The following is a 72,089-nucleotide window of genomic DNA, read 5'->3' as shown; positions in this document are numbered from 1 at the left end:
GCAAGCCGAAATTTTCTTAATAGAGACTCAGAAACACAACAAATCAAAGAAAGGTTGGACAAATGGGATTGCATGAAGTTGCAGAGCTTCTGCATGGTAAAGGACATAGCTAGCAAGATCAATAGAAAGCCCACAGATTGGGAGAAGATCTTCACTAGCCATATCTAAAATATACCTGGAACTTAAAAAATTAAATCCCCTAACAACAAATCCTCAAAGAAACAACTGCCCAATAAATAAGTGGGCTAAAGACTTCAGAGAAACTTCTCTGAAGAAGAAAGAAGGATAGTCAACAGACACATGAAGAAATGTTCAACCTCTCTAGCCATAAAAGAAATGCAGATCAAAACAACATTGAGATACCACCTCACCCCAGTTAGAATGGCTATAATCAAGAATTCTAATAACAACAGATGCTGGAGGGGATGTGGAGAGAAGGGAACCTTACTGCATTGTTGTTCAACCACTTTGGAAAGCAGTATGGAGGTTCCTCAAAGGACTCCACATAGAGCTCCCCTATGACTCAGCAAGCCCACTTTTGGGCATTTACCCAAATGATCACAAACAAGACCATACTAAAGCTACCAGTACAACTATGTTTATCACAGCATTATTTACCATAGCTAAGATATGGAACCAACCCAGATGCCCCTCAGTAGATGAATGGATCAAGAAAATGTGGTGTATATACACAATGGAATTCTATGCCTCCATCAGAAAGAATGACATTACCCCATTTGTTAGGAAATGGAAAGACTTGGAAAAAATTATATGAAATGAAGTAAGCCAGGCCCAAAGAAACATAGGTCTCATGGTTTCCCTTATTTGCAATAACTAGTATATGTCTGAGACAAGCAGAATAGGTCAGATAAGTTGATATTAGGCGAAATGAACCCCAAGATAAGGATTCAAATGTTTTTTCGTTCTTGTGACATATTTATAAGATGATTTTTTTGTTGCTTTGTATGTCCCACCCCCATGGTATAACCCCTGCTTTCACTGTATTTGATGTCGGTATAATTTGTGGAGGGGAAGGGAAAAACAAATTGTTTAAATAGGGATACAGGTGGACCCATTGCAACAACGAGATGTATAAGTCGTTATGTCGAAAAAAGAACTTTACAACTTTGGCCGGGGGTGAAGGGAGGTAGAGGAAGGGTGGAGGGTTGAGGGGATGGGAAGGAATGGGAAGGGGAAACAAAGGAGGAGGTTACAATGCTTAATAAGAAATGTACTCATTACTTTGTCCATGTAATTGTAACCCCTCTGTATGGTATTTTCACAATAAAAAAATAATAATAAAAAAATCAAAAAAAGAGAAAATGCAATGGGTGTTCAAGGGATAATAGGTGGAAAATAAGTACAGAATATATACTGTAATTGTATATTTGGGAAGACTTAAATAAATGTGGATGAAGAAAGGGAGGTATTTGTTTTGCAAATTATAAATATCCTCAAAACCAGGCATGAATTATTTAAAAGAGTATGAAACAAGGAAATAATTTTGTTTTAATTTTCTGTGCTTTTGCCAAGAGTAGAAATCTAGAGAAGAGACTGCAGTGAGGATTCTAGGGTTTTGTAAAAATTTCAATCCATAAACACAACCATTACCTAATAGATTATAACTTGAATTAATAGAAAGATGCAAGATATTGGGTTTTCTATTGTAAAGGATTTTTTCAGCAGTATCTGCAGTTTAAAAAGTGGGGTAGGCAACTTCCAGACTCTCTCTAGGGTTCTTCATCTGGAGAGAGTTTTTTCTCTGTGGGTTGAATAATAGTAGTTGAAAATGTCTTCAATGATAACAGCTTTTATTATGCCATGCTATTTAACTCTTACCTTTACACCTTCCTCATCTGAAAAGCATGAGTACTGAGTCATATAATAATGAGAGATGAAGACAGCATTTGAATCAAGGCTATCCCACACCAGAACAGAGATCCTAATCACAGTACATTCCTGCTTCTCTGTTAAATGATTAGAAAGGTATCTTAGGATGGTCCCCAGCACATTGAAAGTGGTTCATTTTGTCTATTGTTATTAATAATTATTATTATAGTTTGAAGTATTTTGACAGTAGTGAGTAAAATTTGATGTACTATGAGTAAAAGTCCCTTAGACAAGCCTTCAAATCTGAGCTCTACCATTAACTCTATCTTAGTGGCTCAATGTCTTCATATGTAAATGTGGAAGAATTATACCATATGCTTCAAAAGTGTTTTGTAAGAGTTCAGTGAAATAATAATAGAAAATCCTTGACAAAACTGGTTAACTACATGTAGAAAACTAAAGCTAGATCCTTATATATCACCCTGCACCAGAATCAACTCCAAATGGATCAAAGACCTTGAACTCAATGCAGACACTCTGAAAACATTACAGGATGGAATAGGAGAAACCCTGGGTCTCCTTGGCTCAGGCCGAAATTTTCTGAATAGAGACCCGGAAACACAACAAATCAAAGAAAGGTTGGACAAATGGGATTGCATAAGGTTGCAGAGCTTCTGCAGGGCAAATGACATAGCTAGCAAGATCAATAGAAAGCCCACGGATTGGGAGAAGATCTTTACGGACAAGGGTCTCATCTCTAAAATATACTTGGAACTCAAAAAATTAAACCACCCAACAACAAACCCTCAAAGAAACAACTGCCCAATAAGTAAGTGGGCGAAAGACTTAAAGAGAAGCTTCTCTGAAGAAGAAAGAAGGATGGCCAATAGACACATGAAGAAATGTTCAACATCCCTAGCCATAAAAGAAATGCAAATCAAAACAACATTGAGATATCACCTCACTCCAGTTAGAACAGCAAAAATCAAGAACTCTAACAACAACAGATGCTGGAGGGGATGTGGACAGAAAGGAACCTTACTTCATTGTTGGTGGGAATGTAAACTTGTTCAACCACTTTGGAAAGCAGTATGGAGGTTCCTCAAAAGACTTCACATAGAACTCCCCTATGACCCAGCAATCCCACTTTTGGGCATTTACCCAAATGATCACAAACAAGACCATACTAAAGCTACCAGTACAACTATGTTTATCACAGCATTATTTACCATAGCTAAGATATGGAACCAACACAGATGCCCCTCAGTAGATGAATGGATCAAGAAAATGTGGTATATATACACAATGGAATTCTATGCCTCCATCAGAAAGAATGACATTTCCCCATTTGTTAGGAAATGGAAAGGCTTGGAAAAAATTATATTAAGTGAAGTAAGCCAGGCCCAAAGAAACATAGGTCCCATGGTTTCCCTTATTTGCAATATCTAGTATATGTATGAGTCAAGCAGAAAAAGTCAGATAATGTGATGTTAGGAAAACAAACCCTCAAATATGTATTTTAATGTTTTTTTCTTTCATGCATGTGTTTCTAACGCATTTATAAGATTATTTCTTTGTTGCTTTGTATGTCCCTCCCCCACAGTGTAACCCCCCCCCCCCTTTCACTATATTTGATGTCAGTATAACATGTGGAGGAGACGGGGACAAACAAGTCGTTTAAGGATTCAGGTGGACCTGTTGCAACAATGAGAAGTACAAAATGTCATGTCAAAACCAGCTTTACAATGTCGGTGTGGGGGGGGAGGGGGGGTATGATGGGCGGGAGGGAGGGGGGAGGCTGGGAAGGGAGGTGAAGGGTAAACAAAGGAGGAGGCTGCAATGCTTGGTAAGAAATGTATGCATTATCCTGCCCATGTAATTGTAACCCCTCTGTACAGTATGTTCTCAAATAAAATAAAATAAAATTTAAAAAAAAAAAAAAAAAAGAAAAGAAAATCCTGCTGGGCGCTGGTGGCTCACGCCTGTAATCCTAGCTACTCAGGAGGCTGAGATCTGAGGATCACGGCTCAAAGCCAGCCCGGGCAGGAAAGTCCGTGAAACTCTTATCTCCAATAAACCACCAGAAAAGCGGAAGTGGCGCTGTAGCTCAAGTGGTAGAGCGCTCGCCTTGAGCTGAAGAGCTGAGGGACAGCGCCCAGGCCCAGAGTTCAGGCCCCACGACCGACAAAAAAAAAAAAAAAAAAAAAATAGAAAATCCTTAGGCTTATAGTTAACACACATAGTAAATGTTTGATAAATGTCACCTTGATTACTAGTTATGTAAAAAGTCCATAGTCAGTACGGGCAGGTAAGAAGTAAAATCTTCAGAGATGCTTCACTTTCATAGAGATACACATAGGCAAAATGTTGTAGAAAAATAATCTAAGTTTCTTTGAGTCTGGCTTACTACACTTAATATATCTTTTTCCAAGTCTTTCCATTTCTTTTTGAATGGGGTAATGTCATTCTTTTTAATGGAAGCATAGAATTCCATTGTGTATATATACCACATATTCTTGATCTAGCCAGCTACTGAAGGGCATCTGGGTTGGTCCCATATCTTAGCTATGGTAAATAGTGCTGCAATAAACATAGTTGTGCTGGTAGCTTTAGTGTGGCCTGGCTTGTCATCATTTGGGTAAATGTCCAGGAGTGAGAGAGCTGGGTGATAGACGAGCCCTATGTTTAATCTTTTGAGGAACCTCTATATAGCTTTCCAGAGTGGCTGAACATGTTTGCATTCCCACCAACAGTGTAGTAGAATTCCCTTTTGGCCAGATCCCCACCAGCATCTGCTCCTATTAGTTTTCTTGTTAGTGGCCATTCTAACTGGAGTGAAGTGGAATATCAATGTCATTTTAATTCACATTTCTTTTGTTGCCAGAGATGTTAAACATTTCTTCATGTTTCTGTTCGCCATTCTTATTTCCTCTTCAGGGAAGTCTCTTTTTAATTCTTTAGCTCAGTTATTAATGGGGTTGCTTCTTTGAGGATTTTTGGGGGGGGTTAATTTTTTGAGCTCTAAGTATATATTAAATATGAGGCCCTTGTCTGATAATATAGCTAGTAGAGATCTTCTCCCAATCTGTGGGCTTTCTATTTATCTTGCTAGCCATGTCCGTTGCCATGCAGAAACTCTGTAGTTTAATGCCATTCCATTTATCCAGCCTTTCTTTGATTTGTTGTGTTTCTGGATCTTTCTTTAGGAAGTTTTGGTCCCCCTCATTTGTAATAACTAGAATATGTCTTGGATATTCTTAGTGAAGGATCACAATACCTCAATATCTATGTGCATATGACCATATAAAATGATGCTCATTAAAATGAACTCCAAGAAATGGAAACAAGAGGTTTTTCTAGTATCCTGTTTGCAGTTATTTCTTTGTTCTTTCTTTCATTCCCACCTCCTTTGATTGATTCCCTGGTGTCACTGTTTATGATTTCTGTACCCTTTGTCTGGTATATTAGTTTATTTGATTTGGGGAAAAGAAGGAGAATCACAGAAGCAGTGGGACAAAGGGTGAACCAATACAACAGTGATGCTAGACACTATGTTGGAAATTAACTTTAAAACCTGGGGGGAAGGCCCAGGGCATAAGCCCTGCTTTCACTGTATTTGACGTTAATATAATATATGGAGGGGAAGGGAAAAAACAAGCTGTTTAAATAGGGTTACAGGTGGACCCATTACAACAGTGAGATGCACAAGACATTATGCTGAAAAATGAACTTTACAACTTTCACAGGGTGGGGGGTAGGAGATTGAGGGGTGGTAGGGGGTGTGGGGATGGGGGGGTAGAAATGGGAAGGAATGGTAGGGGGAAACAAAGGAGGAGGCAACAATGCTTGATAAGAAATGTATTCACTGTCTTGCCCATGTAATTGTAACCCTTCTGTATGGTATTTTCACAATAATAAAAAAAGAGAACTCACAAAAAAAAACTTGGGGGGAATGGGAGTTGGGGGGAGATGGGAGAAAATGAGGGAGGGGTAACATTGTTCTAAAAGAAATATACTTATTACCTTATGTAAGTAATTGTAAACCTTCTATACATTATCTTTATAATAGAAATTTTAGAACCCCAAAACAAAAAAAATTTATGCAGTTCTGTGTTCAAAAGTCATGATTAGGGGATAGGAAGATGGCTCAATGGTAGAGTGCTTGCCTTGCCTGAATGCGACCTTGGGTTCAATTCCTCAGCCCCACATAAGCAGAAAAAGTAGGAATTGGCACTGTGGCTCAAGTGGTGGAACACTATCATTGAGGTGAAGAGCTGAGGGACAGCACCCAGGCCCAGAGTTCAGGCCCCATGACCAACAAAAGAAAAAGTCATGTTTAGAGTAAAAGCTGAGTACGTGCTAAATGGGACAGTAGCCATAATTAGATTTTAAATCGGGACTTTGATGCTAAGATGAAGACTTACTATGTCTCTGAGATTTCCTGTGTTAAAGTATAGGAGGGAAACCAAGGCAAATGGAAGAAAGAAGGTCTTTGAAATCAGCCCGAGCAACATGATTGACGGTCAAGCATTCTAGATATAGACGCTTTATTTTTATCTTTGCTTTAGATTCTTATCTGTGAATGTGCACATTTTCACTGTGAAAAGCCAATTCAATACTTCTAATAGACTTTCTCTTTGCATTTTCTTTAGACTCAAAGTATTTCACAAAATGCTAACCTGAAAGACAGAGAGGAGATCAATACGTTAAACAATAAATATCCAGTATTCAGTATAAGATGCATAATCTCACCAGTGAAAAATGTTAGATATAAAGAGTCAGTACACTGTTGCCAGAAAAATGCTCCTTTGGCATGTGAAATAATCAAGTAAAATTCTTGAAAGATGGATTGCATTCTTAATTTGCATAACTTAGATTCATTGCATCTACAAAATATTTGCATTGGAAACGTTCTCTAAAGCTCACCAATAGGAAGAGCACAGAACTTTACCAACATGCTTATACATTAATAACATTACTTGGCAATCTGATGTTTCAAGACCTAGGGTGAATTACTTATTAAAAACCCATATACAGCTATCTGTCTTTATCTTTCTTTCTGTATGAGCCATAATGGCTCTGATTGTTTTCAAAATTATATTTGGACAGGATATGACTGTTACATGAGACCTCTCAAACCAATATCATTTCCCTCAGTCATAAAATACATTATACTGCTGTGTGCATTGAGCCAAATCATTAATGAAGGAAGCATAACCTAACCTTTGTGCCTCCAATTTGACCAGCAGTTACAGTGTACCCCGCTAACATCTTGGAAATTGTTTAAAAAGTGAAGCTAACACGATTATGAATATTTATGGTGGAGTCACTTATTTCGTGAAAATTCATCCTGCCATCTGAACCTTTTTATTATTCTTAACAGTTTCCCAAGAGGCTTAACTTTAAGGTAGAAAAAAGGTACTATCTGAATCTTAATATTATTTGTGAAATCAAATAACTGTTTTCTTGGAGTACATCTCTTCTCTGTTTTTATTTAGACATACAATGGCTGAAATAACTAGTTAAAACCTATGAAATGTGAAGAATAGGAAGTACCTTAATGTAGTCTTCAGCTTTTTCAGCTTTTCAAAAATATATTTGGATTGCTGTATCTATGTGGAAGGTTTGCTGAGGTTTGACTTTTAGCACTGAAATCAACAGTTAGTGGCAGATTGCTTTATCTGTGGTTGTACTTTGCATTTTCTGGACAAGGCAAATGTGGGCATCTCAACTTATCAATGACGAGAATTTTCATGTAGATAAGCATGAACAAGTTAATAATGGAGACTAAAATAATGAATCACTCATGCTGTTTGCCAGTGGCTCATGCATGTAGTTCTAGCTACTAAGGAGGCTGGCATCTGAGGATGGCAGTTCAGCCCAGGCAGGAAAGCCCATGAGACTCTTATTCCCAATTAAGCACACACACACATAGCCAAAAGTGGAGTCATGATTCAAGTGATAAAGTACTAGCTTTGAGCACAAAAGCTCAGGGACAGAACCCGGGCCCAGAGTTCAAGTTCCGGGGCTGGGGCTTGAATAGAAATTAGTGAACGACCAAGTGATAAAAGATTAACTATATAGGGCTCCATTTAGTTACTATTTTAATCATTATTTTTCAAAAAAAATCTTACAAAAACACAAATAAAATGAGTATTCGGGCTCACACATGTGGAAGAATGACCCTAACCTTTTACTAAGTGAGTATTTCTAATTTAGAAGAAAATAGGAATGAAATTAAGTTAGAAATGGCCAAAAAACCCCAATACATATCCTAAAAATTAAGGAAAGGGAGGGAAGGGAGTAAGTTAGGAGGTGTGGATGAGAACGTTGAAAGGGCTGACATTGATCAAGACGTACTGTATTCATAAACTGCTCTGTTGCATAGCAACTTCTTTGTACAACTTCTTAAAGACAATACAATATTCAAAAACAGAACTTACCATCCAAATATTAACAAATACAGGGAAAGAACTTGTGAATAATGTGATAGGAAGTAGGCATGAGGTTTTGCAAAGTAATAGACACTTCCTACGCGAGAGGCAGACCTGAGGTATTATGGATACACATTTTGTGTTGTTGCTTCTTGCAGTCTTTTATTTATTTATTTTTAAATGCACCCTGGAAATGTGGCTATGAACTCTGGTTGGGCGCCACATCAGGCTGCATATTCTTTTCTATGGGGTATCAGTTGTGGTAGGTTCCTTCATTTATGATACTTGCTTGGTTGCCCTTTGGTGAAGCTACCTTTGGTTTATAGAGTGATGAGAAGACAAAGGAATCTTCCTCAAAGGATATGAGCCTAAAAAATCCCAGAATACATGGTTGCTAATCATTTGCTCAGAAAACAAGGGAATCAACAGATGCTTTGATGGTGACAAAATTCCTCCACTGCACTAAGGGATCTTTCATAGAAATTTCTACAGCCTTATTCTACGACATTTATTATTTCAGATATTTAATATCATTCTGAGTGATTTCAGCCTTGTTGTTTGTCATTCTGCCAGTTTAGCACTTTACCCAACACGTCGTTCTTTGTCATTGAGATGGTTTGAAAGTATACAAATGCGTGCTTAGAAGTACAACAGTCATTTGGAGGGTCCTTACCAATGTTTCCAAATGGGATCCTGATTCTCACAGCCCACTCACAAAACACTCAAGCATCCATCATACAAAATTATGGAATTTATACTCTATCGACTGTGATTCAGTCATGGGCAAATAACACATGAGTGCAGTCCTCTCTTCTGCTGGTTGAATCCCTACAATTCTCAAGCCAGGATTTATTTGGAGTAAGAAAACAGACCTGCATCACAGAGTGATTCATTTGTAAGGGATGCATGTGCCACCATTCCAGTTCTGACATCTGTCTCTGGAGCAGATCTAAGTATTAACTATTTTTAGAAGGAAGCTCCTGGCTGAAAAGGGAAGCAAAAGAAAGAATAGGTAGATTGATTTCCCTCTTGTCACCTTCTGTATTCTTTCTTTTTTGACAAAAGCATATTCCTCATTCATTTAAGGAGGATATTCTTGAAGAACACAAAAAGTGGCAGTGTCCCATGATGCTTTGGACTCTTCCAGGTACTTTGATACTGATGAGAGCAATAGAAATGTTTTAAAATGTCTCTGTGCAAAAGGTTTTTTTTGTTTTTTTGGTCGGTCATGGGGCTTGAACTCTGGGCTTGGGTGCTGTCCTGCGCTCTTCAGCTCAAGGCGAGCACTCTACTGCTTGAGCCACAGCGCCACTTCCGGTTTTCTAGTGGTTTATTGGAGATAGGAGTCTCACGGACTTTCCTGCCTGGGCTGGCTTTGAACCATGATCCTCAGATCTCAGCCTCCTGATTAGCTAGGATTCCAGGCGTGAGCCACCAGTGCCGGCCTGCAAAAGTTTTTTAGAGTCAGAGATGGGAGAGATGTCCAAGCTAGGGTAAGACTCTCTCTATTCTGGATCCCAGATCTCAATGGAGTCCACAGTCATCAGCAAAATGTGAGGCATCCTTAGGGATGACCAAGGAAGATATAGTGCATTCAACCTTTTTTTTTTTAAGTGTTTTTTTTTTTAAACATTATAAATCTTTGTGTAAAAGTGTTGAAGAAATGCATTTTTTTGGCAAGTTGACTCTGGCCATAGTAGAGAGACAACAAGAAGATTGATGTCTTTAGCATTTACCATCCAGCACCAGATTCGCCAAAATACCTGTGAAGGTGGCTAAACTATGGATTATGTAAACAAGCCATTTGATACTGTTAATGTAATCTCCTGTGGGTCTACCCAAAAGGCTGGCAAAGGCTCGGAACATTTGAGTTATGCTTGTGGCTAATAATAATGCAAAAGTTCCATTATTCCACTTTGTTTGGCTGTGACATGAAATCACATGGCCCAGCATAATGATAAAGTAAGCTGCAAAAAGTATCTCCAAGTGAGGCTTAGCGTCTCCCTTAGATTGCAAATTGCACAAAAGAAAAAAAAAAGTTGAGTGGAAAGCTGAAAAGCTGCCAGTGCCCATCTATGGTTTCTAGCCGATAAGCCATTAGTCTTGGCTAGGTATATCACTTCCTACATTATCGTGAATGCAAAATACGAACTCCAAGACCTGCTCACAGCTTGTCATCTGGCAGAGATATGCCCTTAAGGAAAAGGCTTGGTAAGGTCAATGTCTCAGAAACAGATATGATTTTTTGGAGGTTGCTAAGCATTTAGGATACAATGGTTTGGAGGCATAGAACTTATTGGTTGAGTTCATTAAAGGGCAATTAGTTCTCTTCTCCATATAAGCCAGCAAATAGCCTACAACCAACCTATTACATTCTTTTGCAAATGATCGTGATACTAAAATTGAACATCTAACTAAATGGATCTAGTGATTAGAATAGAGGGTTCTGATAGAGCTAATACTGTTTCTGGAGAAATTTAATTGTGCTGTAGCACATAAAGATATCCACTGACATGGAAACACAAAGTTAGAAAATGGGCTAACTCTATTGATTATTTCAGGGCAAATAGACAAAAACACTTTACATTAAATCAAGGAGAGCCTGTCTTATGTCAGGATTAAATCAGAAACTGAAAACATAAATAAAAATTAAACCAATGTTTTATGAGTGTTCAGGAAAAGTAAGAACCCTCAAACCTAGCTTGACCTTTCCAAGAACATTTCACATTTAAACTGCGCTTTCTTTTTTTGTAAATTGTTATGAACATAATAAGTTTGGGCCTCACCTATATTGACTTTAGTCAAGCATCTGTCAAATTTCCTTATGGTATCACTTACAGCAAGGATGCAGAATGGATGTGGACATTTTTATGGTTTGGTAATTGGTTGAACAATAATATCCCCTGAAGACTGTGAATCTAGCAATAGGTTAATGTGGATGGAGACCACAGTGATGTATCACCTAGCTCTCTCCCCAAGGTACCAGGATAGGGCACTGTCTAAGGACTATACCAGTTACCATGGTGATAAGAGAATTTACTGATGACACTTCATCAGGGCTCATTGACCAGGGCAAGTCACTGATTTTCTGGTCCACAGAGGCACTGGTAAACAACTGTCTATTAATCCACAAGCAGTGGACACGGTATTGTCAGAAGAAAATGACTCAAATGGTTGCCAACATACCCTGCACAGCTTTTCTTAAAAACAAAAACAAAAGCATGTTCTCAGTGGGAAGGATTGATTTCTTATTCAAGGACAATTTTGAGATCTTACCCAAAAAGGAGGTAAATAGACCATAATTCTTACTAAACCTCAGGTCAAAAAATGTATCTATTTACTAATTGGAAATAGGTAGGAGAGTTTGTCAGGTCATATATTTTCATGATGAATCTTTTAGGAACTTAGCAAGTGCTATCACTGAAAATAACTGAACTTGGATAAATAAAGGTGAGTCTCATAATTTTCCTTGTTTGGGAATCCATAAAGTGAATGGAACTTTGAACAAAACCCTCAAAGATAAGTCCTAACATGACCATTGGCTTTTCTGTGTAAGGATTTGAACATTAAAACTGCATACACCATATTTTCTCCCCAATCTGCATGTGACCAGTAATCAAAAGAGCAACACTTAAGTGATGGATATTTCCAAAAAGTGGAGACTTTTCTAATTATGGTTGATTTCAAGTTATCAGGAATGAGAAAATGAGCCAAGGTTTACTTGAAATTGCATAAAAATAGAAGTTGCCTTGATGTTTATTCATACAGCTTTGGCCTTTCTGAGGTAGTGCTACTACAGGAACACTCACAAAGCATTGTGGTCATCTTCTGTATGTGTCCACGGGTCACCATGGACATTGCATTGGGTGTTGTGGCTCTTAAGCAGTCTGGAAGAATTACGTAGGAACCACAATGGCTTTACCTTAGAACGTAGATTGGCTGAGACAAATCAGACTTTTTATGAAGGCGGTAGCTGAGCAGTTATCTTCTGCAGTGTATCCTCATGACTTGATACAATGCTTGGCAAATAGACATTCTGTAAATGACCATAACCAATAAAGTCACTATTTGATCAATTTGTTTGAGGCCAGCAGAGAAAAGAAATGCATGAGAGGGCATTGCTTTTATGCCAGCCACTAAACTCTACTAGTTTTTTGGTACATGTATATAATTTTCAGAGTTTTGGGCCTTAGTGTGGTGTTACTCCCACATTACAAGGAGAACTAAAACTCAGGGGAATACAAATTATCACTAAGTCACACTACTATCGAATATTGATGGTCAATCTCAAAACCTTGTGTGGACCAGGTGTGGTAGTACATACCAGTACTCCTGGATACTCAGGATGCAGAGGCAGGAGGATTGTGAATTTCCAAAGTCTCAAAAACAAACAAGAGGGAGGAAGGAGTTGAGGAGGTGGGAGGGAAGAGATGGTAGGGGGAAAACAAAGGAGGAGGTAACAATGCTTAATAGGAAATGTACTCATTACCTTACTCATATAACTGTGACCCCTCTGTACAGTGTTTTTACAATAAAAAATATAAAAATGAAAAAACCCACAAAAGTCTGAGGGCATAGCTCAAGTAGTAAAATAACTACTAGCATGTATAAGGTCCTAGGTTCAGTCGCCAGAATCTCAAAAAGTAAAAACAAATACTTTGGGTTCTAAAAGTACACCTTTATACTATATCAAGTTTTAGCAGAGCTCAGTGATTCTTTAACAAGAGCATATTAATTTCCAAAGAAGCAGAACTATCTTAGTTGTGCTTTAGAAACAGCATTAGAAATGGACTTCCAAGTTGAAGCCAAGAAAGGCAAAGGGACACACTGAAATGCTCAGATATAGAGCAAGAGCATGTCAACGAAAGCCTTCTTCTTCTTGCATAACCCCCAACATCGTTTTAGATTATTTACCAAGTGTCTTTTTTTTTCAAGTTGTAAGTTCCTTGAAAGAAGGACTTCCCTTTTCTTTTTTTATTTCATATAACCACAGGTTCTGCAGATCTCAGAAAATACCAAATGAAGAAGGATACCAACCTTTGTGGTTGTGCCACCAAGTATAGTTATTGGTGGCATTCTGTATTAAGGATGAGTTGTATTCGATGATAACCCTGGACTCTGCCAATCTTGATATCTGAAGAAGCAAAGACACTGTGGAGTTTTGCTTTTGATCTCTATGCCTGATACACTCAATCTGGACTTCTGCTTAAGCATTTAGTAAATTGTACTAAAATGCCTATTCATTCACCTTTATTTCCTACCAGGTTAAAGTGACTTGAGAATTGGACCTATGTGTCATTATACTACTAACACTTAACATGGGGCCTTATGCCCTATAAATACTCAACAAATATTCATTGACCTGACTTAACAACAAATTCACCTGTGATTGGCAGGACGTATTTAGATGTTTATCCCAATGCTTCTCTTATTAAGTGTTTTGATGAAAGATCTCTCTGTGGGAAAGTGTTTACAAAATTGATTGGGTTTCCAACTTTTTTATAAAACAAATTTGAACAGTTAGATAGAAATCAAGATAGGGATTTTTTTTTTTGTATTTTTACAAAGAAAGCTCTATTCCACTTGGCCTGCCTGACACGAGTCTCTTCACAGACCTATGCCTCCCTTTGAATTCAGTGTGAGTTCTACATTTATAGAAAGATCTAGTACTCAGGATTAGCTTCATTACGCAGTTGGACTTGGGTAGGAGCGGCAGGAGATCAGGAAGGACTCTTTTAGGAACGGGCACAGAATGACATAGTGTGCAGAGATGAATTCTCCTTTAAATAAAAACGAAGTCAGATTTTAGAATGAAATTCTGTAGTGCTGTCAAACTGAAAGTGGAGTTGGCAGATGTCCTTTCGCACTGTTATTTCAGAGCACGTGTCCCAGAAGGGACAGCTAAGAATGTTTGTCATACTTGAACTCTTTCCAGAACCATTCAGCAGGATACTGGCAGTCCACTTTCTCGTGTTAATTATTTTCTGCCCTGATTGCCTGGCAACACGTAACATGGGAAGTATTATATTTTGCTATTTGTGAATACTTCCAGCTGAATGCAGGAAGAAAATGGAATACAAAGTCAGCTGGAGATGCAACTTAATAAGTTAGGTGTGTTGTTTTTGATTGAAAATTTGTTATGGATGATGAGGTTTGTAATCCCATGATTGTGTGTGTTCACCACAATTTTAGAGAGCTTGAGGGTATCACAGTGGGTCTTGGTGGAAAAAAAGTACTGATCCATCTTCACTACCCTTCGAGTAGACTCTATAGATATGAATGGTGCCTTCTGTAAGCAAAATGGATTTGTTGTAAGTCATCGTTCATCCTTTGAGAATTACTTTTCCTTCCTTCCTTCTTAACTTCTTTCCTTCCTTCTTTCCTTCCTTCCCTCCTTCCCTCCTTCCTTCCTTTCTTTCCTTCCTCCCTCCCTCCCTCCCTATCTCCATTCCTTCCTTCCTTCCTTCCTTCCTATATTCCCTTCTCCTTCTCTCCCTCCTCCCTTCATCCATCCTTCCTTTTTTGTTTGATTTTGTGTTGCTTATGACATTTTTGGTATCTAGAAATTAGAGCCCCGACACAGAAATTGAAGAATCAAAGTATGATGAGCAGACACAGGAATAGCAACAAAATCGAAGAGTTGTAAACTAGGGGCAATGCAGGCTTTGATCAGGATACAAGAGTGGCCAGGACTCACCACACCACTGCCAGAGAGTTATGTCTGGGCCTGTGGTTCACTTACAGGGGGTGGAGCACAGCACTGGTGGCTCATGCCTGTAATCCAGCCTGGGCAGGAAAGTCTGGGAAACTTTCTTCTCCAGTTAATCCCTCTCCACCCCCACCCCCAACAAAAAAGAAGCCAGAAGTGGTTCTGTAGCTCAGGTGGTACATTGCTAGCCTTCAGTGAACAATGAGGGCCCTGAGTTCAAGTCCCAGGACTGGAATGCATATGCATATTATACACACACACACACACACACACACACAGAGATAGCAAAAACCAACATCTACTTACCACACAGGAAAACAAGGGCATACTACTGAGTTATTTCCATAACTTCAACTCCATTATTTTAGAAAATAATTCTCTGAAACTAGTCTTCTGGTTGAGTTTATGAAAATCTTCCCAGCTTCAAAGGCGGCAGTGCTGCATGGGGAGCTGCTAGGAAATGAGATGATGATTCAATAGAAATCAATACCAAAAATGAATTGGAAGATGCAATTATTGGTATGTTTTGAGATACTCTCTTCCTTATTGATGAGTGGAAGTATTGAGCTGCAAGTGTTCAGTTGTCAACTGAGATTTTCAAAATATCTGGATGAAGATTCAGATCACTCTTAATGATAGCATTTTATTATGATAATCAGGATTTCATGCATTTATTTAGATTTTTAGGTCATCACTTGTCCCAACTAATGTATGTAAAAGCAAAAGATTAAACTGAGCTACTTGGGAGACTGAGATTGAATTCAAACCCCAGTACTGCCAAGAAACAAAGAAAGAAACAAAAAACAAAGGAAAGCTAAATGCCCCCAAACTACTCACATATCTGGGATGAGATCCACTCAGTTCTACATATGAACAGTCCTACATAAAAAAAGCAAGGCAACAAAAATAGAAAAATAAAGGATGGAATTGGTAGGGCCCAAAGTCCCCACAACCTTGCTCCTCCCAACCTCAAGGGTGGGTGTCCTCTTTCTCTCCTGCTGCAATGTCTGTGAGAACTGCTTACCATAAGAATGCTTAGGGCTGAAAAGAGATGCGAAGGCCCAACCATGAGTATTATAAAGGTGACATTAAGGATGGAATCTGGGATTGTGTTGATGGTAATAGCCATATTTTATATCTTCTTGCTCTATGTCTTTTAATGTCATACCTGCTCATAATTATTACCTGCCATCAGCCAAAGACCCTCCCTCTTCTCACCTCCTCCTTTGGAGGAGTCTTCAGTGTAGTCTTCACATTCCCCTCGGTGCGATGGAAGTCTCCTCATTTCCTGTCATCTCTTATCTGTTACGTACCCAGCTGCTACTCTGGCTGAGCCACTAAAAAGCCATAGTGATTGTGATTTCCAAAATGGGAAAAAGGGACAAAGCTTAGATGTGTTTGGTGGGAAGTACAAGAGGATTTTAATTTCCTTTTTTGGGGTGACAACCTTAGTGGAACAGTGTGAATCTGTTCTAGTGCCTTATAGTATCCATACGACAGAAAGCTGGGAGGACATTGATGCTTAGGTCTTTCATAGGAGCTTACACACAGTTCACTCTGTGTGTGTGTGTGTGTGTGTGTGTGTGTGTGTGTGTTTGTGTGTGTGTGTTAAGCAAAGCAATATGAAAACATACCAAACAGAATTGGCATCTCCCTCCATTCTCAGACCAAGACTAGTTATCAGGGCCTTGTACTTGCTCAGCTTTGTCTGCTCAGCTCTTGCTATACTGCTTGAGCCATACCTCCAGCCCAGCTGGAATGGATCACTTTTGCAGGTAGAGTTTTGTGGACTCTTCTGCCTGAACTGGCTTTGAATAGAATCCTCTCTATCTCAGCACTTTTGAATAGTTTTATATGAAGGAAGTCTCATACAGTTTTTCTCAATGCCTCATGCAAATAAATTTCTGTACATCTCATAGGACATTTGCAAATTTCTTCATTTCAGTGCTAAATACAACAAAGAAAAGAGGTAGTCACTGTGGTCAGATGGCAAATATTCCATATGTTCCAAATAACTAAGATTGTTGTACATTATTTTATTAGCAGATATTAATTGTACAAAAGGATCTCATCCAGATATTTCTATACATGTGTATAATATACTTTGAATTCACCACCTCTATTGCACTTTAAAATGGTTAAAATAAATAAAACAAATAATGTTTGGGGATATGAGAAATTCATATGTCAGTGTCCACTAATGGAGTTCACAGCCATACCTATTTGTTTCTGAGCTATTTATGGCTGGTTTTACTGTAATGTCTGTTAACCTAAAATATTTGACATCTATCTGGTCTTTACAGAAAAAAGTTTACTCTTTCTGACCTAAATATAGAAACACTGCTCTTCTTGAGTATGCAATAAACATTACACTCAGATATTCTTTCCTAATACATTACAGTGTATTGACTTGTATTCTTTCTTCTTTCCCTCCCTCCTTTCTTTTTCTGTTCCTCCCTCCTCCCTCTCTCCCTCCCCTCCTCCTTTCCGTTTCTTTGCTTTTTTCTTTTACTTACAAAAGCTTTCATCATTCCTTGTGAATGTGTACATCTTCTAATTTTTTTCAATGTATGGCAAAGAATTGATTTTCAAATGTTTATGTCAGATCAGTATCTTTTAAAGATTCCATTATAAAGTGCGTTTTAATACAGCCGAAAGAAACAAGATTTGTTTTATTTCTTTCAATGAAATGTCAAGCATGGATGTTTCATTTGTTTTAGATAAATTGTGCTAGGAAACCATGACTTACTGAAAAACACATTTTAAAATATTGGCTTGAGGACCAGGAACATATTAAAATATACATTTGAATTTAACTATTTTCAATATTAACTATAGACAATGATTGCCTTTATGAATTGCTGTTTGGTGTTTTTGTATTCTATGCTTAAAAGTGTAGTCATACAATTTCTATATTTATGCAAGTATATAATATAAATTTGAATGTTTTGCATAAACTTAAAATACTTTATGCAATATTTATATAATTTGCCTTTATGTAATTTTTCCTCTTTTTGAATAATGAAATGAGAGTAGATTTCAGGTTACTATCTGCAATTGCTTTAACAAAAATAGCACATCTCATGTGCATATAATCTTTCTGTAAAGGAAAAGCTAACTGAATGATCCTAACATGTTTTCATCTTTGAATGGGGGCTCTAATGAACACATATCTGCATATTATAAAACAATTTTGTTTATGACCAATAGACTTCAGTGACCATAAACATTCTTTATTTTGACTTGATCTTTTTTTATTTTTTGAGACAGAATCTTACTATGTTGCTCAAGATGTCCTCAAACTCACGATCCTGAGATCTGGGATTACAGGTGTGTGACACTATTCTTGACTTGACTGTGTGCATAGGAAAGTAGATTCACTGAGGTTGATGAAGGAATGAGTAGATGAAATGTTTATCTCTGCCTTTAAATGCTATTTAAGTAATTACTCCGCACCAACATCTTGACCATGGTCATAAGTCTTAGTTCTTAAACCCTCACTCATTGCAGACCCTGGTGCCACTTCTGTGTTAAAAAAATCACTGCTTCACTCAGTGGGTGCTACCATCATTCCTGAAGTAGGAAAAATGTGTTCTACCAATTTGGTAGAAGGGACAACATGAAGTTACAAGGTTGGATAAGCTCATGCTCTATGCCACAGCTGTTCACACATTTTGAATTTGGGCTCTAGTGGCTCATGCCTGTGATTAATCACCAAAAAAGCCAGAAGTGGAGTAGAAAAGCACCAGCCTTGAATGAAAAGATAGCTCCCAGGTCCTAAATTCACGCCCCAGTACTGGAACCAATAAAATAAAACAAAACATGAAAAACAAACAAACAAACAAAACATTGTAACTCATTCGAACACTGTAAGAACATACTGTTGTAGATAGATGGAGAGACAGATACATGTATAGATGGGTAGATGTAGACTGATTGATGAGGATAAATGTGGGAGTGGCTAAACATATTTAGGCAAAGTCAAAGTATATAAAATATTCTTTAATTTTGACCCCTTTGAATACTTTCCCTCAAGTACATACTTATAGTAGGAAAGATTTGCACATATGTTCCCTGTCTTACATAAAACAATTGTCAACATCCATTATACAATGTATAAAAACCACAATATACTAAGAGCCAATGAATAGTGAGCTACTTGACACATTGTGAGCGGTTTAAAGTTCATGACATATAAAAACTGATGATGTCCAGGTATATAATAAATATTAGTAAAATAGTATTTCTTAGCCAGGCACTGGGATAAAAATATGAGACTCTTGGGTCTGGGAAGGTGGCTCAGTGGTAGAGCACTTGCCTTGCATGCATGAGGCCCTGGGTTTGATTCCTCAGCACCGCATAAGCAAAAAAGAAAAAAGCCGGAAGTGGCACTGTGGCTCAAGTAGTAGAACGCTAGCCTTGAGCTGAAGAGCTGAGGGACAGCGCCCAGGCCCAGAGTTCAGGTCCCATGACCAGACCAAAAAAAAAAAAATTAGAAAAAAAATATATATGAGACTCTTATCTCCAATTAAACAGAAAAGGCTAGAATGTGGTTCATGTGGGTGGAGTGTTAGCCTTGAGCAGCCAAACCAAACCAAACTAAACATAAGGGATTGTGCCAGGCCTTGAGTTCAAACCCCAATACTCTCACAAAAAAGTGCTTGGTGAATTTATAAAAGTACAAATATAATGTACTATGTTCATTTACTGGGTGGAATCTGGGCAATTATTATTTTGTTGTACATGGGCAGGTGGTGAGGGTTTTCAGCTTGTATGTTTTTCCTACCTCCAAAATAGGGGACTCAGAATAGTCTCTGAAGACTAGTACTAGAGGTCAAAGATGAACGAACACTAGTAGACTGCCTTTAAAATGGTTTATCAGGGCTGGGAAGAGGGCTCAGTGGTAGAGTGCTTGCTCTGCATGCATGAGGCCCTAGGTTTGATTCCTCAGCATCACATAAGCAGAAAAAGCTGGAAGTGGCACTGCGGTTCAAATGGTAGAGTGCTAGCCTTGAGCTGAAGAGCTGAGCGACAGTGCCCAGGCCCAGAGTTCAGGCCCCACGACTTGCAAAAAAAAATGGTTTATCATCTCTATATCCACCATGGCCACTATGACCTCCCTCCAGAATAATTTTCTTCCTTGTTTAGAACATAACCTAGAAGACAAGAGTAGCAGACTTCTCTCAGCAATCGTATAGCCAAGTGTGTTTCATTGCATGTCTACTCTGTTATTGCTTGAAAGTATCAGGCTCTCCTCTAAACAATACACACTTATCCCTATTCTTTGCATTCATCCAAGCATTGCCTATGTTCTCATTAATTGTGAGGGTGGAACTTACTCCAGAAAACTGAAGACTTTGATAATGTTGCCCGAGTCTCATTCCTGGAAACTAACTAGCAGATAGAAGATGGGCATTAAACTGAACAAGGTGTGTCCCCAATGCTGATTTTAGACACTCTCAGTATCTATTAGCTGGGCAGTATCTATTAGATGTAGGATGATGGAGCAAACTTTCTCAGGAATGCTTTGATAGCAAGGTTGATAACAATTCTATATTAAAACATCCCTCTTTATAAAGGCAGAAATCACAACTATGAAGAAGTCTTACTAGCATTCCAGAAATGCTTGCACTCTATAATTAGGATGATTTTCTTGTGTTAAAGTGCTAATTACATCAGAGTTGGGATAGGAAGATAAACCTTAAGAGAAAAGCGTATTCATTATTTATTCATTCTAAAAATTTACTTGCTGTCTACTTATCTGTTTTGCATTCCCTATTTGGCACTGTAGAGAAAAGAAGGGCAAATGCAGAGAAACAAACCTCAGAGTCCTCCCCTGCACCCCATGCACAATGTCCCTCTTTTTTTACATCCTGTTCTTTTCTTAGAACTCTCTAGAGTTCTTTAATACAAAGCTCCTACTATGTGTTCACTGCTATGCAAAGTCAAATTGAAAGACATAGGAGGGAATTAAGACCTATTCTAGCCGGTTGAACTGATCCTGACAGACAATCTTCACCTTTTTGTAGAAATATTGCAATGTCTTTTACACTTAGAAGAATCTGTGCGAACATGGTATAATGGATGCATTATTGGAATAAAGATTTAGTGTATTTATGCTGATAAGATCTCTAGATAAGAGGCCTTCTTGGAGAAGGGGGCCATTTAACTGTCACAAATAGAGAGCATAATTGTGTTCATATTCATACATTGAATAAATTCTACTCGGTAAATGTGGACTGATTCTCATTAAGACAAAGTAATAAGATTCTGTGCTAACAACTACCATTTTCTCAAGTATGTATTTGCTCCTACAAGATCAAAATTCTGCTTCTCAGTAGAGTTGCCAGTGACAGGTTTAGAAGACCCATCTTCACAGGAAAAGTTACAAAGCCAAGTAAGTTTAATTGCATGTCACCTCTTGATTTTGACAAAATATAATGGCACAAGTTGCTAGTAAACTTAATTATGGAGATTTATTTTAGCTTAACAAAAATATATGCTATATGAAGTAAGTAGTTATCTATGAGCCAAGTTTTATCTTGATATTCTTTGTGTGTGTGTGTGTGTGTGTGTGTGTGTGTGCATGCACGCATGCATGCACATACATGCACATGCAATGAAAATGTTCGTGAAAGAATGTTTTAAATTAATGAATTTTATCAAATGTAATTATTGCAAGAAGCGATCGCATACTGGAAAATACTTCTGCCCATTGTCTGAGAAGAAATGTTAGAACCCATTTCCAACCTGTAAACAGAGATCTGTTTAGGATGTTACAGTTCCTTGGTTGGTCCTGAATCTCTGCCAAGATTCCTCAGAATTTCCAAAAATTACACCCTAAGCAGTGTAGCTCTAGTTTGTTCCAGACACTTTTTAGAATGACTGTGTGAGGACAGAAATTATCCAATAGATGAGGATTCAGGATCTTTTGATGTCCATTCCCTGCTTCTGAACTATTTTTTTCCCATTTCCTATTTGCTGTCACCTTCATTTCGCATATCTTAAAATTAAGCCAACTGCCAGGCTCAGTGGCTCATATGTGCATTCCTAGTTACTCAGGAGGCAAGATCTGGTCATGTTGGTATGAAGCCAGGAAGGTCCTTCAAACTCTCTTCTCTCCAATTAACCTCTCTCTCTCTCTCTCTCTCTCTCTCTCTCTCAAATACATACACACACCACACATACACACACCACACACACACACACACACACACACACACACACACACGTACACATGTACACACACATACACACAGCTGCAAATAGAGCTATGGCTCAAAGAAGCTTAGAAACAGTTACCCTGGACCTGAACTCAGGTTTCCAGGATCAGCACCCACCCCCCCCCAAAAAAAGATGAAGGAAAAACAAACACACAAACAAACAAACAAATACAAGCTTGGAGGCAGTTCTGGCTCTTCGTTTTTTAGGGTGTTCCAGTCAATCTCCAGACGCTGTTCTCTAATGTTAGTGTTTCATGAACATTCTCATTTCTGTTACCCCAGGGCAAGTCTTTCTTCCCAACGGCAGCCATCTTTGTATTTATCTACTGTTGTTCTTCTTTTCTTTCCATTAACCATTATATACAATGAATAGTCCTGAGTTTCAATACCACCTTACCTCCAACATTTCTGGGCTGCTTACTGACATTCAGATCTTCAGCACTTTCCAAAGCTTACTCTTCCTCTATCAGCACACATTTCATTGCCAGTGAAGCATGTCACTCTCTCCTGACCACAGTATCTTATGCTTTAGTCTCCAAGTTTCATTTCTTACGTTCCCATTTCCTGTTATTCCTTCTTTGTAATCAAGTATTTCCTGACTTTTTTTTAATTGTGAAAATGCCGTACAGAGGGGTTACAATTACATGGGCAAGATAATGAGTACATTTCTTATTGTTGCTGCCTCCTTTGTTTCCCTTTCCCTTCCCTTCCCCTCCCTCCCCACCCCCCCTCTCCACACCCCTTCCCCCCCCCCCAAAGTTGTAAAGTTCGTTTTTCTACCTAACATTTTGTACATCTCATTGTCACAATGGGTCCACCTGTTTTAAACAATTTTTTTTAAACAATTTTTTCCCTTCCCCTCCACAAATTACACCAACATCAAATACCATGAAACCAGGGGTTATATTGTGGGGGAGGGACATACAAAGCAACAAAGAAATCATCTTATAAATATGTTAGAAACAATCACAAGAAAGAAAAAAAATATTTGAGTCTTTATCTTGGAGTTCATTTCCCTAACATCAACTTATCTGACCTTTTCTGCTTGACTCAGACATATACTAGTTATTGCAAATAAGGGAAACCATGGGACCTATGTTTCTTTGGGCCTGGCTTACTTCATTTCATATGATTTTTCCAAGTCCTTCCATTTCCTAACAAATGGGCCAATGTCATTCTTTCTGATGGAGGCATAGAATTCCATTGCGTATATATACCATATTTTCTTGATCTATTAATCTACTGAGGGGCATCTGGGTTGGTTCCATATCTTAGCTATGGTAAATAATGCTGCAATAAACAGTTGTGCTGGTAGCTTTAGTATGGTCTTATTTGTGATCATTTGGGTAAATGCCAAAAAGTGGAATTGCTGGGTCATAGGGGAGCTCTATGTGGAGTCTTTTGAGGAACCTCCATACTACTTTCCAAAGTGGTTCAACAAGTTTACACTCCCACCAACAATGCAGTAAGGTTTCCTTCTGTCCACATCCCCTCCAGTATCTGTTGTTATTAGAGTTCTTGATTGTAGCCATTCTAACTGGGGTGAGGTGGTATCTCAATGTTGTTTTGATTTGCATTTCTTTTATGGCTAGGGAGGTTGAGAATTTATTCATGGGTCTATTGGCCATCCTTCTTTCCTCTTCAGAGAAGCTTCTCTTTAAGTCTTTAGCCCATTTATTTATTGGGCAGTTGTTTCTTTGAAGATTTGTTGTTGGGGGATTTAATTTTTTGAGTTCCAGGTATATTTTACATATGAGACCCTTGTCCGTTGTATGGCTAGTGAAGATCTTCTCCCAATCTGTGGGCTTTCTATTGATCTTGCTAACTATGTCTTTTGCCATGCAGAAGCTCTGCAATTTCTTGCAATTCCATTTGTCCAACCTTTCTTTGATTTGTTATGCTTCTGGAACTCAAGAAAATTTTGGCCTGCGCCAAAGAGACCTAGGGTTTCTCCTATTCCATCCTGTAATGTTTTCAGAGTGTCTGCTTTGACTCTGAGTTCTTTGATCCATTTAGAGTTGATTCTGGTATAGGGTGATATATAAGGATCTAGCTTTAGTTTTTTACAGGTGCTTAATCAGTTTTGCCAGCACCATTTATGAAAAGGCTGTCTTTCTTCCATTCTATTTTTTTAGCTCCCTTATCGAAGATTAGATGGCTATAGGTCTGTAGGTTCATTTCTGGGTTTTCAATTCTATTCCATTGGTCCTGAGGTCTGTTCTTATGCCAGTACCAAGCTGTTTTGATTACTATGGCTTTATAGTAGAGTTTGAAATTTGATATTGATATTCCTCCAGCACTGTTCTTATGCCAGTACCAAGCTGTTTTGATTACTATGGCTTTATAGTAGAGTTTGAAATTTGATATTGATATTCCTCCAGCACTGTTCTTTCTGTTAAGGAGCATTTTTGCTATTTGGGGTCTTTTATTGTTCCATATGAATTTTTGGATTGCCTCTTCTATTTCCTTGAAGAATGAGGTTGGAATATTGATAAGTATCGCATTGAATTTGTAGATAGCCTTGGGAAGAATTGCCATTTTCACGATGTTGATCCTTCCAATCCAGGAGCATGGGAGGTTTTTGTACTTTCTAAGTTTTTCCTGACTTTTTATGGCACGGCTAACACCATGATTTCCTTACAGACCTTCTCCCGTTCTCCATTGCAATTAGTCTACCCACTGGAATCTCAGAAACTATGAGTCTACCTCTGAATTGTACAAGAAAAAAATTAGTTCCAGAAAGATGAAACAATAGAGTTCTTTCATTTTTTCCTCCTGTTATGCCTTGGTGCCATTGAGCCTCCTCAAACTATAGTACTTAAGAGTTATGAACCTCATTTTAGTGATTATGGACACATTGTTTTGCATCATTACTGAAATATGTCAATTTGCTCTTCAATAGCTCTGAGAACTAATGAATTGTCTATCATAGAAATTTTAGTACCCAGCACATGTAAGTATGTGGCCTTTAAAAGTGTACATTTCTAAACTAATTGTGGTGGTGCACATATGTAATCTTAGCTTTTGGGAGACTGAGGTAGGAAGATGGTGAGTTTGAAGCCTGCCTGGAGTAGATAACACAAACTTCTCAGGGAAGAACTCTTTGAAATGAAGACTTGTAAGAGTTAATGTAAAAATCAATGGGACAAGAGTAAAGTTTCTCAGTGCCATTTACCATCCTGAATAAGTCAGCATGCAACATTACATTTCTCACTTTTTGTAAGTCTTGGAAAGACAAGACATGATACATTTTTTTTCTGGTTTCCTCAGCAGTGAAAATGCCTTCACACAGTCCTGTAACTGATGACACTGTAGTGAAAGCTCTCCAAACACTAATTGGAAATTAAAAAAAAACCCAACAACAAAAAGGCCTTGACAACACCTCAATGCATCATAGTTATGTCTCATCACCTCAGACACTTTCTATCACTCACCATACACATATGCGAGCAGAAAATTGTTTCGGATCATCTTACATTGCCATTTATATCTCTCCTTTGAAGCTTGTTGAATTATTTTTGGATGGCTAACAACTTGTGATAGCAAATTATAATTTTATACATAGTTTATTATGCAAAAATGATATGGAGGCTTCACTTTTTTTCAGGAAATTCTTCAGGAAATATTCTCCCAAAGAAGGACAAAGTGAAATAAATTGATTTCCTCCCAATATTAAGAGAAAGATGAAAGCCCTCTTTAGTTTTCTCTAATTGATTAGAAGATCAACATTCCACAGATAGCTTTAAGTTTTTTACTGCGGGAAAATGGAAACAGTGTACATTTTAGTGGCTATAAAATGAATAAGTAAGAGAAATAAGAGTCCATTCAATCTTCGAATACAAAAGACCTTAGTCTTTAGTACAGAGGTCATAAATGCCTCTTTGTCTATTTATTTTGCCTTGTATCTCAAAGGTGTGTGTAATGTGCTTGTAAAATCATGGACCAAAAAGAAAACGAAAGATCTCATTGATGCTCAATTTAGAAAATAAAGTTCATGCTGCTAAATATAGACAGTGCCATTGTCTATACAGTAAGCACTCTTCGTTTCTGGATTTACTGCAAGTGGTTTGACCACATATGGTTCAAAACAAAAACTAGTAATAAAATCCAAAGGGGTGAGGTGGGGCCAGAGCAAAGGTAGACAGGTAAAGTGAAAAGAGGAAAGAAATTCAGACGAGAACCCAATGTATATCCTACAAAAAGAAGTGAGGGAAGGTGTGGTTAGGGGAAGGATGGGTGAGAATGTTGACAGGGCTGACATTGATCAAAGTACGTTGTATTCAGGCTGGGAACTTGGCTCAGTGGTAGAGTGCTTGCCTTGCATGCCTGAGGCCCTGGGTTCGATTCCTCAGTACTACATAAGCAGAAAAAAGCCACAAGTGGCACTGTGGCTCAAGTGGTAGAGTGCTAGCCTTGAGCTGAAGAGCTGAGGGACAGTGCCCAGGCTGAGAGTTCAGCCCCCATGACCAACAACAACAACAAAAAAGTATATTGTATTCCTAAACTGCTCTGTTAAATGGCAACATCTTTGAACAACTACTTAAATATAATAGAGCAAAAAAAAGGAAAGAAAATTTAGGCACAGAACTTTAGACAACTGCCCTTGCATTATTCAGCTCACTTGAGGAGGAGAATTTCTCAGCAAAACTCACATTATCATCAGCTGCTTCCCTGCCCTTCATGTTGGGAAAATCAGTCCGCCCTAAAGCAAATGACCCCCACCCTCCCCACAAATCAAGGTAAAGTTACTGTGCTTAATTTCAGTGATCAAGCGTAAATTGAGATTTGTTGAAAGGAAGAATGTCTTGAGCAGAAGTTGGTGGATGTCACGAGTAGGTGTCAAACCTCCACAGTACAGTACGCAGTTCCATTATCCTGAGCACTCATGGTTTTTCCTCAGTCGTGGTGTCATTGGAACCGGGTCCCATGGACATCACGAGTCTATTATCTACTCTGTAGCTTTAGTTTGGGTTCTGATTTCACAGAGTCCGTTCCTTTGGGTAAGTCTACAAAAGTCAGTACCACAACCCTCCACAGGAAGTCACTTCCTTGCTTCTCCACACGAGGGAACCACATAAACCTATCAGATCACATGTTTTGATCCATGCTACTGCTTACCTATACCAACTGGCCACTTTGATTCTTGCCTTCTCATACCTGCTCTTATGAAAAAAGTAACCATATGTGTATGTAGAGTTATTGTATTTATTACAATGGTGGAGGAGATTGTGTGAAACTCCTACATTCTTAGCACTGCCTTGTGCAATTGGAAATGTGTGCTAAAGATGTATTCTTTCCAACTATTGATTGCTAACCAATCATAAAATTCCCACAGACTAAATGACAGTGCTTCCTGAGTGCTTCCTGTATGTATGGCATCTTTGTTGGAAACAAGTAGCTTCTCAAACTTGTAGGAAAGAAGCCCACCATCCATCATAGTAACAAGTACATATAAGAACTAGTTACAAACTTATTTCTACAATAAGTGACAATTTGCTTTATTTAGAAAATTGTTAAGTACATGAATAATGGTTATTAGACAACAGTACTTATATAAGTTTAAAACTTCAAGGCTGTACCAATTGACAGTGAACTTAACTCCAAGGTATCCTTTAAAAGCTTGTTTTTTTTTTTTTAAATCATAGTTGGTAAATTATTGGGGCTTGAACTCAGGACTCATGCTTCCTAGGCAAGCACTTGACGATTTGAACCAGCCCAACAATGAATATTCTTTCAAAGTTAACAGTACAACTATACTCTTCAGATATTCTGTTTGCATGGAGGATCTGGATAACTCTGCCTCTGTAATGAAGATGTACTCAACCAAGTCTTTCTCAAGAACCCTCACAAACATTCAATGGATCTTCTTTACCTCAGGAGATAGTGTGTACTATTTTCCCACTTCAGTCATTGACAAAATATGAGCTAACTTAGTTCCAATAGGCTCTGTGAAGTAGGTTAAAATTATTACTCTACTTGGTTTTTAAATGTATTTTGTAAAGGTGATGTATAGAGAGGTTACTGATAGATAAGTCAGGTAAAGAGTACATTTCTTTTTGGACAATGCCACTCCTTCCCTCACGCTTTCCCAGTTTTTCCCTCCCTTTTCCACCCATAAATTGTATAGTTCATTTTCAACACAGTGTTCAGTGAATACCACTGCTGCATTTGTTTACCCTTTATCCCTCCATTTCTGTGTCCCTTTACTCTCCCAAAGACAGATAAAATGAATAAACAAGACTAAAGGAAAAGAAAACAAAACCTCCGTATTTCCATTTCCTGGAGTTCATTTTGATAAATATTAGTTGTATGATCAGCTTCTCATAGCTAGTATGCCTTTGTGTTTTTCTCCTAAGAGTATCCTCCTTTGGTTTTACTCTGTGTGAATGCCTAGAGACCTGTATAATTTATCATGTCCCAGTGTGGAGATAGGAAAAGTTACAGGCTTTCCTCCAGGTAATTCTTGTCTGCCACATAGCTGGTCAGAGTCCAACCTGTCTGTCTCAAAGCCTAGGCTCCTGGCCCTTTGGACACATGGCCTCTTATGCTTTGTAAAAGATGTCTAGAACATTTGCCTCAGTCTTTCACAGTCTAGAAGAAAAGAAGCAAAGTTTTAGAAGGACTGTTGTGATTTTTCCCTACAGTTTTAACAGTCTGAAGTAAGGAGTGATTTATGAGGACATAGATATAGAGGGAAGCACTTGGGGGTATTATTTGGGGACTTGTAAAACTATAAAATCATCGAAATATGGATTATATGTGTCTGAAGAGCTACTTGTTGAATAACCTTCTACTCCATTTGTGAACTTTCCTCTTTGCGAAGATTTTCTTCTATAGAAGGAAAAAAACCTCTCTTGTGATCATCACAGCCAGACACAAACAGTAATTCTATTCTACTTTGTTTCCAAGGCTGTTTGGCTGGCAGGCTGTAGAATCCAAGAAGGGATTCAGCCAGAATCTTATTTGATGAACAGAATTTCCTTCGTGAAGGAGTGAAAAATGATTAAAAGACCAGAGAGCTCAGGGCTTTGTGATTAGATGATTTGCAAGGAAACCATTATTAGTCTCTACAATATATTACTAAAAGGTTCTCAGTAGTAGGTGCATCATATTAAATTGCTAATAAATGAAACAAACAAAATTGTAATTTAAAAATGGAGCATATCATCATTGTATATTCCTTCTGTGGGCACTAAAATATTGTTAAAATTAACAATGATTACTTAAAAGAACTTTTAAATCCAGAATTGGAAACAACCCAATTAAAAAGTGGATAAAGACCTATACAGACAGTTTAGATTTTTTTTTTATTCAATCCACTTAGATTATCTAAATTGAAGATTTTTGACACAAATTGTAAACCTATTATATGAAACAAAGAAAATCAGGGGACATGCCAACAACAAGGTCTTGATTTCTACTATTATTATTTCTTTAATTCAATAAAATGAAACAAACCAATGCTTTTCAGAGAAATGTCTGTTTCTAAATCTGAGGCAGAAAATATACAAATATACAAGATAAACCTGGAGCCTCATGGGTGACAAAATGTGTGTGTGTGTGTGTGTGTGTGTGAGAGAGAGAGAGAGAGAGAGAGAGAGAGAGAGAGAGAGAGAGAGAGAGAGAGAGAGAGAGAAGAAAGAAAGAAAGAAATATAGGTCATGTCAAAGGATCAAACATTGTCCAACAGCTAAATAGGGACAATTATTTCAATCATTTGTACAACAAAATAAAGTAAGTGGCATTGGATTATAGTAGAAAGATTAAAGATTAAAATAAATATACTTGAATCTATACTGATTAAAAATAAATTACTAAATCATTTATAAAAGAGAGAAAAAGCAAAGTTAGATTAATTCCAAATAACTTACATAGCTACAATGCACTCAAGAATTGAGTCAAAGAGTAATCTAGATGAGGCTGTGAGGATATTTTGCAGGTGTAATTAACATCTACCATCAATTGACTTTAACTAAATGAGATTAACCTCAATAATGTGAAGGAGCTTCATTTAACCCATTGAAGGCCTTTCAGAGCAAAACCAAGTTCTCCAAAACATCTTGTTTTTCTCAATTTTGTCTCAAGACCGTAATCCTGTGTGAGTTTCAAACTTGGTTAAGGTTGCAAGTTTTTACAATTCCCTTAAATCAGTCTCTCTCTCCCTCCCCCTCATCCTTTTCCTCTCCATCCTCTCTCCTCTACCAGACCCTCACATGAATGAATATACATGTGCAAAATTCCTAAAATAAATATGTAAACATAATATGTTACAATGAATATAAACACACATGTACTACTGATTCCATTTCTCTAGATAATCTTTACCAATAGAAAGAGGAAACATAATTCCTACTCTTTAAGGATAGACTGTTCAGAGACTGCCTCTCACAGAGGTCAGTACAGGAAGGGGACAAACAACTTTGGTATCACCTGGCATGTACTCTTCAGGCAAGGTGAGCATACACAAGCTCGCTTGTATTCTGCAAGCAACCTGGTGAAAATGGTCTTGATCTATTCTTCCCTAAACTCCTAACTCGAGTCAAATGGTAAAGAAAATATCTAACAAGTTCCAAGTGCAAGGCATTCGACAAAGTACTTTACCAATAGTCATCAAAACTGCCACGGTCATTAAAAACAAAGGACAAATGACAAAATGTTGTAGTGGAAAGACATTTAAGGAGATAGGACAGCCAAATGTAATGTGGCCTCCTGCATGGCCCTGTGGAAAAATAGGGCATTGGGGAAAACTAGGAAAATACGAATAAAGTATAGACTTTAATAATAATATAGAATCAGTTTTATAAACCATGACAAATGAATCAGACTTATGTAAGAAATTAATAAAAAAAACAAGGAACCTGGGTTTGGGATGCATATGGAACACACTCTAATATCTTGTCAATTTTTGCTAATACTCAGCTCCTAACAGTGCAAGGTATGTATTTGCTTTCAAAAAGAAAGCAGTGGTTAGCTCAACTCTGAATTAATGCAATTCAAATTCAAATAAGAAAAGCACCTGGAGAAAATGTCCTTTGTAGTATATATGATTACAGAACTCTGAAAACAGAATAGCAAATTATGCCTAAGAACCAACTATTTGAGACATTGCACACAGTTAATAAGAAAGCTAAATGGAATTAGTTTTTCCCTAAATGGAAACGGTGAACGAATGTGAGCCTCAAAACTAAGATCTGTGCAGCTTTACGACAAGTAGATCTGCTTCTTCCCAGTATAAACAACTTAAAACCTACTTTTAAAACCTACTTTTTCCTTCAGGAAAAAGCTGACAGATTGGCCTGGTTTATGCAGTTATGAAGTGCATCTTCACTTCTTTCACCTCTCAAATGGGATCCCGAAGTGAGAACTATCAAGGCATAATAAACTACTATACATATCGTAGGGATGTGGGAAAATATTGGTTTCAAGAATATCTCTTGTAGAAAGCTTGTGCTTAGTACTTTTTAAATCTGGTTTGGAAATCTCTGGTTTCAGTTTCATTTACATGGAATACAATCATTGATATGGTTCATCTTCAAATTATCATCTTGTGGTTTGTTTGCTCTATTAGCTAAAGTTTTTCTTTAATTTTTGTTAATTGAATATCTATTGCATCCCTTTCCATTTCCACTCTTGGCTCCTTAGACAATTAGTGCTAGACAAATTTCAACATGCATCCTTTAGTTACTGCAATGAATTTGGGATGACTATTATTCTCTTTTAAAATAATTTTCTGGAATACATATTCCAGAAAAAATATAAGTTCCGAGCAGTAGTGAATTCCATTCACCCTCACTCACTGTGTTAATAGTCATGGTAAATTTTATTTCTGTACAGAGTTGAACTCCCCAATACAAAGTTATTTTTGCTTGGAAGAATAATTTTTCTCTTTCAGAAATTAAGAGAAGAAATAAAAATGATTTCGAAATATTAACTTATAACTTTACCAGTTTTATATTATTCATTTATACTTATTGATGCAAATTTCTATATTCTACTAAATCCCTTTAGTCTTAAGGACTTTTTATAGTGTTTCTTGTAGCACAGATCTCTGGGGAAAATATTCTCTCAGATTTTGTTTATCTGCATAATGTCTTTATTTCTCTCGTACATCTGAAGATTATTTTCACTGGATATAGAAATCTGATTAGCTTGCAATAATTTTAAAATTTCACTTTCTCTCTTGGGCTCTATTATTTTTTATGAGAAGTAAAACTATTAGATATTATTATTCTCATACAAAATGATTTCTTTCCCGGCTGCTTTTGTGATTTCATCTTAGCTTTTCAGCAGTTGACAATGAAGCATCATCTAGATATGATTTTCTTTGAATTCTTCCAGCTTTGGGTTAAGTTTTTTTTAATTTATAAATTTATCTTTTATACTTGGGAATATGGTACAACTATTTCTTAAAATATTATTTTTCTGTTTCATTATTGCCTCTTTCCTTCTTCTTTCAGAACTCTAAATGGATGCATTTATACTGGTAAGTATTTTTTAATAGGTTATTTGGTTTTTGCTCTTTCCCATCATGATTTTCAAAATAGTTCATTTCTTTTTATCTGTCTTAAAAAAAATCAATGTTCTTTTTGTTTTGTTTTCCTGTACTGTCCAACTATCAAGCCTGTCAAGTAGACAGTGTATTTTCAATTTGTTTGGTTATTTTCTATAGCTTCCATTTCTTTGTTTCTATTATTTGGCTGTCTACTTGTATGCAGTAATCTTGGACATGTGCATAATCCTAGGTTTTGTGTGTGTGGTGTGTGTGTGTGTGTGTGTGTGTGTGTGTGTGTGTGTGTGTGTGTGTGTGTGTGTGTGTGTGTGTGTGATGGTCTTGTGGCTTGAGCTCTGGGCCTTGGCATTGTGCCTGAGCTTTTGTGCTCAAGGCTAGCGCTCTTCTATTTTGAACTACAGCTCCACTTCCAGCTTCTGTGGTAGTTAATTTGAGATGAGAGTCTCGTAGGCTTTATTGCCCAGGCTGGCTTTGAACTGTGATCTTCAGATCCCAGCCTCCTGAGTACCTACGATTGCAGGTATGAGCCTTTAGTACCTGGTTTATAATCTCAGTTTTAGGGTCTTTGATTATGAATTTCAACACCTGAGTAATCTATGAGGGATGTTTTTATTGTGTTTTTTTTTTCCCTTTTTACTAATGAAAGTTTTCTGCTTCTTTGTCTAGTAAGTTTTCAGTGTATATTGGCTATTGTAAATCATGCATTGGAAGGAGTTAGAATTGTATTGCTTTCCTTAAATAGTGTTTTTGCTTTTGTTCTGGCATGCAGTTAAGTTTCAATTGAGTACTATTAATCTTCAAGGCTTATTAGTCTTAGGCCTTGTTAGGATAGGTTTATTTGTTTTCCTTAGTCTCAATTTTAGTGTGTAGTTTTGATACAAAATTCCAGTATTCTAATGACTCAATTCTAATTCTAATGAAATAAGATTTTATTACTTCATCACTGAGTTATGTTTATCTCAACCTGTGTATCTTCCATATCTCAATTCACCTCTTCGATTCAGACTGATGACTTTTTTTTTTTTCTGAGAAAATTTTAATTTATTATAACAGAAACAAAGCCAAATAAACTTGAGGAGGAAAACTTACAAACATAAAATTTGTGAGAAGCATCAGAATAAATAAGACTAATGATAGTTATATGTATATATAAAAATATATTATATAACCAATAAAACATATAACATATTATATGTATTAAGCATATTATAAATTATAATGTATGTTATATAGCATGTTATATATTTTAAATACATCACATATATACCCACATACATAAAATGCATATATCCCATGTGTATTATGTGTGCTATATATAACATGTTATGTTATATATGTTATTTATAAGTTTATATGTGATATATGTTATATACATAATGTATGTTATATGTAACACATATAAAACATATATAACATATATATATAAAGTATAATATGTCCTATAGCCATCTAATCTTCGATAAGGGAGCTAAAACAATAGAATGGAAGACAGACAGCCTCTTCAGTAAATGGTGCTGGCAAAACTGGTTAACTACATGTAGAAAACTAAAGCTAGATCCTTATATATCACCCTGCACCAGAATCAACTCCAAATGGATCAAAGACCTTGAACTCAAAGCAGACACTCTGAAAACATTACAGGATGGAATAGGAGAAACCCTGGGTCTCCTTGGCTCAGGCCGAAATTTTCTGAATAGAGACCCGGAAACACAACAAATCAAAGAAAGGCTGGACAAATGGGATTGTATAAGGTTGCAGAGCTTCTGCAGGGCAAATGACATAACTAGCAAGATCAATAGAAAGCCCACGGACTGGGAGAAGATCTTTACTAGCCATACAACGGACAAGGGTCTCATATCTAAAATATACTTGGAACTCAAAAAATTAAACCACCCAACAACAAATCCTCAAAGAAACAACTGCCCAATAAGTAAGTGGGCGAAAGACTTAAAGAGAAGCTTCTCTGAAGAAGAAAGAAGGATGGCCAATAGACACATGAAGAAATGTTCAACATCCCTAGCCATAAAAGAAATGCAAATCAAAACAACATTGAGATATCACCTCACTCCAGTTAGAACAGCAAAAATCAAGAACTCTAACAACAACAGATGCTGGAGGGGATGTGGACAGAAAGGAACCTTACTTCATTGTTGGTGGGAATGTAAACTTGTTCAACCACTTTGGAAAGCAGTATGGAGGTTCCTCAACAGACTGATGACTTTTGTTAAGTCTTGTATTCCTGTGTTAAATCTTAGCTTAGGACCTATCCTAGTTAGTGTAGTGGAAAATGCTCAGTCAGACTTATGGGAAAACCTCAAGTATTTCAGACATTAGAAACACCTGTAGGTACAGATTAACTCCTTGAATGCATTCTCATGGAAGTTCTAGTCACTGGGTTTCTCATAAATACAGCCTGCTCAGTTCAGCAAGACATGGACTCATTCTTTATATCTGGGCTCTGCCAGTTTACAGTTCTTAAAAAGTGGCCCCAGGTAAAAAGCCTGGCTGCACACACAGGAGGTAAGAGGGATTTCAACAGTGGACTTTAATAAGTCTGTATTTTAATACAAAAGGCTAGTGGAATACAAATCTCTGATGTAAGTATCATGTTTATAATGATCTTGCTATTATAAAAAGTTTTAGATTTGAATAAATCATTTTCACTCTTGAATTGTTAGGGCTTCATGAGTGTTATGCTTATGCCAAAGAAACAGTAGGCAAATTATGTTTTTAATTCAAAAATTAAATGGGAAGGTAGACATCTGTGGCTCATACCTATAATCCTAACTACTCAGGGGTCTTGACATCTGACGATCATGATTAAAAGTCATCCTGGGCAGGAAAGTTTGTGAGATTTTTATCTCCGATTAAACACCAAAAATCCAGAAGTGGAGCTGTGACTCAAGTGGTACAGCTCTACCCTTGGGCAAAAGAAGCTCAAGGATAGCTCCCAAACCCCGAGTTCAAGCCCCAGAACGGGCACAAAGAAAAACAAAAAAGTTATATTGGGCTATATGCTAGTGGAAAAATATCTGTGAAATTCCTTTGTCCATTTGACCAACAGAAAGTTATAAGCTCAAGTGGTAGATTGCCAGCCTTGAATAAAAAGGCCAAGAGAAAGCTCAAGGCCCTGAGTTCAAGATCCACTACCAGCAAAATACAAAAAGATTAGGCTGAATCTAGAAAACAGTAACCCAGCTGTGATTTCCATAGGACCTACGTGAAAAGTGAATCAAAAAATAAAGCTTATTAATATTTAATTTAAAATGCATTTTTCTTTCACTTTTTTTTTAAGATACTGGGTTGTATATTGAACCCAGAGACTTATATGTACTCGGCCAAGTGCACTACCATGGTTTAATCTACTTTTATTATTTTAGAGTAATCAAAACTACTCTGGCAATTTCTGTGTGTTTTCCTCAAGGAAAGGAAAAGAACTGGTTCAATAGAATTGAGATGAGAATCGGGTAGTAGAGAAAAAGTATCAGTCATGGGAACTTTTGAGTTGTACTTGGGTGATCTATAAACCAGATGAAATCAACAAGTGGCTGTTGGAATTTTATTTGCAGTTTGTAGTTATCCTTATATCGATGGGCTGGCGTGATCTTATCAGAGAGAATATTATGAAATGAAGGAGTGGTAAAAGTAAATGGATGGTTTTCACATGAAGTCATTCCTTAATTTCTTATCTAGATAATAATCTCAGAAATTCTAATGTTTTTATAATAAATAGTATACCTTTCCCGTTGCTTTTAGCTGGCGTGACTGAAATTGTTCTGGGTTGGACTTCTTCAATCTCATCCTCTTGGAGTAATTAGGTATGATGTTCCTAAATCCCTACCCTGCTTCATCACTTACCTTTTAGCAACGGTGTATAGACTGGTGGTGCCTTCGACTTCACTTCTGCATGCTGGAACCCATCTTTGACTAGAGTACACTTTTTAAAGGAAAACAGTGGCCATCCACAAGTGACCCATGTTAATGCTCAATGCTTCCTGTCAAAGCCCCATGCTAGCTACAGTGTCTGCTGTCTGGTTAACAAGTTGATACTTGCACAGTATTTGTAGTGAAGCACTTACATCTTTGTGAATTTGGAGAATTCTATGAAGGAGGGTCAAACTGTGCACGTGTTGTTAATACTTGATTTTTTTCATCAAAGAAGTAGCACCAAAATGAGTCTGAGGAAATGTAGTCTGTATTACTTTTTTTTTTCATGTGATATTAAGATGTGAAGAGAGGTTGAGGAATGAGAACACGCAAATGAACTGTTGTCACAAATGGCTAAACGCAGAAAAAAATGCTTTTTATGATCTTTTTGTTTTAGATGATGGGAAACAGTGCAGCTACAGGGTGTGTGTTCATTCGAGTTTTAAAATGCAGGAAACTGCAGACACTAATGTCTCCTTTCAGTTCTTTCTGGATATTCTTTTCAATAGTTTGGTACATCGCATAAAAACCCCCCACAAGAACATATAAGTATTCATTAGGTATCTGGAGGAGTAATACAAAGGAATAATTTCAATGAATAAGAATTAAAAAAATATGACTTTTGTTTTCTTTCTTTTCTCTGGAAGCAACACATACCACTGAACAAATTTTAAATGCTATTTGCCTTCACATTTTCATCCCCCAGACTGAAAATTTTTTTAAAAAAAGATATACATCCCATTTGACTGACAGCTATTATCAATAATAACAGGTTTTTCTTGAGTTTAACTACACTAAAAGATACATCTTTTTCCTACATGCCTTCTGGCAATTAGAGCTCCCCATGAAAACAGGAAATAGGCAAGTGATTTCAGTGGATACAAAGATATTCTGTGGCTTTATTATTCTTGGTATGGTTGCTCTCTTCCCAACCAAAGCCTTCATTAGTGTTTTCACGCATAATATGATCTACCGTGTTCAATCATCAACCTACTCTGTTACTCAGGTTTTCATTCACGTTCTATTTGAGAAGAAACAGTCATTAAGTGGGTCTTTGCCTGCAAGTTGAAGAGCTCTAGCTGTGCGTCATCTAAGGCACTATTCAGCCATAGGCTCTCCATGTTGCACCTTTGAATCTCATTTGCATAAAATGGTGGGTACTAATTGTTATCTCTGAGGACCCTGCAAAGGTTCAATAAATAGTAGATACATAAAACATTCAGCAACAGAAGGGAATAAACCAAAGGAAAAAGGAGAGAAATACAAAAGAATCACACACAGTACAATTAAAAAACCCTCTTGCTTCTATTTCTTGGAGTTCACTTCAATAAGCATTATTTTGTATGATCATATGCACATAGCTATTGAGTCCTTGTGATCCTTTCCTAAGAATATCCTCCTTTGATCTCACTGTGTGAATGTTTAGACTGCTGTTTAATTAATTATGTCCAAGGGTAATTATTTATCTTTTACTATTCATTGCATTTATTTGTAGGTTTATAGGCACATTCTAATGATTACAAATGAGGGAAAACATGCAGCCTATGTCCCTTTGAGTCATTTAATACAACTTTTCCCCATGTATTTCCATTTCCTTATGAATAGTGCAGTATCATTCTTTCTGATGGAAGCGCAGAATTCCATTGCATATGTATACTATATTTTCTTGATTCAGTTATCTACAGAGCGACATTTGGCCTCATTTAATATAGTGGTTAGATAGTGCTGCATTGAGCATGGTTGTGTTGGTAGCTTTACTTGGTAGCTTGTTTGTGGTCTTGTGGTTTGTACATACTATATACGAAAGAGTATGTGTATGCTAGATTGTAAAAATAAGATTTTTCTCCTTTCAATGACCAAGACACTTTTCAGTCATATTTTACTTCTATATAGACAGCCTGCCACTTGTTCAATTGAGGAAAATTTTCCTCTGAAATTCTACAGCTTTATTTCATCGTCTTAAAAAAAAGGCAATAAATTTAATTTGGAGATTTGATTTTTCTTCCAAAGAATTCTTTGACTTAATGTCATTTCTCAGACCCTGATTAACTGAACTGGGCTTTCCAACTTCTTTGTGTGGAGAGCTGTTTTTAAAAACAAAAAAAAAATTAAAGCAGAACTTCCTGACCTATACCTTATTCAAAAGAGAACAGTCATTTCACAGGGATCCTAAATGGCCTATTATAAATATATATATTTAAAATATGTAATATATAATATACTTAATATATTAAAATGCATATTAAATATATCTTGTTTATTTAGAATATATTCGATACATTATATAATATATACTACACATAGTATACTAATACATATTATATATTATATATATTATGTATAGTACATAATACTATATATGTTATATACACTATTAGACTATATACTATGTAATATACAATATATAATTTATATATTACAATTATATATACAATTATATATAGTATATATTTATTTCATATAGTATATGAATGGCAAAAATTCCCATTTTTTTAGTCCAGATACTAAAGGAAGACATGAAAGAAAACCCTCTGTAAGACAGAGCTTTGTCTCTGGAGGTAAGTGTGATATTGTTAGATAATAGGTAGGTAGGTAGGTAGGTAGGTAGGTAGGTAGATACAGAGATACAGAAATACAGAGATACATAGATAACAGACAGGCAGACAGACATACATATAATCTCACATATATGCCATAAAAACATTATTTTTCTCATACTTTGGGTCAGATTGACAGAAAAAATGTCAGTAAAGCTCACCACTATCATATCTAAAATAAATCCCAACAACCCACAAAATTCATCATCGTTCAAGTTGCATTCATGTGATGTTCCCCTTCTAAGTTGTTCACCTATGTAAGAGTAGCTGTAGGTAGTGTAGAATGGTAAGTGTCCTGGATGCTAGCTAAATATGAGTAATAGTCTCCAAAAAGAGAAAAACACATTAAAATCTTAAAGCTGATCTCTTAAGGTTTAGCAAATTCCTCTATCCAATAAAACAGTGATAAATGCAGGGAAACCTTGCGGAGTGGGAGCTTGGTGGAGCCAGGCTGGGAGGCAGTGCAGTAGCATGGTCTTGCCTCCACCATCCTGATCCTCTGGATTCCATTCCCAGCAGTCAAAACGTAAAAAAAAAAAAAAAAACACCCACAATTTCTGATGATAAAACATGTCTCCTGTCTCAGAATTCCCAGAGAATGGTAAGAGATCCACACAGCTCTGCTTCACCAAAACACCAAACACAGACTGGGTTAATCCAGAGAGCAAGCCTCATCTTTGGGTCTGCAGACCTGCTGAATGCAGGCAGGCTGATTCCAGGGTGCAGGGAGAGAAAGGGTGTTGCCTTCCTCATCTTCGTCTTCATTTCCAGGAAGCCTTAATTTTCATTTTGCATTTGGAAAGGTGTTACACCCGAACACCCACACATGAGTTTTCATGGCAAATGAAACACTGACAATCCAGCCTCTTTCTGGGAAAGTTTTGTCTCTGTAGAGTTTTCTTCCCTGCACGGACTTTCCTAAGGATGCTTGGAGCAACAATCACAGGAATGCACAGATGTGGAGACTATGTGGCTGGGTCAGCTGGAACCCCACTTAGTTGTGACTCTTGTTACTTGTTCTGCTTCTTCACCTGTTGGATAGGATGAGGATGGATGACTCTGGAACTATAGTGTAGCCATTGGAGATCCAAGTGATCTACTATAATGTCAGCTATGTCGCCAGATGTATAGACTTGAAGTTCCTATCTCAGTTTCTTTTCCACCTATAGAAATGAAGGGAGGGGGAAAAAAGAAGCCTCTTTTTTTAAAAAAAATTACTTTAAAAGTTGTATCTTTTGCTGTCAGTGGAAATGGAAAATTAGGTAGCATAATGTGGCATTCTGTCAGCGACATGGTATAGAAACCACTAAATGTGCAATATGGCAGAAATTTGAAGAGATTGAGCTGCTGCCACCTTACTTGCAATACTGCTTATGAGAATATTATCCTAGAGCAGTTGATTTACAGTATGGTCCTTTGTATATCCTGTGAGATGCCTGTTAAAAGGATTATAGATACTCACACATAGACCAAAAGAACCACAAAGGTGCAATGCCTTTGTGCCTCTTCATATTCATATAAAATTATATAAATTACATTTCTTTTTGAACAGTGTTACCCCCTCCTTCATTTTCTCCTGCTTTCCCTCTCCCCAGCCTTCCCCCCAACAAGTTGTAAAGTTCATTTTCAACATAGTGCCTAGTGAGTATCGCCGCTGCATTAGTTCACCTTTTGTCCCACGGTTTCTGTGATTCCTCTTCCCTTCCCCAAATAAGATAAACTTATATACAAGACAAAGGGTACAAAAATCAAAAACAGTGACCACAGGAAAGAAATCAGAGGAGAAAAAAAGAAACACAAAAGAAATAATTGCAAACAGTGCACTTAAAAGAAAAACGACCATATTAAAAAACTCTCTTGTGACCATATCATGGAGATCATTTTTATTAGCATCATTTTATATGGTCATATATACATGCTTATTAGACTATTGTGACCCTCTGCTAGGACTATCCTAGGCAAATACACATTATTACAAATGAGAGAAACGATGGAGATTATGTTTTTTGGGGTCTGGCTTACTTCACGTAATATGATTTTTTCTAAGTCTTTCCATTTCCTTACAAATGGGGTGATGCTATTCTTTCTGGTGGAAGCAAACTTCAAACTCTACTATAAAGCTGTAGTTATAAAAACAGTTTGGTACTGGTACATGAACAGGCCTCAGGACCAATGGAATAGAATTGAAGACCCAGAAAGGATCCCACAGACATATGGCCACCTATTTTTTTAAATAAGAGAGCCAAAATCATCAGATGGACGGAAGAAAGACAGCCTCTTCAACAAATGGTGCTGGCAGAATTGGCTATACATGTGTAAAAAACTGAGGTTAGATCCTTATATATGACCATGCACCAGAATCAACTCCAAATGGATCTTTTTAAAAAAATGGATGATTTTGCCTTCTTTATGTATGGCGTATTCACGTTTATATCTTTGGGATGGGAGGGGAGAGAGTACAGAACTTGAAGGAAAAAGAGTGAAAAAGTACAGCAGTGGAGCTCACTGGACACTGATGAAAGTGATCTACACAGCTTGAAAGTGAACTATACAGCTAATGGGAGGGAGGGACTGGGAGAGAGTGAGGGAGTCAAAGACACTGTAGGAAAGGAAATGCACTCATTCCCTGACTCATGTGATTGTAATCTCGCTGTACATCACTTCTATAACAACAATATAGTAAATTAATTTAAAAAAGAAGAAATATGACTGAGATAACTATTATATTTACAAATGATCCCAAAACAAAAGAAGATCCAAGCTTTTACTACCCTTGTATGACTCATAAGAAAAAAAAAAATCCTTATAACTAATTGAGATAACGCTATCCACCAGTTCTGGAAGAAAAAACATGCATCATCAGGTCTCACTTCAAGCCAAAGGAACTGAATTACCCAGCATGGGATGCAATGATCCCCATTCTAAAGGACACATGTCATTCCAAGTAGAAGAATTATGACTTGGTGTAACAGTCTCCAAATTCTTGACTAGACACTAATTAGTAAAACTTACAGCATCCACTGCACGTAGGGTATTATCTTGTGTTTATTTACTAAATGTGGATATTGCCTAAAGACATAAATTTTAAAAATCTATTAAAGGTGAAGAATATGATTATGATTTGAAATGAAGTAATTTCTGTCATTATTGCTGGTTTTATAAACTCTTTAAGATACAAGAATTACATTTTGTATTTGGGGCTTGAAGAGGTACATTTACTTCTAGTGTGGAGAGTAACAGGCTGTAGAGATGAGACATAAAAAGCTATCTCTGTTTATTATATCTCAGTTTATCTCTTGTTGAGATAGATAGATAGGTAGTTAGATAGATAGATAGGCTTGAAGTCATGTGTGTGTGTGTGTGTGTGTGTGTGTGTGTGTGTGTGTGTGTGTGTGTGTGTATATATATATATATATATATATATATGCACCTTTGCATCCCATTCAATTTAACAAATTTTTACATCTTGCTAAACTCACTTCAGAATGTTTAAAAATAGAAACACTTTAAAATTCTTCCAGCCCCTATGTTTTCTTCTTAACTCTAGACTAACAATTATTCTAAAGTGCTCATGATTCTCACTGATGATTTTATACTGTTTGTCCATAGGGTGTGTGTGTGTGTGTGTGTGTGTGTGTGTGTGTGTGTGTGTGTGAGTGCTTGCATGTGCTCAAAGGTAGCACTCCAGCATTTGAGCCACATCTCCACTTGTAGCTTTTTGTGGTTAACTGGAGAAAAGAGTCTCATGTACTTTTCTACCCTGGCTGTAACTATGATTCTCACATCTCTGCATCCCAAGTAGCTAGGATTAGAAGCATAAGCTACTTGCACCTAGCTTCCCCTAGAAATTTACCTACAAGTTTCTTGGTCCCTCTTTCCCTACTTCAGAGAAAATTCTAATATGTGATTTAATCTTATAACTGTTTATTTTGCTTGATGTTGTGTCTCCAGATTTACCATACCTGTAAGTATATATGCAAGATTACTCATTTTAACCTCTATGTCATTTAATTGTATTTTGAATATATGTGAGACAGATTTTTTAAGTTATATTTAAAAAAAACCCTAGGATTTATGGCTTGGACATTTGATAGATCTACAACTTTCCTTTTCAGATATCTTAAATTGTGTCCATTATAAAGTTGTAAAAAATGTATCATGCTTGAAAGTTTATTTAACTCATGATGGGTGGGTAAGATAGCCCTTATGTCCAGGCTTATGGCTATTTTAATTTTCATTTGCTGTGAACTTCCACTCATTTCTCTCATTTACTTTTGTTTTGTTCTTCCATGCTTCCTTGTTTACTGGTGGGTTTATTTGAGTAATTTGGATAGAATGCTTTTTCTTTTTCTTTTCCTTTTTCTTTTTGTTTCTTTTTGCCCGTTTCAGGGCTTGAACTCAGGACTAGGGCTCTGTTCCTGAGCTTTTGTTCTCAAAACTAGCACTCTACCACCTGAGCTACCACCCCAATTCTGGCTTTTTTCCTCCCAGAGCTGGCTTCAAACCACAATCCTCAAATCTCAGCCTCCTGAGTAGCTAAGATTACAGGCAGCAGCCAAGGGTGCCTGGCTTGGATAGGAAGCTTTTGTTTTCCAGCATTACAAATACATTACTCAGTGTGAAGCATGTTTTTTAGCTTTTTCTGTTGTGGTCCTTAAGCTTTTATTTTAATATAACTAAATTAATATTTTATATTTTAATCCTTTGAGTCATTAAAACAGTAATACCATAAAGACATTCTTCTATACTTTCTTTTTTCTTCAAACATTTAGTTGTGATTTTCATATGTAGGTTTTTAGTTCATTTTTTAAATTTAAATGAGATAAAAGTCATAAGTATATTTGTGCACACTTTTTTGAGCTTTGACAGATCTATACACTTCAGTATTAGATCATTCCAGAACAGGTCTATCACCCCAAGAACCTATGTAGCTCATTCCTGGGCAATGAACTCTTCACTCAATCCTCTACATGGAGGTGACTATCGGCTTGTCTCTTTAAAACAATATAAATGGCATAAAAATATATCAGTCTAGAGTCTGATGTATCTTACCTATCATAAGATTTAGCCATTTTTAACAATAAGGACTTTTTTCATTGCTGAATAATATTTCACTATATAGATATACCACAATTTGTTTATACACTAGCCTATGGTGAGATATTGAAATTCTTCCCAGTTTTCAGTCATTATAAATACGCTACTCTTAGCACTCTTGAATAGGTTTATGTGAACATATGTTTTCCATTTCTCCAAGGCAGTTACTGAAGACAAGTGTTCATTTTGCTTTGTAAAAATCTGTCAAAACGTTTTCCAGAAAGATTGCTATCATTTGCAATAGATGAAAATTTTAGTCTGTCTGCATCTTTATCATTATATGCTATCACTTCTAGTATTGTTTTAGTTTTGTCATTCCAATTGGATTCTGGTGGTACCTCATTTTTGTCTTGGGTTGGATTTTCCCAATAAATAATGATTTGAAACTTCCCAAGTGCAACCTGTCATCCAGTAAATTCTTTGGGAAACTGTGTATTCACATAGACATTTTATTAGCTATAATTTTACATAGAGATAATTACCTCTTCTAGGTAGATTTTTTTCTTATGTTACAATCTTTATTGCTGTAATGGGTGCTTATTTTTTGTTTTAAATTCCATGTTATCTAATATCGATGTTTCTAATGATAATTAGCAATTAATTTTCATCCATTCACTCCTTAAAATTTTCTAAGTGATTTCATTTCAGTTTTGATGCTTTGATTTTTTAGTCCAATTTTGGTGTTCTGTTAACATTTAGCATGTTTTGTTTTTAAAATGCATTCATGTATATTATAAATATGTATCATTTCTACATTGTCTTTTGTTCTTTGTCTTTAATTTCCTTTCCTTTTGTTCTTTAGAATTGATTATCCTAAAACTTCTTGTATATTTATTCTGCTGCTTTTCAGGCCTTGTGTTAAGTTTCTATTTTTTTTTTTTAGCAGAAAGAGCTTCCTTAATTGTTTTGACATGCGTAATTAACTATTAACACTTTCAACAAAGCCGCCATCTCCCCGGTATTTCTCTCTCCCTCTCAAATACACTACAAACCTGTAGCCATTCTCTTCTAAGCTAGCTCACCAGATTCATACACATGTCTGCCTAAATCTCTGTTGTCTTGAGCAAATGTTTTGTGGTATCAAATGTCCTTAAATATGATTTTACTTTAAATGCAACAATTAAGTATAGGGTTTATATGAATTTGCCCATCTATTCTTACTTTATTACCTTGTCCTTTCATCAAGGCAGAATTTAGTCTGATAATGGGGGATCTTTAATAGTTCCATACCAGTGTGTCTGAGTATATGGTGAGTAGGTGATCCAGGACAAATCAGGGACAGAATTTTTACCCTTGTGTATTATGTAGTTATGATTTTCTAAGTTACTGTGATGTAGAAAGGAAATGATCACTCTCATAACTTTTCAATGTATACATGTAAATTAGATGCTCCCCTCGGAATGTCTGAAAATCTCTGCATTACTTGGATTTCAGAGTTATTTTGTTTTAACACTTCAAAAATACTATTACTTTATTATCTACCACTGACTAAAAGACACAATGTGTTGGGTTAACTCTTATTCTTTTGTTCTTTCATCTCATTTTTTCTCTCTCTTCCCCACCCTTGTGATAGCTTTTGTGATGATCATTTGTCTGTGATTAAAAAAATATTTTATAGTGATGTATTCAGATAAAGTTTATTTTTCTTTATTGTGTCAGAAACTTTTTATATTTTTTAAATTGCATTTTTATTGTGAAAATACTGTACAGAGGGGTTACAATTACATGAGCAAGGTAATGAGTACATTTCTTATCAAGCATTGTGGCCTCCTCCTTTGTTTTGCCCCTACCATCCCTGCCCTCCCACCTCCACAACTACACTCCACCCCTCCTTGCCTAAATTGTAAAGTTTGTTTTTCAACATAGTGTCTTCTACATCTCATTGTTGCAATGGGTCAACCTGTATTCCTATTTAAGCATTTTGTTTTTTCCCTTCCCCTCCCCAGATTATACCAACATCAAATACAGTGAAAACAGGGGTTATACTGTGGGGTAGGGACATACAAAGCAACAAAAAAATCACCTTATAAATATGTTAGAAACAATAGCAAGAAAGAAAAAACCACTTGTGTCCTTACCTTGGGGTTCATTTCACCTAACATCATCTGAGAAATGCTCAACCTCCCTAGCCATAAAAGAAACAAAACAACACTGAGTTACCACCTCACCCCAGTTAGAATGGCTATAATCAAGAACTCTAATAACAACAGATGCTGGAGGGGATGTGGACAGAAGGGAACCCTGCTGCATTGTTGGTGGGAGAGTAAACTTGTTCAACCACTTTGGAAAGCAGTATGGAGGTTCCTCAAAAGACTTCACATAGAACTCCCCTATGACCCAGCAATCCCACTTTTGGGCATTTACCCAAATGTTTACAAACAAGACCACACTAAAGCTACCAGCACAACTATGTTTATTGCAGCATTATTTACCATAGCTAAGATATGGAACCAACCCAGATGCCCCTCAGTAGATGAATGGATCAAGAAAATGTGGTATATATCCACAATGGAATTCTAGCTGCCATCAGAAAGAATGGCATTGCCCCATTTGTTATGAAATGGAAAGACTTGGAAAAATTATACTAAGTGAAGTAAGCCAGGCCCAAAGAAACATAGGTCCCATGGTTTCCCTTATTTGCAATAACTAGTATATATGTCTGAGACAAGCAGAAAAGGTCAGATAAGAAAATTTTGAATTTGTAATTAAATGTTTCTTTTATGTTCTTATTTGGAAATTTTCTCACCTACTAATCTTTAAAAATATCTGTCTGATTATGATGCATTGTACACATAAACTGCTGTGTTAAATGGCAAAATAATCAATAAATATCCTCCAAAATTAAGAAAAATAAGGGAAGGGATGAGATGGGAGGGGTGATGAGAATGTGGTAAGGGGTGACATCGACACACTGTTTTCATAAACTGCTTTGTTGAATGGCAACTGCTTTGTCCAAGTGCTTAATGACAGTAAAAAAATACATAAAATCTGTAATTCTATCATTTATAACAATACAAGGGATCCCTTATGTTGTAATTCCCCCTGCTTCTAAGTCTCTTCAGTGTTTTCTTGTATTTCTGCTTCAATCCCACATTCCAAGTGATACTTCAGTTCCATCTGGCTGGCTTTCTTATCATCTGTCTGCCTCGGTGTCCAGGCTTTGTCCTGCCATAACAAGTCACCTGTTTGTCTGCTGTATCCATACCATTGTCATCTCAGTTGTCAAAGTAATTGCTGCTCTCTCTCTCAAGGATATGGTGCAACTAACCCTCCTCTTACTTAATAACGGTCACTGGTGTCTCACACCTGTAATACTAGCCACACAGGAGGCAGAGACTTGAGGATCACAATTTGAAGCCAGCCTACGCAGGAAAGTCTGTGAGACTCTTATCTCCAACTAACCACCAGAAAACTGGAAGTGGTGGTGAAGCTTAAGTGGTAGAGTGCTAGCCTTGGGCACAAAGAGGCTCAGGGACAGCATGCAGACTCGGAGTTTAAACCCCACAATTGACAAAATAATAATAATAATAATTATGATGATGCTGATGATGATCGCTGAAGAGAGAGTGATAACACTTACAATTTTCTTGTAATCATTCTGTCTAATTATTAGTTATTTTGTATTGTGTCCAATTTATATATTAAATTTGGTCATATGTGTCTGTTCACAGGAACAAAAAACACCAATATAAATGGGTAAGTGGGGTTAATTATCATCTGTGGCTACAATCTCCCACTGGGGTTTGGAGTGTATACTCTTTGCTGTATTTATTTTCATATTATAATCAAATGTTAAGAAACCTCTCCTACCAATTCAGGTCTTTGTATGTGCCCCTTCACTTAGATTTATGTCAGACAAGTAACTTGGTTTTCCTATAATTCCGTTTCCTTATGTGGTATTGATTAAATAGTCCAAGTTCTTACTTGAGTTTAGAATAACCAAAAGGAAACAATCTCGAGTATTTCTGTTCTAAGTTGTCAAATCATTACAAAGAAAGAACAGAGATCAGAATGGGAATCAGTAGGATGGTCTCCCCTGGACCTTAAAGATATAAATGGCCATGGTTTTATGGACACAGGAAAATAAAATTTTCTACCAAATGGTTGAACTTTGAAGACCATTCCAAATATCAGATTCCATTGTCCTGGCCAACTCTTCAGTGGCAGCCTAGGAGACTGTGAGTTGAGGACAGAGATTAGGTGTCCCTGGCCACCTAGCCACAGAGATAGCATGAGAGATAGTATTTTGAGATAGCACATATGCTCTGTGATTGACTACTACATTTGTGATGAAAATTAGTATACATGTTGAGAAAATTAGCATGCATGTGATTAATTCCCATTTTTCTCACAGAGGGCAGACACAAATCTATGCAAAGGATAATTTTAAGCCTCCTAGAACCCTATAAATGACTATTAGTATCATCATTCTTCAAACTGAGAAGCTGAGATGCAAGCAACAACTCTTTGCTAGTCACACAGTTCATACATTGCTCAGATTGGTCCATAGCTATTTGGATCTCTAATGATCACATTCTTCACTACTCAGCTAAGTTTTTGTGGCTCAAGGGAGGTGTTTTCTCAGGCTTAAGAAGGGGTGGTATCAGATGGAATATATTATGACTTCAGACATGAAACTCGAAACAATGGCTTTGGTGGTGAATTGGAAGGAGCCCTCAGCTTTGGGAGATAGAACCTAGCGGTGTCTTGAGTTCTACTTAAATAATTCAGAAAGGTAGAGCTAAGGAACCAACTGCTTTAGAATTAGGAATTAAGACAAGGTGGTTGATTGATTAAACTTAGTGGCTCCTATGAAACTCCCATAACTCTGGAAGAAAATTTGGAGGGCGATTTGCTTCCTGTTTTAGATACTCTGTGAATAAGTTACCTGAAGAAGTGGGAGGACCGCCAGAAATACTGCCATTATAGAAAAGTGCCACCTGCCAGAAGCACTGGTCTCCTCAGTGGGGCAGATACAATGTTTCTGTGTAGACTGATGTGGCGGCACTTGGGAAGAGAGGTAAGAGCAACAGGTATGGTAGAGAGATGTTCTTAAAGAAGGTAGTGGGTTGGTGTGAATGTTTGTTCAACCACTCTGGAACCATTACAGAGATTCCTCAAAAGAGTTAAACATAGACCTTTTCCAGAACTCAACAGTTCCACTCCTGGGCACTTACCCAATTGACCACAGTGATAAAATGAGGCTTACCTTTTGAAATATCTTGAATTCAAGGATTTTTTAACCATCACCCTTGTTTTCAGCTTCATTGTCATCTATGCCACCGTTATCTCTGACCTGAACTTTGTAATAATTTCCTACTGCAACTATCCATGCGTCATTTTCCTAGATGCAGTAAAACACACACCATAACCAAAGCAATCCTGGCACGAGAACTCATGGTGGAATTTTTAAACAAAAAGAACTAAAATACTAGATGTCAGTAAAATGGAAGATAGAGACAAGTGACAGTAATTAAAGCATTCTAGGTTTTCCTATTAGATAACAACTAATTAGATCCATGTATCACACTGGGGAGTTTACCAGAGGAGGGATTTTCTATGCCATGAAGCAGTGATCAGTGAAGCTAATTTTCTGGTATAAATTATCAATAAACCTGATGGAAGTGTTATATGCTAATTAGTTTTAAAATGGAAGGAGCATTTTTAAACTTAATTAACACTATGTTGTTTTCTGTGCACTGTTGACAGAGACCAAGTCGGGTAGGAAATTTCCTTTATGAATACATTACACTTACTACATATGCTAAGTGTGGCTTTTCACATTGTGAACCCAAATTTTCCACTGGAATTGGATTTTATTCTAAGAAGAAAAATACCATTAGTGAGAAAAGAAGTTAAATTTAGATCCACTGGGCTCAGAAGGGGGAAAAACAGGCATTCTTCTAATTATATACAGAATCCTTTCATAAAGTCATAATTGCCAGTGTTCTTCACCACATAGTATCTATTTGCCTGTGTTGGAGATATAAATGTTACTTAGCTATATAAAAGCAGCCTGTGACTTTTTTGACCATTAGTATCATTGCCTGTGGAGAGGCATGTTTCTGTCCTAGTACTGGTGAGACCTTCCTTACTTTAAATGCTATATAGCTAAATCCCAAAACAAGAGGCAGGTAGGCACTAATGCAAATGTAAGCACCAACCAAATACCACTCATGGAACAAGATGTAAGCAGTTCCTCTTTCTTCTCTGCCTCTTCTGTAGATCCCAGCCTTTTTTTTTTTTTTTCTGTCAATCATGGAGCCTGAACTCTGGGCTTGGGCAGGCTACCGCTCTACTACTTGAGCCACACTTCCCGCTTTTTCTGCTTACGTGGTGCTGAGGAATCAAACCCAGGACCTTACTCATGTGAGGCAATTGCTCTACCACTGAGCCACCTTCCCAGCCCAGTCCCAGTCATTTTTGATTGCTTAGTTGGAGCTTTAGATAGGAAGCGGCCTTGAATGGGAAGGATGAGGTTCTTGACTTCTCTCAGCTCTAATTTTTTTTTTTTAATTGTGAAAATACTGTACAGAGGAGTTACAATTACATGGGCAAGATAATGAGTACATTTCTTATCAAGCATTGTAGCCTCTTCCTTTGTTTCCCCTTTCCATCCTCCCCCTGTCCCCCAACCCAGTCCTCCCCTCCCTCCCCCCCCACCAAAGTTGTAAATTTCGTTTTTGGCATAACAACTTGTACATCTCATTGTTACAATGGGTCCACCTGTATCCCTATTTAAACAATTTGTTTTTTCCCTTCCCCTCCACACATTATACCAACATCAAATACAGTGAAAGCAGGAGTTATACTGTGGGGGAGGGACATACAAAGCAACAAAGAAATAATCTTATAAATGTGTTAGAAACAATCGCAAGAAAGAAAAAAAACATTTGAATACATATCTTAGGGTTCATTTCCCTAGCATCATCTTATCTGACCTTTTCTGCTTGACTCATACATGTACTAGATATTGCAAATAAGGGAAACCATGGGACCTATGTTTCTTTGGGCCTGGCTTACTTCACTTAATATAATTTTTTTCCAAGTCTTTCATTTCCTAACAAATGGAGCCATGTCATTCTTTCTGATGGAGGCATAGAATTCCATTGTGTATATATACCACATTTTCTTGATCCATTCATCTACTGAGGGGCATCTGGGTTGGTTCCATATCTTAGCTATAGTAAATAGTACTGCAATAAACATAGTCGTGCCTCTCAGCTCTAATTTAAGAAATCTAAGTAGTTACAGGTAGATTCTGCAGTGCTTCATGACTGCATTTTCCATGAGGATATTTGTTTGGTTTGCCATTCCTTAGGTCTTTTATGAGTCAATACTTTGATAGGGGTTTCAATTTGTTTTCTTCTTCCTCTAATAATAATTCCTCCTCCTCCTCCTCCTCTTCCTCCTTCTCCTCTTCCTCCTCCTCCTCCTCCTCCTCCTCCTCCTCTTCTTCTTCTTCTTCTTCTTCTTCCTCTTCTTCTTCTTCTTCTTCTTCTTCTTCTCCTCCTCCTCCTCCTCCTCCTCCTCCTCCTCCTCCTCCTCCTCCTCCTCCTCCTCCTCCTCCTCCTTCTTCATGTATGCATGCGTGTGCGCATGCATGCACACTGTCCTGGGTCTTTAACTCAGGACCTAGTCCGTGTCCTTGAGTATTTTTGTTCAAGACTACAACTCTATCACTTGAACCATAGTTCAACTTCCTCAATTTTTTTTGTCCGTCATGGGGCTTGAACTCTGGGCTTGGGCATTGTCCCTCAGCTCTTCAGCTTAAGGTGAGCACTCTACCGCTTGAGCCACAGCACCACTTCCCCTCAAAATTTTTTAAACCACCTAAGTCAAAGAGATTAAGATTGTGCTGATAGGACACAAGATCCCAGAATTCTCATCTTCTATGGCATACCCTTAGAAAAGGGAGCAAAAAAGGGGAAGGAAAAGAGACTTTTCTTACTGCTTACTACTTTCCTTTAAACCACAATAATTTCATACACATGCACAAATAAATGTAGGTAATGACACTTTGAAAGGCAGTTAATAGAATAGTTACCCAAATAGTTATTAGAATATATATAGACACTTGAAAGAGCTACATGAGAATGTCCTCAGGTCACTATTCCTTCATCCCATCAGCTTTTACCACATAGGTGTAATGACCACTTCCTGGCTAAAAAATGCAGAAGGTAGACATAGCATGCTTGTGTTTCTCCTTTGGCCAATGTTTATTCCACAGAGATGTAAATATTTTCTTTACTTGAGGACCAAGAGAAAATATCCCATTTGCATAATCTCAATTTCTTTGTTATCTCTTGCACTAACCGATCACCAGATTTATCATCTTTTTTTTTTCATGATTGCTGACATAGATTAAAGTAGTGAAGTCAGTATGAGAAACGCAGTATATATTGTAATAGAATGAACAAATATAGCCGTGAATCCTGGGCAAGGACTCTTGGCAGTACTTGCCTGAAAGCTGTGGAAGACCTGCTGTGTAGAGCCCCAAGGCATCCTGACAGTGAAAAGCACGCCGATAAAGAATGTTTTAAAACATTTAATTAATAACTAAGGCCACAGTATGTATCCCTCTTTGCTCAGAGAAGAGGCGATTATTTTTTTCTTTGCTCTTCAGTGTAAGCTACTTTCCCAATCGGTAATAAACCAAAAGAAAAAAAAATCTGGAAATGCTAGTATCGTTTTTTTTCATTTAGTGTTTTTAACTAGAAAAACAGTATAAGTGATCCAAAACGAATTTTAAAGGATTGACATGAGAACTCATAATAATGGTAATAATATTAAACAAGCCAGGCACTGGTAACTGACTCCTGTAATTCCAGCTGATCGGGAGGCTGAGATCTGAGGATCCAGGCTCAAAGCCAGTCTTGGCAGATATGTGTTAGCTCCCATTCAGTACCAAAAACTCAAAAGTGGAGCTGTGGCTCAAGTGGTAGAGTACTAACCTTAAGCAAAATATAACCAAGAGTGCAAAGCCCTAAGTTCAAGACTCAATGCATGTGTGCACTCAGACACACATACATACAATACTACTGCTTCAAAGATAACAGGTGTAAGTTACACCTTAACTTTTTCAAGTGTGCGCCCTTCAGACAGCTATGTAACTTCATTGCATTTTTCCGTGAACTTTGGGCGATAATAGGATCTATGCAGAGGGTTCTTAGGATTCAAACAGCAGCCATCAGCAAAATAGTTGGTGCCTGGCACACATGAATCACTCAGTACATTTTAGAGGTTAATTATGAACACTAGTTCCTTATGCAGTGCCCCATCTGGAAACAAGGTGAGTGTGCTCTGTATTTGACAGAAAGAATATTTTTAGGTTGTCAGCCATTAGACATATTTCAGGGCAGAAATGGTAGTCTAGAATCTGATGGATCTGGTTTTCACTGAAGACTCACCTCCTTCTACAATTTCCCCAAGGAAATTTTTGTGGCAGAGGAGAGATGGGGGAGGGGTGGATGGGGAAGGAGGGAGGAGGAGGGAGGGGGAGGGAGAAGGAGGAGGAGATGGTGGGGGGGGTGGATGGGAAAGGAGGGAGGAGGAGGGAGGGGGAGGGAGAAGGAGGAGGAGATGGTGGGGGTGGAGGAGGAGGAAGAGGAGAGAGGTGGAGAGAGGAGGAGGAGGAGAGGGAGGAAGAGGAGTTTCTTTGTGAGCCTTATCACAAAGCAGAAAGCAGAGATTTTAGATCAGAAGTCATGCATTTGTGATAGGTTTAGTGAGTTTAATGTAGACACAGATCTCTTCATTTTCCTGAAGTAATCTCTTAAGGACTTGCACAGCTTAGGCCTGGCATACCCATCCACATGCTCCCAGAGCTAGCCATGCTGCGGCCTCCATTCCTCACATGAAGACAGCAGTCAGTTCTCCTGTTTTGTGTTTCCCCCCCAGGCATTGTGCTCTGAGCGCACAGGCAGGGCTGTGTGACCCTAGCCTAATGCAACCCCGTGGTATCTTGTAGATGCTTGATAACCTTTGTGGGGTTGTTATGCAGCGTTCAGAGAACGTGTTCCAGTGCAAGAAGCTGTATTGCCATGCAGGGTTCTGAAAGGTTTTCGTTCTCCTCCAATGTCCAAACGAGATTAAAAGATATGAAGCAGGCTTGGCACCGATGTCTCCTGCCTGCAATCCTACCTACTCTGGAGGCTGGGATCTGAGGATTGTAGTTCAAAGCCACCCCAGGCGGGAAAGTCCAGCACACTTTTCTCTCCAGTTACTCAAATGGTAGAAGCACCGGCCTTGAGCAAAAGAGCTCAGGGACAGTACCCAGGCCCTGAGGTCAAGTTTAAGGGTTGGCGTATGCCCGCACGCATGCGCTAACACACACACCCACAAACACACACACAGATATGAAGTCAAAGTTATGCAAGATAGCAGTATCATGTATTGAAAAAATAAATAAAATGGTTAGGTATAGACACATGCATTGTTTCTATTACCTTTCAGTGAGGACCAACATTTGCTATTGGTTTAGGGGATAAAGGAAGGTAGATGACCCTGTACATGCAACCTTGATATCCTATAAATTTGCTTAATTTTGTGGTATACTTGGAAAAAGATTACATATTTTTTCAGCAGAAGGTGACATAGCAATAAAAACACAATATTCTGATGATACAATAATTATTATCTGTACATAGTTTTATATTTTAAAGGGCCCATTCACACTACTGTTCCATTGTGACTAAAATCCTAATATACATTCTATTTCAATTATTCCTTAAATCATTGTGGACCCAATTAATTTTGATAAATGACTTCTAGACTCAAAAAATGTACCTTCCTTTCCTTTCCCAACTTTGATTCTAACCTCTCCACTGAGATTCTTTTGGTTCTAACTAACAAACAACTAAAAGATTTATGGTATTTCCTATCCATTTGATTCATGATATGAAATATTTATGCTATTTTGTATCCATTCAAGCTATTTTCCAACCAGCGGCAATAGTTTTGTTTTTGGGGGGAGGGGTTCTGTTTTTGTTTTTATTTTAATTTGAGGTTCAGCCAATTATCTGAACACATCCTTCCATCTTTTATGTCTTCCTAATTATCAGTCTTCAACGTGGTTTTTCTCTTCCTTTTCTAATCCTCTCCTAATCTGGCAAGAACTCTTGATATCATCTAGGTTTTTCACCCTATTTCAATATCCTTGCATTGTGATTGGAAGGCTAATTTGCTCAGGATTTGTACAATGATGAGCTTTTCTCAAAACAGAAGCAGCAAGCTGCCTCACACCAACGTATACTTGGCCCCTCTCCTGTCAATCCATATGTAGCAGATGCAGATAGAATCTGTTGGTTGGCATAAGAAGCTCAGTGCACATGGCTCCTATTTTTAAGCCTCTGTTGGTGTCCATGTGCAAAGAATGTGGCTCATTATTGATGGACCCTGAATCTCTCCAAAAACAAAAAAAAAGACTCAAAAATCCATGCAAGCAGTCTAAAAACTGAAGAGCTCCTTGGTGTGTGTATGGGGGGTTGTCTGTGTGTATGTGTGTGTGTATCTGCACACAAGCATCCTCTCCCACATGTATGTACATATGTATATTGACCAGGAGTACATGAATAATTCAAACCTCTCATGCCTAGCCACAAAGAGCACAGCACTGGCTAGAATTGCAATGATTCCATATAAATCTTATCAGTCTTGAAAGGTCCAATGATTTTTATTGACAGGTTCCCCCCTCCCCTCTCTCTGTCTTTTGAAACAGTACTAGTATATCTACACAGATAGTTGATTTAATGGCTCTTTGATTTTAAATAATTGATGCAAAAGGCCATAAGGGCAGCTTACTGAAATATGTCATATTTTTTTCTTGTGGTCCAAAGATGCTTTCAAAAACATGTTCTGTGCTGTCATTAATGATAAAAGTGCATTAATTGATTTGGCTGTCACCAAAGTAAGAGATAAGCTAATTGTGTGATTTTTATTTTTCAATTTGGTTCCTGGACAGTGAGAACTGAGAAATTATTTGATATTTTTGTCATTGGTTACACTAATTTCCTAGTGTAAATTATTATGATTATTTGTTGCATCAGATTATTTGTTGCATCTAAAAATATACTAAAAAACCTACTAAGAATGTGTGGAGGGCTGGGAATTTGGCTTAGTGGTAGAGTGCTTGCCTAGCATGCATGAATGCCCTGGGTTTGATTCCTCAGTAGCATAACAGAAAAAAATTGGAAGTGGTGCCATGGCTCAACTGGTAGAGTGCTAGCCTTGAGCAAAAGAAGCTCAGAGACATTGTCCAGGCCCTGAGTTCAAGCCCGAAGAATGGGAAAAAAATGAAGTTGTGGAAGAAAAACAACTGTAATTCAAATATTTTGTATAAATCATTTTTGCATAAATTCTTCTTCTATCTGAGCCCATTATTTGTTCTTTTATCTTTATCCCAATCTTACCTGTTCCATTAAGTACCTACCCTGAACATTTTCTCCTTCTACTATTCCTTCATACCTGAATATGTTAAGGAATAACTGAGAGAAATTTGACCTTGTGAAGGATAAAATACAATGACACTTCTGGATAGGACCCCAAGAGTCCCTAGACCTACAACATAGGAGGTTTTTTTTTTTTTTAAACAAATAGTATGTATGTAATATTCACAAAAGATGACCTCTGGTATACCAAAAACCTGTTGTAAATAGCATCCTTGATTTTTAGGCACTGTCTTGTCTCAGACTCTGATATATAGCTTCTGTCTCAATTTGGAAGATTTCCTCCAATACCTTTCAATTCTGTATCCATCTGTCACCCACCAGTCTTGCCCTAAGAACTTGGGCACCCAGACAGATTTGATCATCTGGGTCATGGAGCAATGCTTCTCAAACGTTGAGCCTCTGATAGAATTATATTAGGAGATTTTGACCAGTGTATGTTTTTTATTGTAAAAATACTGTACAGAGGAGTTATTGTTACAAGAGCTAGGTAATGAGTACATTTCCTATCAAGCATTGTTGCCTCCTCCTTTGTTTTTCCCCTACCATCCCTTCCCTCCTCACCTCCACAACTCCTCGCCCCCAAGTTGTAAAGTTTGTTTTCAACATAGTGTCTTGTACATCTCATTGTTACAATGGGTCAACCTGCAACCAGTGTTTTTTAAGGAACTAGAGCAAAAGAAAGAACTACCAGCACATTTAAGCAAAGTGACAGAACTAGTTGTGAAATATTTGTTTTGGTTATAGTTGTGTACGTGTATGTGTGTATGTTGGTCCTGATTCAAATAGGTTTCTTACTACAGACTGTTGTCAAAATATTTGACAATATTCAGCCTCCGTTTGGGAGATTGTGCTAGTGCTTTATTTTTATAATATGTAATTAATAATTTAAAATTATGACTAGGGTATCACAGTATACATCCAATAGCCTAGAATTTATAAATGCTGATAAACCGTGTGTGTGTGTGTGTGTGTGTGTGTGTGTGTGCGTGTGTGTGCGTGTGTGCATGCGTACGTGCAAGCACCGGCAGCTTGAACTTTGGGATGTTATCCCAAGTTTTTGCTCCAGGCAAAAAGTGGCTCTACTACTTGAACCACACCTCTACTTCAGGCTTTTTTTTGAGTAGTTAATTGGAGATAAGTCTCTAGACTTTCCTGCCAGGGTTGGCTTCAAACTGTAATCCTCAGATCTCATGATCCCATGAAGCTAGGATTGAAAAAGTGAGCCATCCGTACTTGGCTGATAAATCTATTGGATACTTATATCTTTTCTTATAATCATTTAAAATATTATTTACAACAAATACTTGCACAGAGGGATTTCTTTTTGACATGCCCATACATGCATAAAATGTACCTAGATCACACTTGTCCCCTCCAGCTCTCTCTTCCCCTTCCCCTTCCGAGTCAATCTTAACAGAGTCTTTTCATATCATCTCTATTATACTGGAAAGTAATTTTTTGTTTGTTTAGATTTTTAAAAATATAGTTATTGTAAAGATGAGGTACAGTTACATAAGTCAGGTAAATACATTTCTTTTTGGACGATATCACCCCTTCTCTCACTTTCTCCCAGTTTTATTTTCCCTCCCATCCCAATCCACCAGTTGTATAGTTCATTTTCAACGTAGTGTGTCGTGAGGACCATGGCTACATTTGTCCTTCAATTTCTGTTTCCCCTTTACTCTCCCAAAGACAGATAAATAAACAAGAAGACAAAAAGAAAAAGAAACAAAGATTTATAGAAACTCTTGTTTCTATTTCCTGGAGTTCATTTTGTTAAATATTATTTTATATGAGCAGATACACATAGATACTGCACCTTTGTGTTTCACTCCTAAGAGTACCATCTTTTGGTCTCACTGTGGAATGCCTAGAGTCCTATAGAATTTACCAGAAGTAATTGTGTGTGTGTGTGTGTGTGTGTGTGTGTGTGTGTGTGTGTATGAGAGAGAGAGACATAGACAGAGAAAGAGAAAGAGAGAGAGAGACAGACAGTCAGACAGACAGAAAGACAGAGACACTGTCCTGTGTTTGCTTAGTTTTCTTTATAGTCACACAGATAGCTGTACCATGTGTTGAAGATAACCTACTTTCAGCTCTGTAGCTCTCTAAGCCAGCCCTCACACATCATACAGTTGAGGGTGACATTTGGAAGAAAACAACTACTTATATTCTGCCTCAGGAACACAGTGGAGTTTGCTGGAGGGTTTGCCTAGTTGTTACTTCTCTCCACTGTCCCTGTGAGTCTCCATGGTCTTCGGCTTCTCGTTCTTGTCTCAGATTCATTATTGGATGTCTAATATGGACACTTTCCTCTGAATTGATTGACCCTCAGTCCTCTCTCTAGGACAGAACTTTATACTTAATGTTAGTTTCATGTGATTTCCGCCTGAACACTGTATCACCCAAGCAAGTTGGATCAGCCCTGTAGTCATCTTCTGGAAGAGGAAAGGCGACTGGAAGGATATAGCTCTTTTCTGTCATTAAATTGGTACTTCTTCTGTTCCTTACCTGCACACTGGTAAAGAACTCTGAGAAGGAAAGAGGAAGTGGCTGTATGATTTAGGCATGGAATATTGTTAGTCTATGAGTCTGAAAGCCTGCTTTTTCAAATTGGAATATATACTTTTTTTTCTACTCCGATGTCTCCTGTCATTTTTTTTTTTTTTTTGGTAAGATACTTTCAAACTAAGGCTTCTTAGAATCAGGTTTTTCTAGAAGAAGACCCTGAACTGAGGCTGATTTTATTATGAAGTGCAGGTGATTTTATTCAATACTCTCGAGAGAAACAATTAAAGAAGCCAGGATAGCAGAGTGTGGATAAGGAGATGCCATAGCTCAGCTCACTCTTAATCTATTTGCCACACCTCAGAATTCCAGAATGAGTTCCTCACCAGGCAAGGGACCTTGTGTACTCTCATACCTGTGGGATTATTTGGAAGTCTACTAGGAAGAGAAAAGCCTGGGAGCAGTAACGTGAATCTGTGGGTCCTTTAACTCTTCTATGCAAGGCTATTTTACCTTCCCAGTAGAGCTCTTGAGCTACACCTCTACCTCTGGGATTTTGGTTGGGAATAAGGTTCCTTTCCTGGAAGATACAGGTCTGGAGCTGGCTTGTGCCTTCATGACAAAGGTGTGTCCTTGTCTCTCTAAAGTTTCAAGACGCTTTGTAAGTCATATTTTCAGTTGCTGGTGTCAGCTTTAAATAGAATGATGTTGATGAGATCCTGATTCACTATGCTACAGTGGTATGAAGTGATCTAAAATAATTTAAGTCTACTTACTAAAATAAATTAAGTCTACTTACTATGGCCTAGACACTCCCTTTAAGTCTAGGATATATGCTATCACTTTTAGTCTCATTTAATTCTCTCATTAATCCAATATGATCACTTTAGCAAGCATTTGCGGCAGGTATTCTCATGTCAGAGGCCTGGCTATCCCACAGAGAGATACTACTCATGGGCGCTACAAAATTATCAGGAAGACACTGATAGCTTTGGGGACTATTTCTATAAATTAAATCTTTCATTTTCCAAAGTAAAATAAAACAAAAATGTCAAATTCAATGGAATAGAAATCTCAAGGATTTAGTTTAAAGTTAAACTAAATTCTACAATACATAATTTATGACTGTCCACAGAATTTCTGAATTGGGGACACCATGATCTGAAAACAATCCCCAGTATTCTAGGAAGCTTAACTTCCCTTAGCACAAATACATTTTCTTGCTAGGCTTCAGAATCAAAGTACAGAACTTTGAAGGTCCCCAGCTTTGTAATGAGCTTGTTATATTTCCAATAGTGGACTGAAAATAAAAAAAACAATAACCAACTATAAGTCAATATTTAATGAGAGTGTCAAAATTTATCCACAATTGCTTCTTTCCTTATTTCAAATATATCCAAGTTTCTAAGAATTCTTGTGTGTGTGTGTGTGTGTGTGTGTGTGTGTGTGTGTGTGTGTGTGTGTATGTGTGTGTGTGTGTGTGTACATGCGTATTGGGGCTTTACGTCAGGGCCTGCATGCTCTCCTTTAGTTTTATTCACTCAAGGGTGGTGCTCCACCACTTTAGCCATACCTCCACTTCTGTCATTTTGGTGGTTAATTGAAGATAAGAGTTTCAAGGACTTTTCTGCTCAGGATGGCTTTGAGACATGATCTTTAGATCTCAGCCTCCTGAGGAACTAGGCATCCAGCAAGATGGCAAGGTAGGGCTGGGAAGGTGGCTCAGTGGTAGAGCACTTGCCTTGCATGCCTGAGGCCCTGCGTTCGATTCCTCAGCACCACATAAGCAGAAAAATAAAGCCGGAAGTGGCGCTGTGGCTCAAGTGGTAGAGCGCTAGCTTTGAGCTGAAGGGCTGAGGGACAGTGCCCAGGCCCAGAGTTCAGGCTCCACTACCGGGCCCCCCTCCCCCCCCCAAAAAAAAAGAGGCAGGCAGGATAGGTGACACAGCCCTTTTGGTATCATAGGTAACAGGTGAGCCGTACTGTTGAATGGTCAACTTCATCCCCTTTGTCCTCACCCCTACCCTATTTTTCAGTAGATCCACAGCTTTGCATAAGAAATGAGCCAACTTTTCCATCATGTATTTCACAATATGGACCACTAGTCTGACATACAAACTCTTTTCTCTTAGGAATAAAGGAAATTAACCCTTTGTAGGGACATTTTGCTAATTTGAGGAGGGGAAGGGAAATAACAAATGCTGAAACAAGGATACAGGTTGACCCATTGTAACCAGGAAACATACAAGACACTACGTTGAAAATGAACTTTGCAACGAGATGTACAAGACGTTATGTCAAAAAAACGAACTTTACAACTTTGGCGGGGTGGGGGGTGAGGGGGTGGTGGTGGTGGTGGTGGTGGTGGTGGTAGAGGGGTGGGGGGGTGGGGGCGTAGAGAGGGGAAGAAATGGTATGGGGAAACAAAGGAGGAGGCAACAATGCTTGATAAGAAATGTACTCACTATCTTGCCCATGTAATTATAATTCCTCTTTATGGTATTTTCACAATAATGAAAAAATAAATAGAAAATGAACTTTACAATTTTAGGGAGGAAGAGGGAGGAGTTGGGGAGGGAAGAGTTGGTAGGGGAAAAAGGAGGGGGTAACAATGCTTGATAGGACATGTACTCATTACCTTCCTCATGTTACTGTAAGCCCTCTGTATCTTTACAATAAAAAAGAATAGGTTTGGAGACCCCCACAGGGTTGTCTTTCACCCAAAGGCTATATTCTTGATAAGCAGCAAGTGCTTTTCCTCTCAAGCCAGTTCATTGTGCCATGTAATCTTTTCTACTACACGCCCAATTCTCCTGTTTCTACTTACTGCTTTGCACTGCTCTCCCCCGCAGAGTTCCTTACCTGGTTAGCTTCCATCAGCAGACGTTTGTGAGTCTCAGATGCTTTGCTGTTTATATGAAACTGTGAGTGTGTGTCACAGAAGCTGTGAATTCATTACCAGAAGGCTGTGATTCCTTCCTAAAATTTGGTCTTAGAACCTGGTTTGCCCTTTGTAATTAACCAGTGACTTTTCATTTAGACTTAGCTGTGTTATATTAACAGGTTTATTGAGCTGTTTTCCTTAATGCGTTTTAAGAATGGAATGGGTGATTTTGACCAAAAATATGTGTGGTATAATTCTTTACTTTCCCTTTTTTAAAAAAGTCTTTTTCCAAAAGCTTCCCATATGTGGAGTTTGCATTCTTTTTACATCTTCCTTTCAGAGATGCTTTATTCTGTGTGAATGAATTCATGTTATCTTGAATTCACAATGTTTTATTATTTTATCTGTTAGCACTCTGCTAACATTTCAAGTTGTGTGTGGGGGCCGTGTGCTTGGACTCAGAGCCTGGGGGCTGTTCCTGAGCTTCTTTTTACTCAAGGCTAGGGTTCTACTACTTGAGCCACAGTGTCCCTTTCCACTTTTTCTGAGTAGATAAGAATCTTAGGACTTTCCTGCCTCGGCTGGTTTTGAGCCGTGATCCTTAGATCAGTCTCCTGAGTAGCTCAGAGTACTGAAATGAGCACCTGGCTTCAAGTTAATTTTGAATCACTATCACCTAGGAGTATTAGGATGGAACCTGAAATTTCATCCTTTCTCTGAGCTCTCTTCTAAAACTAACATCTTTCTACAGCAGGGAAAATTCTATTAAAGTTACTCGATCTTTGTCATGCTAAGCCTTAATTTTTCCAAGTGCTCAGTGACAGATAACGTTAAAGGTCCCTGTGTTGTGTAGACTGATGACAAAAATTATTGGATTAATGTTTGGGAAGTGTTTCAGAATTTTTATAAGAAAGCTATTATGTAAGTAGCAAGTACTATTATTATTTTGCTCCTTTATCTTCTTTATTTTTCATCTCTCAAAGTCATTTGGGTCATTTACTATGAAATTTTCTGATTCCTTGACAATTTTTAATGGCTCTTTGGAGAGCCTTTTTGAGGGCTGTTTAATCCCCTCATCCATGATCCATCTGCTTGTGGAGTTCATGCTTTGTTCACAACACATTAATATTCAGGATTAAGAAAAATAGTTGTAGCTATTTTGTGTCCTGATGAAACTGCTTATCTTGGAGGGGAAATTTATGCTCGTTTTGCAAATTGGAGTTAATTTTTTTTTTTTAGAGTTTCCTTATGGGGAGGTACAAATGAAGATTACAAGTACCCATTATTGATGATTTGAACGAAATATAATTGAGCATGACCCTTAAACCATTCTCTGAAGCCATCATAATATTTATTCCTAGACTGTGACAATCTTTACGCTTTCTAGGTGAGGGTCAAGAATCAGTCGTATAATTCTTTGAATATCAAACAGGGGCTATAAATTTCTATACATCTTTTTTTTTTCAAAACTAGCAAAATGAAAGAATTGAAAAGGCAGCAGCAAATTTCCTGGCTTCAACAACAACAACAACAAAAGTCTTCTAAAAAATTTAAAACAGGAGGTAGACCAGAGGCTGGCTTCTTCCACATCATGATAAAAATTTGAGTGGGAGAGAATGATGATAAAGCTGGGCAGAGTGAATATATCCTAATTAGTAACATCATGTTATCTATAAAAGTGTTTCATTCATGGTTATTCCACATGTAAGCCCACTAAACATTTTCAAGTAAATTTAGCATATAGGAATTTTTAAAGTTTGTCAAATACAGAAGGTGAAAGGAGTAAAGTTCTATTTTCTTTGTCTTGATGGCTTTCCTTATTTCTTTTTCTGATTGGACAATATAAGAGGTCCTCTTTTTATTAAAAAATGAGTAGGACTAATTTCTTGTTTTGATTATTAGCAATTATAAAGGAATAATTTAGCATTATCCTGCTTTATACTATGCTAAATTTCAGGGCAAGTAGATAGTTTCAGGTAATGGAAAACTGCTTCTATGTGTTGTTGTTCAGAAGAATGCAAATTAATTTCATAAAGAAGAGAGTAAAAAAATAATAGCAGAGCCAATGGTGTGGATAGTGTAGACAGTCACTGAAAGGCTGTTGATGAATATTACTGTGAAGGAGTTAACTGTTCCATGTAGACTATTGGCAGCCAAATGTCCCTCATATTGAAGGTCAGTGCTCAGCCAACCCCCTGGTTCAGAAGGACCAGCCACTGTGCATGCCCCTGAGGAATGTCAGATCAGTGCATGTTTCTTGCCATTACATAATGACATTACATAATGACTCCGTCCTTAAGCAAACTTCCAGAGGGCCATTTACAATAACTAACCAAAGAAAAAAAAAAAAGGAAAATGATCACAAATGCATAGGTGAATACAAAAAAAAGAGACTTTTTTCCCTATAAGTAACCGAATTTTTGCTGTAAAGCAATGCAATGGTTAATCTTGATTTTCAACTTGATTAGATTGAGCAACACCTAAGAGAATAGTGAATTGCAAGTCTGGGGAATCTATGGAAGTGTTTCTAGAAAGGATTGAAGCACAAGAGCTCTTACCTAATAAATAGTTTCCTTTATGTTGTTTTACTGATTTGCTTTTGGAGTTTATATGTTTGTTTGTTTTTGCCCCGGTACCAACTGTTTGAATTCAAAGCCTTGTACTTGATTTAGTTTAGGGATTTGCTTGAATGACACCACTTGAGCCACTCCTCCAACCTGGATTTTGCTGGGTATGTTGGAGATGGGATTTGGTAGTTTTCTGCCTGGACTTGCTTGAAACCACCGTTCTCCGTATCTCAGCTTCCTGAGTGTCTAGGATTACAGACATAAGCCACTAGAGCTGATCTGAGATGCCTGTCCCTTGTGCACAGGAGTATTTCTTAATTTCTCTCCTATCTGTCGTGATGCGTGATTTCTGGCATCATAGGCAAGAACACTACTATTTGACCATCTTAGATGTCTGGGCACTGATACTGGCACTGGTATGTTTTTCAAGCTACTGCTCTTCGACTTTTGAAATGTAGCCACTTTACCTTAACAAAGTACAACCTCATTCTATGGTTTCCATTTTCTAGCATATACTTTTTATTTTTTAGTTTTACCACTAGCCTGAACACCACTTCCCAGAAGACTTCCCTCCCCTTGGGTTTTCCCCAAACTCATTTTCTATTTGCTGGTTGTTGTAGCAGTATATTAATATTGAACAGAGTGTGAAGTTCATATTATGTTTCTTGCTATCATATGTTACATATATATCAAAGGCAACTTTCCCTGAAGCTGAGCTTGGTATCTGGGGACTGCTCTTTGTAGAATCTCTCTTTGCAGAGTCAAAGATTCTGAGACCAATGCCTATTCACAGACTATTTCTATTTCTGCTGAATTCCTACAGGGAGAGGAGTGGAGGGAAGCTCAGACCTATGGGGAAGTTCTTAAGCTTCTAGTTTCCCAATTGTCCTGGCTTCTTTCTGTTTGCCCCAAATGCACTGTAGTTTTATGAAATGCAAGCAGGAGGTTCACCTTCCCCTGGGCAGGAAATTTTCTGACTTTTCTGTCCACTTCCATTAGCAGAAGTCTTCTGTTCACTTGAAAAGCACAATCCCATTCATCTGAGTTGATTGAAAATTCACAATATCCATGTTTGTCATAAGTTTGATAATGACTTGTTACCTCAGTTGATATTTCAAAGTATTGTGCAGCTCATGAGAATTAATGAAGGGTGACAAATAACAAAAAAAGCATTATACTCAATGTCTTCTACATTAGCAGGGCTAAAAGGGGCAGCATTAATCTCTCCCCCCAGTGAAAATGCTAAGAAATGAATCCAAAAGATAAGCTCTTATTTTCGCTCAACCTTTGAAATCAGTGCCTACTTCCTTTCACACCACAACCTGGTTGAGCTGGATATCAGCTATTGAAACGGCAAATGTCATTTTGTCAAAGAATTTTAATCTTCAAATTCACAAAGGGAGGGAAGTAATGTTAGAAACAAACTTCAACAAGGCCTGGTATAAAGACATAAAGACCGATAAGGAAGATACTCTACTAGCATTCTCCTGGTGATGAAAGAGGAGGGGTGCTGTTGCATTATATAACCATAACCATTTCTGATTATACGTAGATAAATATAAACAGTGGGTGTGTATAGATAGATCCTACTATGAAAATAGATCATGTAAATCTCTATTACTGCCACACATGAAGTATGAGCTCAGCTTTGCTTGAGACACAGAATATATAATCTACATCAAGTTGTTCTTTTGAGAGCCTAGGTGTAAGAGTTAAGATAGATGCTGGCTTTTCCTAATACATATATCAAGAACAATCTACCAAGGGTGGTCTCCAAGTCCACAGCTACAATGACATGTTTGAAGATTTTCTATAGCTACATTGTGTTTTTACTGAATCTGAATATTGGAGAGCTTACTGATTACTTTGCCAGTGCTGTGGAAGATTTTTTTTTTTTTACTTCTTATGACACAAAGAGCACAGAGAGTGAATAAAGAATCTTCTAAAAAAAGGAAACTTTATTAGGGAGAGATATTTGGCAAAGGCCATGGAAGCATCTGGAAATTTTGGGTTGCTTTATGACAGAGAAATCTTAGGACACTGACATTTGAGACAGATGAATCTCAAAAAAAAGAGTAAAGGGTAGTAGTTGTGAGATCATATAGATTAATTTTTTGGGAGGGGGTTAACACTGTTCTGTCTATGATGTTGGGCACTTATTTAAAATTCTATGCAATTTTCTTACATGTAAATAGAAACAATAGCAGTATCTTTATCACAGAGTAGGGGTTAATATTGAATTAGTATCTGAAAAGCATGCAGAATGATGCTCAACGCATACCAAGTATATTTGTTTTAATCCAACATATCTAAAGTACTGATTATAGAAAACTAATCTCTGATCATGAAGATATAGGAGAAATAATAAACTTTTTATAAAAATTTATCTCATCTTAAAAAAAAACTCACTTTCTCTCTTGTTAAAATGATCTGTAAATTTAATATATTAATCACATATAAACTGGCCCATAAAAAATTGAGAGCTGCTCTTTCATATTCAAGATCTACTTGTAAAACTGAGACAGAGCACATGCAGGACAATTTTATAGGAGTATTGCCATTAGAATGATGAACATTTTGGAGATATTAGTTTAATTTGTTCATCTCCAGGAGTATATTCCGGAGAATATGAACTTCATAGAGCTTCTATAAAATGGGAATCTAATATGTCTTGTGCTTACTGCCAAGTATTTCTGACTGGATAATAAAAACATTAATCACCAAATCAGCAAATTGTCAGATTCTCTTCATGGAAAATAAAAACATGGGAAAAAAATCTGTATCAAGTATGATATAACATTAGAACCCAGTGTCTATACCTTAGCTACCTAAAAATCACAGGTAAGTTCAAGTTGTAGAGGAGCATCTTAGAAACTTCTTTTATTATGGTCATTCTCATTATTGATCTTCCCAAGATAACTTTCATAGGTCTCTATACCTTGCAATTAAGACAGTTACTATTTATTTGGTGTGGCACTACAAATAAAGGCTAGTAAAAGAAACAGAGATGAGGGCTTAATAGAATAACAATTATACCATGGAAGTGAACAGTTCCAAAGACAAATTATTATTTGCATTTCTGTCACTTAGAATTGTCTATTGAAGTAACTCATTTAGCCTTCAAATGAAACTCAAAGACCACCAAATCTTTACTTCAAACTTAATAAATGGAGTTTGATATTCTTGATTATTTTTAAACAATATCAGGACACTCATAAAATGCCATAAACATTTTTTGTAAGAAGCTATTTTTTTCTCAGCAGAATTTTCAAAATTCAAATGCATTCTATTCAAATTCAAAGAGAGGTAAGATTCATGGGTCTTCAGGAAGATTTCCACTAAATTGTGCAGATGCTCACATATATTTCTGGGCATTTTGAAATGAATGCTCTTTGTTGTGCTCCATCTGTTTGGTTCTTTCAACCCTTTTTGAAAATGACATCTCAAAGACTCAAGGAGCCTCACACACACACATACACAATAATAAGACTTCAGACTAATTTCGCAGAGAAATAAAAGCAAGGATGCTCAGGCGGTATGACTTAAAATGTTTCTTTTATTAAGATGAAAACATTGTATAGAATAGCATCATAATATATTTAGGATCATCTTTCTTCTCTACTTGTGTTGCCGTGTCTTCTCCATAAAATGTCCTATGATGGTTTTATCTCCATAAAAATGTCCTATTATGGTTTAAATACTGCAGGCATTAGAGGGGGAAATGCGAATGATTTGTGCTTACTGCTACACAAAGTCCAGTAAAGGTTAATGAACTTCTACTATTGAAGGAATTAGGTACTCAGTTGAAATCCAGGTCAGGTGAAGAATATAACGGTTCTTTTAAAATCTGCTATAATTGTAACTGGGCCTTTCAACCTCAGCATGGTACTTTTGTACCTAAATAGGGCATGCTGGATAAACAAGGTGGTCTTTCTTGAGCCATAATAATTTAGCATCCGTCTTGTACATTTCTTTCATCATCAGAGAGTGTGAATAAGTTAAAGTTTGGCACTCTGTAAAAGATACAAAAACAGCTTTGTGTGGTCATTGAATGGAGACTACAGGTTCATAAAAATAAAACAATAGTCAGTTCTAGGTGAAGAGTTCAGAAATTGACCTTAGCCATGTGTACTATACCAGAAGTTAGCCCATAGGGCCAAGAAATTGAAATAAAGTTGCCCAGTGAAAATGACACCTTACTACACTAAATTATTAAATATAACACAAAACTCTGAATTTGTCTGAAATTCTTTATATGAAGCCATAATGGCTTACCTATTTTAAAGATGAGAATATATTGAGTTTGCATTTTAAATGGGATTTTTAATTAGGATGTCTGAGTTAAATTATTTTAGATTAGAATGAGATTGACAGCTTTATTCTGTATAAAAAAACCTACCAGTTTGTGTTTCCTGGGAGAACAAAAAAATTTCCATATTAAAATTCCTCCATAGGATGCATGAAGAAAGAAGCATGCTTCCCTGGGGGACAATATACAGATTATTCTTCATAATTCCATTTTGAACAGACTAGACCGAAGGCCCCTACTTATTCATCGATCTGTTTATTTATTTGAGAGTAAAGAGATCTAAAGAAAGAGGTCTTAGTTCAAGACCAAGATAGAAAAATAAAAGAAACAAAGCTACTGAGAGAGGCAAGTCAGGGTGGCCAGTGAGGTTAGAAGGCCCTGGAAAGTTAGAGGAGTTGGAAAGGTACACACGCCTGGAAAGTTAGAGGGGCTTGAAAAGTGAAGACAACACACCCTGTTGTATTTTTCCCTCTCAGGAAAGAACCAATCAATGTTGCCAATTGCTGGAAATAGGTGAAATCAGAAGAGGGCTGGCAATGGATCAATGAACTCAATGGTGACGTGATGAGGCCTCTTTTATTGAAAGAGAGAGGTACAAAGCTGGGATCCAGGCAGAACGGGAGTGGCTATGAACTGTCAACAATGACTTGTCAACCACTTTTGAGGAGTTTCATTCGGAGTGGAAAAAAAAATGGAGTGGTAGCTTAGAAACAGATGTGGGCTTAAGATTTCACAACTTCAGTACTTGCAGACGATAGATTGGGGAGTGTCTATAATTCAGGAAGAAGGAGAAAACTAATTAATATAGCAACATATTCACTTTGGGAATGTTCCTGAGTGAGGTATGGTCAGGATCTCACACACATGTGGGAGTGAGGGTGTGGGGTGCTACTCCTTATGGCCTTCATAGGAGAACCAAAACTCATACCCTAGGATCTGCAGATAAAGCAGTAGATGTAAATCAGTACCAGTAAGTTAGGTGGAGTGGTGGGAGCTTATCCAGATCTTTTCCCAACTGCTGTAGTTTTGCTCAGTGTATAAATAAGCAAGGTCTTAAGTGAGTGTCAGAGATTGTATAATGGGTTTAAAGTGATATGTGTGTGTGTGTGTGTGTGTATCATATGTATATGGTAAAGGTGATGAACAGAGGATTACAGTTAATAAATAAGGTGAGGAATACATTTGTTTTTAAACACTGTCATCTCCTCCCTCATTTTCTCCCCTTTGTTCCTTTCTATAACTGCCTCCCCAAAGTTGGATAGTTCATTCCCAATATAGTGTCTAGTGAGTGTCATTGTTGCATTACTTCATCCTTTGCCCTGCTGTTTCTGTGATTCCCCTTCCCTTCCTTGGATCTGATAAAGTTATATACAAGACAAATGGTTCTGGCTAAACATGTGTAGAAAACCAAAGTTAGATCTTATATATCACCCTGCACCAGAATCAATTCCAAATGGATCAAAGACCTTGAGGTAAAAGCAGACACCCTCAAAATATTACAGGAAGGAATAGAGCAAACAACTAGGGCTTGTTGGCACAGGTTGAAGCTTTCTTAATGAAGACCCAGAAACACAACAAATCAAAGAAAGGTTGGATAAATGGGATTACATTAAATTGCAGAGCTTCTGCATGACAAAGGACATGGCTAACAAGATTAATAGAAAGTCCACTGACTGGGAGGAGATCTTCACTAGCCATACAACAGACAAGAGTCTCATATCTAAAAAATACTTAGAGTTCAGAAAGTTAAATCCCCCCAAAACAAATCCCCTCCCCCAAATCTACCCCATTAACAAGTGGGCTAAAGACTTAAAGACAGACTTTTCTGAAGAGGAAATAAGAATGGCCAATGGACACATGAAAAAATGCTCAGCATCTCTGGTCATTAAAAACAAAGAAAATCAGGGTTTAAAGTCTTTAAGGACTGATATCTGCTGATCAGGAGTCACTAGGCAAATTAAAAGAAAAAAATAGCAGAGATGACATGAAAACAGAATTTATTGGAGAGGAGGAAGTAAAAGAAATATCCTAGCTACTCTAAAGGCTGATATCTGAGGATTACCATTGAAAGTTAGCCTGAGTGGGAAAATCTGTGGGACCCTAACCTCCAATTACCAAAAAGAAGAAGAGGAAGAGGAAGAGGAAGAGGGAGGAGGAGGAGGAGGAGGAGGAGGAGGAGGAGGAGGAGGAGGAGGAGGAGGAGGAGGAGGAGGAGGAGGAGGAGGAGGAGGAGGAGGAGGAGGAGGAGGAGGAGGAGGAGGAGGAGGAGGAGGAGGAGGAGGAGGAGGAGGAGGAGGAGGAGGAGGAGGAGGAGGAGGAGGAGGAGGAGGAAGAAGAAGAGGAAGAAGAAGAAGAAGAGGAAGAGGAAGAGGAAGCAGCAGCAGTTGGAAGTGGGGCTGTGGCACAATTGGTAGAGTTCTAGCCTTGAGCAAAAAGGAGTTCAGGAACAGGAACTCCAGCCCTGAGTTCAAGCTCTGTGATTGGCACAAAAAATCCCATTATTTACTGAACTATAAGAGCATAGTTAGTTCTTTTATTTCCATCTATGAGGCTCAGAATATCACACAAATTTTATAGTCTGAAAATCTGATATGTTTATAGACCATGTAATGATCAAATCAGAATAATTGACACTTATGTCTCTTTAAACACCTGCCATCTACCATCACGTTGCATTAGGAACCTTTAACTTCTCATGGTGACTCAGTGATGAAGAACAATCAGGTCAACTGCACATGACAAAATATATTTTATGATTTCTTGCATTTTCAAATGACATGATGCTGTTTGAGTCTTAATATGCTCTGGATGTTTGAGTTTCAAATTAAAACCATGGCATGGAAATTGGAAACCAAGGCGATGCAACCGGTTATAATTGAGCTACTAAATCCTGTGACCCGGGGCATGACTGAATTTTAAGAAACCAGGAAATGGTGATGACAAAAATCTTTGGAATCAAATGGACCACTATATGAGTTCTTGTTCTGCCCTTCATTTGAGTACACTGGCTATTTCCAAGCTGCCTTTTCTAGTGTGTGTGTGTGT

The sequence above is a fragment of the Dipodomys spectabilis genome, unplaced genomic scaffold (assembly GCF_019054845.1).
Source record: "Dipodomys spectabilis isolate Male_0828 unplaced genomic scaffold, ASM1905484v1 ptg000002l, whole genome shotgun sequence".
In the NCBI taxonomy this organism is placed as follows: Eukaryota; Metazoa; Chordata; class Mammalia; order Rodentia; family Heteromyidae; genus Dipodomys; species Dipodomys spectabilis.
This window is presented reverse-complemented; position numbering follows the sequence as displayed.